This window comes from Schistocerca cancellata, chromosome 1 (assembly GCF_023864275.1).
Source record: "Schistocerca cancellata isolate TAMUIC-IGC-003103 chromosome 1, iqSchCanc2.1, whole genome shotgun sequence".
NCBI classification, from domain to species: domain Eukaryota; kingdom Metazoa; phylum Arthropoda; class Insecta; order Orthoptera; family Acrididae; genus Schistocerca; species Schistocerca cancellata.
In genome coordinates, this window is record NC_064626.1 from 596,452,568 (window position 1) to 596,524,656 (window position 72,089).

Sequence of the window (72,089 nt, forward strand, 5' to 3'; positions counted from 1 at the left end):
CAGTAGAATCTCCAGACAATTCTTATTCACCTGATATACCTTCCCAACATAATGTTTCTTGAATTTCTCTCATAGTAATAATAATAATAATAATGATGAAGTCCCATACTTCTTGACGGAGCATAGGGGAATGATGTGGGAGACTGAACTGCTGTACTATTCAAGGTCCTAATGGAGGTTGCCTTCCCCAACTGTAATGGGGATGAATGAGGATGATGAAGATGGCACGAAAACATCCAGTCATCTTGGGTCAGGTGAAAATCCCTGACCCCACTGGGAACCGAACCTGGGACTGTGTGCTTGGGAAGTGATGTGGCTACCACGAGACAATGAGCTGCCAACTTTTTTAAAATTTTCAGATAATATTCGATCACATGAAATTTCATTCCAGTTTAATTTATCCTGAAATTTTCTAATAAAATCTTCAGGTAATTTTTGACACCTTGATGTGTGATTCCAGTTCAGTTTATCTTGAAATTCTTTACTTAATTTTTCTGGTATATTGTAATATCTCACATTTAATCCATTCCATTCAAATTTATGAGTTGGATTTCCTTTTTAATACAAGCAAAAATTATGTACCTGTGTGTTTCACTTAGAAGTAAAATTTGTATAATTGTTGAAAATTTATATTTTTGCAAATAAGATGAATCGTCTGAATAAGTTGTTCTCTAGTTTTTAGTTCATTCAGCTCATTGCACCAGTAAGAACTCATGCTTGGCTTGTCAATATTATTATTAAGAACATGTATAACTTGTGGTTTTCTCAGTTTTGAATAACCTTTAAGGTCTCATTGTTTTTCTTGATCTTTCAATTCATTTATTTTCAGACTATTTAGGCTTGCCATTTCTTACAAATAATTGTTTTTAAATTTTATAAAAAAATAAAATTTTTCAGTCATCTACACTGAAACAGATTTATAATATTTTGGGTGTGAACTAATCCCATGTTTGTAGCTTTAATATAAAGATTAACAAAGGTTATTTTTTTATTTCAGAGGTTATGTTATTGACCTATGGAATGTTATACAAAATATGTTGGTTACTAATTTCCAAATTAGTTCAGCATTAGATGAAGCAATACAACGGACTGCATCCAATGCTTTTATAATTTCCTTAAAGAGCAAATTTCTTCCACAACTTTTTTTAAAGTGTTCTGTTAAAGAGTTCAACAACAGATGCTTTTAATTATTTAAAAGTTGAATAATGATTAATATTAAATTTTTTATCTGTTATTGAAATCTTTATTATAAAACTCTTTACCATTACCTGCTTGTAGATATCTTGGTTTTCTAGTAACAGCACATATTTTTTTCAAAGGCATCAACTATGTTCTTATCTGTTGTATCTTTACCTGGTACTCCAGGAAATTAAAAAAACATGTATAAAAATTAATAAATATTTATATAACTTATTTATTTTTGAAATTCCTTGAATTTTACAGAATCCATATCGACTAACAGTTTGTCATAAATAATCTAAATAACCTAGTGAAATTATGGTTCTCCTTTTAAATTTTATCTAATTATTTTATGCAATTCATTAATAATTTTTTGTGTGTATTTACTCCTTAACCTACAAAATTTATTAAAGAATTTATTCTTTTTAGTTTTACATACTGTACATCGACCTTTGATTCTTTGTCCTCCAATTTCAGCTGTTACTCTGTGAGGATTATGTCCTTCAGTAAATTTTTAACTCTTCAAACAGTAGATACAGTTTACCATTTAAATAGGACAAAAATTTAAGAAGATTTCAATTATTGTTCCATTCTTTTGCCATTATTTGATTCTAAAGTGAGTTCATTGAACATGATTAATTCACCTGAAACTGGTACAGTTTTAACTGATTGATTAGAGCTATTAATATTTTATGTTTCTTTTTCATTTGAAGTAATGGATTATTGAACTGAGTTGAAATTCGTAATTCTTCGTTATTATATATTCTTATCTCGCTTTTAAAATCAGTAACTGACGAATCACCATCTATATTGGCACCAAATAAAATAGTTCTCTTGATTTTTATATGTATATTTCAATATTTCATCACCTCTAACATAATGAAATTTCAGTTGTTGTTTGTCACACATCCTTTACTGAAGATTACTTAACTGACTTAGGTATGGTGCTAAATCTGTCTGAGAAATAATCTGTAAAAGGTTTCTGTATTTCCTTTTTTGTAAAGTGATTAGTTAGATCATTTTTATTAAGTTGATTAATTTTTTCAGGAAGGTTCTTAATAGTGACAATAACTGAGTTGGTTAGAATACTTGTGTATTCAGGTTTTGTAACAAGATTGCTTATCTCATTTTCTAAGCACTGTTTTGTAGCTTGGGTGCTGATGACCATGCAGTTGAGTGGCTCAAAAACCAAACATCACTGTGTTTTGTCAAAACATTATAACCATTACTGGATCATGTATATTCACAATTCTTCTACCTTTAAAATCAATATATCGTTCAGTGGTTTTTAAAAGACAAATAATTCTTTATGAAGTTGTTCAGTTAAACTTTCTATTTTTCTATTAATTTTTGCTTCTAATTCTTTTTTTATGTTATATAAGTTTATCTGACCACTAATTATGTGAGCTTTTGGCTGTACATTTATTAAAGTCAAAATGTCATTAAACTTATAATTCATGCATTATATTTTTAAAAGAAGTACACACAAGTATACATATTTTACTTCAACAAAATTTTGAATCCGTTGTCCATTATAGTACAACTAACTTGAACCAAAATATTTAGCCAATTCTTTCACAATGTTTCCCAAATGAATCAAATACAAATTATTTATTCTTATAATAACAAATCCAATGAGTACCATGATGATCAGATGTGTCTAAATTAACTATTCCACATTCTAAAGTTGTTGCTTCATCATCAGTAACAAAAATACGATGAATATATCTAATTTTTAATTGTTTAACAAATTCTTCTTTTTTGTTAGGTTTTCAATAACCTCTTTTACAATATGAATACCGACTGTAATAAGTAAACTTCCACCACTTTTTTCTCTAATTTTCTTTTTTGTACATCAGTTAAAAATATTTCAATACTATGTAATTGTTCAGTATTTAATTTGATTTATTTAAATATTTTTCCTTATTATGTTTTATTTGCATTCTCGGTCTATTTGTTTCTTTTCCATTTTAATCTCCTTCTGTATCTCACATATATCTATCATAATAATCTCTAAAAACTCTCCATTTCTTAATCTTGATCTTCTGTTTTTTCATGGTTGTAAGAAAAAGCTAAAAGTATATTGAATAAAATTGACTTATCTTATTTTTATATTTCATTCTGTTCTTCAATTCTAAGTTCTTTACTTGATGAAACTACAACGGATCTTATAGGTTCCATTCTGAAATTCTCAATACCTATAGTTCTCATATCATCTGAAAGTGGATTTTGATTTGCTTTGCTATCATCATCTCGATCACCTGTCATAATTAAACATAATTTTGTTGCTGTACTTGCAACATATATTTTATTGTCAATGCTTTTCTTAATCTTGTTTATTGTGCCATGTATTGCAATCATTTAAATGTATTAATTTTTATTAGAATAAAATATTAATTTTGTTAACCTCAAACCGTTTTCGTCAACATCTAAACCTGTTACTAATTTTCGTTTTTGATACATTATTCCTCTAACTGCAGTAGCTGCAATTTTCTCTTTGAAACTAGCATCTAAACTATGCATTCTTTCTTTTGCAGCTGATGTAGGGATTCTAAAGTTTTATTATCACTATAGGCAATGTCATGTTGTTTTCAGGATTTGTCTAGTGGACTGATTCCTTTAGCTCTACATGCTAATCTCTCTTCAAGTTTACTAAACAGACTGCTGTAATTAAGTCCTGGAAGATGCATCTCTGGCATGGGTGAATTATTTAAAGCCCAATTTCTTACACTTTACCATGTTTTTCACTTTTCCAGAATGTGTGAGAATCAGTTTGGTATTCCTTTTGGATCATTGACTATGAAATCACGAAATATATTTATTAACATAAGTGCTATACCAACTTTTCATTATGATATTTTTTATTTCCAGCTAATTCTTCACCATGAATTATTGCTAATCTATCAATTAAATCCCTAACATCATCACCCAAACAATTTCAGTTGATTTTTCTGTATATTTTTTAATTAAACCCTCACCTCCGATTGCATCTCAATAAGCTGAAGAACCTGAATCTGATGATACTTGATATACTTTTGGAAATAGATGTTAACAATTTCTTTTATCTGTTTGTTGTATTTTTTACCTCCACTTGATCTTGTTTTATTTAAGTTACTCTCAGAATATAAGGCTCCAGAATGTTACAATATATTTGCATAATTTGATAAATCAAGTGAACCAAATTTGTCACCCATATTATCCATAATAATTTGTTTTTGGTTAAAAGATTCATTAGACCATCTGTGCCTTTGTATCCATCTGTGCCTTCATATCCTTTTTCACGAATTTTTAATTTATCACCATTGAAATCAACTGCAAAACACCTAGCAAATTTAAATCTATCTACAGGTTTTAATCAAAAACTTTTAACTATGATTAATACACTTTAACATTCTTTCATTGACATTTATTTTTGAGTCAACATCCTATTTTATTTTTTAATTGGACTGCAACTCCTTTATTTTTTTTTAACAGTGCCTTTTCCCTTTTCATCATATTCGTCCAGTGTAGCTTCAATTTCTGATTTACTTAATGTAAAGTCATACTTACCAGGAATATCATCAGACAAATGATGTAGTTTTCAAATTGGTGAAAAATCTCCAGATTCTTTTAGATGAGGATGTTGGTGATAAGGCAGCTTTTGTTTTTCAACTACTCTGTTTTCTCCAATAGCTTGCAAAACATTGTCACGTACTCATTCACTTCCTTATACTTATGTTCAATAGCATGAATAACTGGTTGAATTGTTCTTTCAGTTCTTCAGCTTTCTTTCTATTTCGTTTAGCTTTCTTACAACTTGTGGGTAGTATTTTTCAAACATTTATAAGAGATGAAGAAACATTAATTTTAGAACAAAACATGTAAATGATTGATTTTATTACAATTCAATGACGCTGGAGCTAGAATATAATTGTATAATAATATAAATTTTCCACAACCACTTGCTCCTATAATTGAACATACAATAGAATCTGGTAACTTTATTTTTTGATTGCTTTTCTGAAATTCTTATTTTTGTTCCCAATCTGACATTTATTTAAATGAATTTTCATTAATTTAAATGGAACACCTGTCTCAATTGAGTAGCAATTCACCTGTTTCAATAAGAGAGACTAATAAAAATATTTCGCTAGTTGCCTTTACTCAACTTTTTTAACTCTAAATATTACATCGAAAAAGAATAAATTATTTTGTGATGGAGAAACGATAGAAATTCCTGAAGGTTTAGTTTAAAAAATTTCGAAAAATTTATTGATTCGAAAAATCCAAATATTCATATTAAACGATATGATATTTTAAAAAGAGTTACTATGGAAGCTGATGTTAAGTTGTATATAGACATAAAAGAAGGTAATAACGCAACTGTGCTAAGACTTAATAATCAGATTATTGAAGCTAGTACAAAGACTGTTGCTAAAAATGTTCCTAAAATTATTCTTTTCGAATTAATTATTATAAATTGTTAAACATACTTATCATTGTCATAGACAAACTAATATTATAGCTTCATTTAAACCCAGTGCTGAATTTGGAAGACCAATAATTTACGAATCACATTATCCTGAAGATATTACTATTTTTGATCCTTTTCAAGATTTGGAAATTACTATAACTAATGAAAATGACAATCTGATTGACTTCAATGGTGTTTGTTTTTCAGATGTCTTAATAAATTTTATCCTTAATAAATCATGAACAAAATCGAGGGTTATCAGTTTTACTCATTTCCTGGGACTGAGAAGGCAAAAAATAATATAAGTGCACCCAACAATGATACAGAGATCGAAATAAATATTCATGTTGATGTCTTCATCCTACTCATGCACAATTATACATGAACTTTAGAATTGTTATAGTTAATCCACTTGGATCAGAATCAGATTAGTCAACATATGACAGAAAATCCATAAAAATTAATCGATAATTATGTGGAAAAACTCTTTGATTTTGTGAAAGGAAATAATATATTATCTAGAATCGAAAATTCTTCTATTACGTCAATAGCCATGTTATATTTGACTTCATGTATTACTGATAAAATAAAATTGGTAGGACATAATAATGGAAAAATGAAAAGTAAGAAAGATGAAGTACTTTTTCCATTATCAATGCTTGTTTGATTTTTTAAGGATTATAAAGAATCAATATGTGAAAGAGATTAAACAGTAGTTTTTAGTATGTGTTCCAGTTCTGGAGATGCGATTCTTAGATGGCCTGATTATAATGATGTTGGAGTTGAAATTAAAGATACACCTCCACAGAAAGGAAAAACTGTTATAGAATCGTTGGAAATTCATGTACCAGTTGTTAAATATGAACAACATATGAGTTAGAACAGTGAGAAAGGTATTCAAAAAATCCAAAAGTTCCAATATCCTTTTATGAGCTACAAAATGTCGAAGTTGTGGGATTAAGTGGTAAGAAAAACTTAGAACTAGATACTAAAAATTACTGTAACTCTACAGAATTTGATATTTCATATTTTGTATTTGTTATATTTCAGACAAATCTTAAAAATAATCAGTTACTTGACTCTTCATTATTCTACCTAGTTAATCTATAGAATATATATTAGAAAAACGGTAGAAACGAATTTTCTCACAGGAAGTATGGAATAGTATCCTCCAAATAATTTTCTCAAAGCACACAATGTATTTCTCTTTGTTAAATGATTTACACTACACAAATCCGACACTGGCATAACTCCAAATAATTTCATAACAAACTATCCCAGCTATGTGATTAACATGACTTGTAGAAAGAATATTGTAAGTTCTCAGCAAATGATTCTGAAACTTTTTGCAACTTTTAAAGAAAAAATTCCTACATATACTTTACTGTATGTAACAATGTATTGTAAGAAAAATTAAACTTAATCCTTTAAACTTTAGATTACTATTGGATCGATTAGTTCACCTGTAAGTGACACAGGCTGGCGTTATGGATGAAACAACTATTTTTCCACACAATTAAAGCATCAAATGCTCTTTGGAATATGACCACAAACGTCAACAGATATCCCCAACTGTCGAAACTGGGCATGAGGAGCCCATCTGAGTGACATCACAGGGAAGTATCACTATGGTGAACTGTGGCAGTGTAGATGTGGTGAACCTATTGTTTTTGGGTTACATTACATTGTGGATGTTGGTTTGTGATCTAATGACAAGCATCTTCTTCTTTCAACCTCCATGGGTAGCAAGCTGCAGAATGCATATCTCGGCAATTGCACTGCTAATTGTCAAGCAATAGTTCATTGCTGCTGGGTATCAATACAAACAAACTCCTATAGACAAATATTATTAAACTGTGTAACATAGGTTCAAGTCAGTTTTCGATTTACTTTTCAACAACTGACCTCCAATAATGCATGAAATTAAAACATTTATTCTGTTAAGGGCTATTTCAGATCAGAACTTTATGAAGCTCTCACATAATAAAGTGTGTTGACAGAATGGTTATGCTGAGGACCCTAGTTCTATATTATTTTGTTAATTTGTGGTAATATAAACCCATAATTTACCTAACGATATTTTGTAAACACTGAGGATGAAGATTGTACAATTTTCTTGTACTGATGCTGTGAGCTCACTAAAGATAGCGCTCGTGAAGCAATAGAAGAATTTATAATTCTGCTAACTACGATTTGAAGTCTAGTTATTTACATATGCGTCATTTCAACCAGGTCGTAACTCATTCCTTAGAGCCGAAATTAATTTTATTTCAGTCAGGGTCGTGTAATTGTTTGTTGATTGCACTGCTTAATAATTAAAGCTTCGCACTATGGAAATTCTGAAGACCCCACCTACTAGAAACATCAGAGACATATTAGTCCATGATAAAACTAGTCTGCTTAGGGTTAGATAAAGTGGACAAGTACATGGCGCTTTAAAGGTAACGCTTTGTGAAGTGTTTTGGTGAAACCTTTGCTACAGAACCTGAACAGGTTATGTGCAGTAAGGAGCTTTCAGATATTACAAGCTAACTGACAAAGTGGGGGGAACGTATCAGCTGCGTACTTGTAGTACATGTGGAAATACGTGACCGAAAATGGGTCTCTTCAACTTTTCATAAAACAATCTTAATCGAACAGCAGTGGTAAATCGGAATCAGTCAAAGGAAATAAGAAGAATTTAGGCCTGTATTACATCATCTTTTCCAAAAAAATATGGCTCTGAGCAGTATGGGACTTAACTGCTTAGGTCATCAGCCTCCTAGAACTTAGAACTACTTAAACCTAACTAACCTAAGGACATCACACACATCCCTGCCCGAGGAAGGATTCGAACCTGCGACCGTAGCGGTCGCGTGGTTCCAGACTGTAGCGCCTAGAACCGCTCTGCCACTGCGTCCGGCCCATCTTTTCCAATTTTGCATTATTACTTACGTAACATTTCGAATATTGTACGACGACCAAGAAGTGATTCAAATTACTTTCACGAACGACCACAGCAAGAAACAGCCGTCGTGCGAATTCGCTAAACACTGAGAGGAGTCCCAGAGAGTCGATAAATTATACTGGAGAGCGAGACCTAGTCTGGCTGTCACGATCAACGATTAATCACGTTTCACGGTTCTCATTACTCTCAAGCGGCCAAGGTCGGCAGAAAGAAGTGAGGCCGGCATCACAGACGTCTTCCGATTCTTTTGCAGACCTTCGCGAGTAACAGAGGAAGTTTGATGTCATCTAGAAAGCCCAAATAAAACCTAACTTTAATCAGTACCTGTGACACCAGTTTTTAGGCTAGTAGTCTAAAATTTTGAAACTCGGCGCTTCAACGGCAATGTTAATTGGTGACAACTAATAGTTTTTGTCAACAATACAGCACCGTGTTGTACTTCGAAGTGATAATGGACGACTTTTGGGATACTCATCAAAAATGGAAAGTGGGCAGCAACAACAACTTTTATAGTAGGTATTAATCTCCTTTGCAGTGAAGATAAGCCAATATGTAAGAAACAAAGATGTAGGAAACCTCAATAATAAACTGTTTCAGAATGGTTTCTCATCACCTTCTGATTGTTTAGCACAACTGATCTAGTCGCGCGGTAGTTCATATTTGAAAGAATGTTAAGCCGTCACTTCACGCTTCATTTGTTACAATCGTAGGAGGTATTTGTATGAGCATCAGCCGCTAAGGTGTTAGCAAGCATACAACATCGTCTTTAGTTTTCAGAGATGTACTCCAACCTAACTCTTCCCATGTGCCCATCGCACTGAAATAAAGACTTTATATTACCCGATCCTCCAGTTGGTGAATTAGCCTGTAACCTTTACATAAAGTGATTGCATATAAGCATTTCCAAAGCCGAATTTCTTCCTCGTCTAGTCTCTCTCACTATGAGACATTCCCCTGTTACATTTTAGTAATATACCTCTTATAATACACAGGGAACGATCAAAAAGTTTCAGTTTGAGGACTTTGCTGCAGCGCATACGCAACATAGTGCGACTTCATGTAGGTATGTAAGGACTGACATACAGGCAAAGGACTAGTGTGGCATTCGTATCTTCCCGAGCTTGGATGTGGTCAATGCGGAAAAGTGAAGCTTGGCAACGCTAAACCAAATGCGTCCAAACAGGACTATTGAGCTGTTATTATTTTCCTGGCTGCTGAAGGACAAACACCGGTAGACATCCATTGGAGGATGGAAATTCTATGTCGATGACCTCGATGTGTGATCCGCTCCCCCAAATCAACCAACCAAAATTGTGTATGGGGCAGCATGTCTGTCGGAAATCACCGTTCTTGAACGATGCGTCAAGTTCCATGATGGTCACAATTCGACACATTGTACAGCACTTCTCAATTCAATAAACTTTACCAACAGCCTTATGCTTTAGGTTATTTTGTTTTGTTTAGAACGCAACCAGTTTCGGCATTTCATTTTGCTATCTTCATGCCATATACGCTTGGGGCCTGAAGATGCCAAAACGAACTGCCGAAACTGGTTGCTTTCGAAATAAAATAACCTAAAGTATACGGCTGTTGGTAAAGTTTATTGAATTGAGAAGTACGTACCAGTCGATGTCACCTGGCCATAAAGGACCGACAGAGACGTGATAAAGCACGTCCCCATATCACAAACGTCGTAAGGCAGAAATTGCGCCAACTCAAGTTGTAGACACTCGAGTACCGCACTGTAGTCCTTATCCCTAATGATGCGATTGTCACGCCTTTGGTCCCTTAGAGAAGGCCCTGCATGGTCGACGATTCCTGCTGGATGAGGGTGTTCAGCGGGTATTTAAGGAGGTCTTCACGGAGCACATCACGATCTTTTATCAAACAGTCTTCAACCTGGAGCGATGCTGGCATGATTGTCTCAATGCTCACGGCGATTCTGGATCTCATGGCCTTAGAACGGAAACTTTTTGATCGCCCCTTATATAATCTAAAAACTAACAAATAAATTTATTATTTATATAAAAATTTATTGACAAATAAAATACTTACATAGAAGGATAAGAATTAAATACATTTGCATGAATTGCGATGCGTCTGCAGCGTTATGAATGTCCTTGAACCATGTCGATTTAAATCTTAGGACCTAATACGCCACAAATAACACCGAACGTCGACATTTATGGAATGTCTTGTTAAAGTTATGAGTGACGCACCAAACACAGACTCTGGAATTTGAATGAATGCTTTTTGACATCAGTTTTGTTTTCTTTTTCCATTGTTTCAATGGACGCAAACATTTGTAAAACCATACTCAAAGATTTTCATAGGAATCTGAACTATTTTTAACATGAAGCTGAAAATACACAAAGAATTCTACTGATATCCTACAAATGTTCTGCAGTGTAACCACATTAGGATGCTAGAGGAGACTGCAAAACAAAATTCCTTGGAAACCATTATATTTCCATGGGGCAGTGACAGAGGACAATAAAACCTGTGATTCCAAGAATAGGATTCTCGTAATAAGCATGAAAGTGCTAAACCCGTAACAACAGTACCTGAATATCTGAAAGGGTGGTTAATTCTCTTGATTATTGTATCAGTTTTGCAAATCACCCTTATACACTCCATTGCTTCCTTTTCGACTAGAAACATTGCGATCAGACTTATGTGACGTTGGTTTGTCGTTTGTAGCTACTAGGCGTGAACCTGTAGATGAAGCCCTTAGAGGCTAGGGGACTAGAACGATTAAGAACCGAAATGTTTCTACCGGTACACTGAAGAGACATTTGTATTCTTCTCACATGACGTGGAAAAACTTACTTCAATTAGATCCATCACCGTATAAAATCCGCGATGTAAATGAAGCGAGTAATCGGATACGTTTTCCTGACACATAGGTTAAGAGAATAGCAGTTGCATTCCTTGGCTGTATTGTCATGCCGACATTATGTTCGATGTATGATTTTTACGATAAATAACGTCGATGTGGAACGAGTCATTTCATACTCTCATCACACATCATTTTGTAAATATGTTAACATGCTGTCCAATTAGGACATAAAATGTGAGTTAGTAATTCCTACCTACCACCATTTACATATTACAGTAATATTCTTCTACTGAATAGAAAATGTTGTCAACGGGAAACTTTTTTCAGTATGTTTTCAAATTTTATTTTGGAGTCAGACGTTTTATATTACTGGGTAAGTGTTCACAAATTTTGCTTACAAAACTGTGCAGCCTTTTCCACGCTAAAGGTAACCTTAATGTTCCATAACAAATGTCATTTTCTCCTCTGATATTGTAATTTTGCATTGTTCCTTTTGGGCTGCAGTGGATTATTTACAACAAACTCATGAGGTAGTGAACATACAGTGAAGAAGTAGTCAAAATACGTAATTCCTAAAACAGATGTCTACAAGATGATCATTGGTGAGCACCACATATTATTCTTACTGGAAGTTTTGAGCAATGAAGAGTTTCTTTCTTCAAGATGATTTATTCTAGATGACATTATTGAATAAAAGTATGCAGACTATATCAACCTACTGATTTGTGTGTCCACATGATTTCCAGTGATTCGAAATGCAAGTGCGGCTGAACTGACTAGGAGTTCCCAAATGTGCTTTTCCCAGTTTAACTTGTCATCAGTATGGGCATCTAAGTACTTTGAAGTTTCTGCACTACTTATTATTTCATCACTGTGTGTTGCTGTTATCGCTGATGTAGTACCTCTACATACGCAGAACTAAATATGTTGTGTCTTTCTGAAATTGAGAATGAGACTATTGGCAGAAAACCAGTGAACATTGTTTACCATTTCTTTTGTTGCTGTCTGTATGCTTATTATATATTAGACAGAAAATCATTTGCATACATATGGAACAAATGCTGACCTAAGACTGAGTCTTGGGGCACCTCACTTAAAATAACGTCTCCTAACTACACTATCTGGACTACTAAAAACAACTGTCTGCATACATTAGGTTAGATATATTATCCATTGGTTGGCTACACTATCAGTCCCATAGACTTGAGTATATCTCGGAGAACATGTAATTCACACAGTCAAATGACCCACATAGGTCGCAGAAAATACCAACCGGCGCTATTTCATTATTAAATGCCTGCAAAATTGGGCAAGTGAACATATGGGTGGCTTTATCAGGAAAGCAATACTTCTGAAATACAGTCTGGGCTTTTTTGAAGACATTGTTGATGCTCAGATGAGATACTATTCTAGAGCACATCACATTTTAAAAAATTATTGAAAATGATGTTAGCAGAGAAACAGGTTGGTAGTTATCTCCCCCATCCCTTTCTTATAGAAATATCTGGTAAAATGCTTTAAGTTAGTGAGCCGTTACCCACCCAGCTACCGAGCGAGGTGGCGTAGTGGTTAGCACACTGGACTCGCATTCGGGAGGACGACGGTTCAATCCCGCGTCCGGCCATTCTGATTTAGGTTTTCCGTGATTTCCCTAAATCGCTTCAGGCAAATGCTGGGATGGTTCCTTGGAAAGGGCACGGCCGATTTCCTTCCCCATCCTTCCCTAATCCGAGCTTGTGCTCCGTCTCTAATGACCTCGTTGTCGACGGGACGTTAAACAGTAATCTCCTCCTCCCCACCCAGCTAGCCTTGTGGTCTAACGCACTGCTTCCCAAGCGTGAAGGCATACCGGTCCCCGGCACGAATCCGCCTGGTGGATTAGTGTCCAGGATCGGTGTGCCGGCCAGCCTGTGGATGGTTTTTAAGGCGACTTTCCCTCTGCCTCGGCGAATTCGGGCTGGTTCCCCATATTCCGCCTCAGTTACACTATGTCGGCGGTTGCTGCGCAAACACTGTCTCCACATACGCGTACACCACAATTACTCTACCACGCAGACATTTGGGGTCATACTCGTCTGGTATGAGACGTTCGTGAGGGGAAAGGGGGGGGGGGCTACAGGGTGCCGAACTGCACAATAACCCTAGGTTCGGTCTGGGGCGACGGTGGAGTGAGTGGATTGCTGTAGCCTATTGTAGGGTTGTGTACGACTGAGGGCTACGGCGGGGACGGAGCCTCTCCGTCGTTTCCATGTCCCCAGTTCAGTACAAACATACATACATACATAGTGATGCGTTACGCACTTCAGATAAGATGGTGCTTATTATATGGAATCAAATCTTCAGTACTCTATTGGAAACATCATTAAATCCAGATGAACTTTTGTTTTTGAGAGAATATATAATTTTCTTAATTTCAGAAGGAGAAGTTAGTGATACGATCATATGGTTGAATTATAAGAGTTCTTTTTTTCAAAATACTGCTGTGACTTCCCTTTGAGCTATTTGTCCCTATATTGTTTACCATGTGTCAGAAATGATTATTAAACATATTAGCTACCTGTGACTCATCATTTATAGCCCTTTCATTAGGTTCCACACTCACGATATACTGTTCTGTAGCTAGTTTTCATGGCTCTCACTTCACTGCATTCCATATAGCGTTAAATCTGTTATCTTAATTACTGATTTCTGACATGATTCGCAATTTCCTCGACTTCCGGTTCCCCTATGAATAGAACTTCACCATGTTATCCGTTGTTTCTTCGTTCCCGTAATGTCATAAGGGAGAAGTACAGCTCCATGGCACCGGAAACGTCGCTGTGCGTTGCTCGCGGCACGGTAGCGCCTCCCAGAGGGCACGGGTGCTGACGTCACGGTGAGGGCTCGTAAACTCAAAGGTCAGCCCCGTTTTGTTTGCTCATTAGTGGCGCGCGCTGCCTCTTTACTGCAGAGGGGCGGGCACGACGCGGCTGCGATTAATGACGACTAAAAGCTGTGGTTTTATGAAAGGAAGATTAGACGCCTAGGCATATCTTTAACAGTCTCTACGCAGGATGCCGCATTTAAGAAATTTTAATGAAAAGGAGTTGTAAAAAGTTTGATGAACTGCCTTACCGCATACAAAAGAAATAACGTTTATAGTTAAACATTCCGTGGAGGAGAGGTCATTAAAGACGGGACACAAACTCGAGTGAGGGGAGACGTTGGAAGGAGATCTAACGTGCGCTTTTAAAAGAACCATCCCAACATTTGCCTTCAGTAGTACTCGAATACCGCGGAAAGCCTGAGTTTCGATGCCCGGAATGGGTTTTGAACCTGCGTCCTCTAGCGTTCAACGAAAAGAGATTATATTACCCTTTGTCCCCACACACAAAGATCAATGTAAAACTGTTACGTGGATATATTAATACCTTCAGCATATTTCATTATGCCTACGAAAAATAAAAAATTTTTACTTCCCTCAGTCATACACTGACGAAAAAAAAGAAAATGCCACACCAAGGAGAAGTTGTGTGACATAAATGAAAGCTGGTAGACGTGTTTCTACATCTGAGAAGATATGTCTATTCAGATTTCGCTCCAGTTGTATAATAGTGGCGGTAGTAGCTCCACTATGAGGATGCAAATAACGTTTGTTTTAAATGCAAGCTGTAACGGTTACGAGAGTTAGGTACCTTGAGATTGGACGTACTGAGGTGATTTCAGTCAAGTATGCGTTTAAGACGACAAAGGCACCTTTATCAACATCTAACTGAGTTTGAACGAAGTCCTGTAACAGGGCTACGAGAAGCTGGATGTTTCTTCTGCTATATTGCAGAAAGACACCACAGGTATACACCCACTGTACGTGATTGCTGGCAGCGGTCGTCAAGAGAATGTACTGTCGCTAGAAGACCGCGCTACGGACGGCCATGTGGCGCTACAGAGAGAGAGAGACCATTGTGTTCGACGTATGGCTCGTACTACTTCTGCAGCCACAGTTTGAGCAGTAGTTAATACGACAGTGACACAACTAACTGTCATAAATCGGTTTTTTTGCTGACTCGAAACCACCGCCGTGTGAAACTTCAGTGTTGTCAAGCGAGAGCTCATTGGAGGGTAGGGTGGAGGTCTATTGTGTTTTCTGATGGAAGCAGGTTCTGTCTCAGTGCCAGTGGACGCTGTGTGTTGGTTAGAAGGAGGACATCTGAAGGCCTGCAACCAATCTGTCAGCGCGCTAGTCACACTGAGCCTAAATTTGGAGTTATGGTCTCACTTGCGATTTCGTATGGCAGCAGAAACACTCCCGAGATCATTCCACGCACTCTGACTGCAAATTTGCCTGTCAGTCTGGTGATTCGACCTATTTTGCTGCCATTCTTGAGCAGCATTTCAGGGGTGTTTCCGAACAGGATAACACTCATCCACACAGCGCTGTTGCATCCCAGCATGCTCTACAGAGTGTCGACATATTGTCTTGGCTTTCTCGATCACCAGATCTGTCTACAATCGAGTACATACGGGACATGATCGGACGACATCCCCAGCTTCGTACACAAACAGCATTAACCGTCCTGGTAGTGACCGACCAAGTCCAACAGGCATGAAACTCCATCTTACAAACTGACATCCGGCTACTGTACAACACAACGCATGCTCATCTGTATGCTTGTATTCATCAACGTGCCAGCATTTCACATATGCAATGTCATATTTCGTGCTTGCATTAACTTGTGATCTTGCAATGTTCATCACTTAAATACGCTACCTCGAGAAATGTATTCGCGAAATTTCATTACCCTACATTAACTGTTTTTTTTTTTGTGTTGCGACTTTCTCCCATCATTTTATATATACCATTGACAAACATCTTCTACTCGGTATTTCAAATGGCTCTGAGCACTATGGGACTTAACTTCTAAGGTCAGCAGTCCCCTAGAACTTAGAACTACTTAAACCTAACTTACCTAAGGACATCACACATATCCATGCCCGAGGCAGGATTCGAACCTCCGACCGTAGCGGTCGCGCGGTTCCAGACTGTAGCACCTAGAACCGCTCGGCCACTCCGGCCGGCCTCAGTATTTTCAAATTAATAAGTTAATTAACTAACATTTCATTCTTCGCTAAGTTAAAAAGTTTCTTTACCCGCTTGTCACGTTTCTATCTTTGGATATTGTAAGTAGGACACCAGGCACATGTTTCGGTTTTTTCAGCTATTTTCTCATAATAATCTAAATCAGACCTACTCTTGGATAAACAGTAAATATTATTTTGTGCTGTAACGCTGTTCTCCTTCTGTAGCTTATACACAAACTGTCTTCGAGTACCACAGAATCCCCCACCTTAAACTGTTATAGGCCTTTTGTAAAAGTAAAAAATAAATCTAGTTGCCATCACTACTTCTGTCCTATTTCTAAACGCTGAAACAAAAAAAACACTGATTCACTTCAGGCGATGGCGTCTCAGTAATCCGAAACAACAGGTTATAAACACTGATATACCTGTATACTCGAAGCAGGCGATTCTTTTAGTAGTAAACACCGGTGTTACTTGCTTCCTATTGTTCCAAAATAGCTACTTTCAAAACGAACGTCAGTAAGCAGACATTTTCTGTGTGAGGTTCAGCGTCATACACATCTTTCAACATACCGAATTATACGGGGAAACAACAGAAGCATCCATTTCACAAATGAAATACTACTGAGCCTATTTGCGCGCTCAGTATAAGCTACTGCCACAATACTAAATGAGAAAGGCAGCCACTGTTCTCACTAGACACGGTGCTGCCTATCGGTTAGCTACAAATTTCGAATAACGGTCGACACAACTACCTATCAGGAAAGTATACTGTAAACATATTTCCAAACCTGTTCGAGATGTAATTTGCTTTGCGACCAACTAATGATAACTATTGTTCCTCAACATACTTTCTTTCTCTCATTAAATTTTTATACTGTAAATCATAGTTTAGTTTCATATCTCCCAAACTTGGAGAAACTAGGAACTCAACTACAGAAAGCAGGAGAAGATAGCAGATTTATCCCAAAGAGAGTTATTCCTGTTACCAATTAGAATACTACGAGTAAATCATCGATTTTCATTCTTTAAGGGACGTAACCCACATACATAAAACGGCTTGAAACTTCTGATTACAATATGTCAACATGAAGCATGTAAGCGAGAAAAACTTTAGAAAAAGTTTGAAATTATGCTTTACGTTTGCTGGAATTTGCTAAGTGCTCTCATTATGAAACACCGGATTTATTCTAGGTAATTTGGGTTCCATCTAAGAAGAAGCAAATATTTCACGCGTCTCATTGTTTATGACGTCATATCACCTCACCTGTCTGCCGTATGGTGATACAATTTTGTTGGTACAAGTAGATGCTGCGTGCACGGCGTATTGCGAATAGTCTTAGTAATAAAGAAGTAATAAATTAAAACGTCATATCTGATGCCGAAGTTTTACGTCCTGAAAAGGGGAAAGGTAGTAAGCTATAACTTTTTTCCTTTCATCATTTTGCAGGGGATGGCTGCGAGAAAATGTCTCGTGAAGGTTTGAAATTATGTGTAAGGTTTGTTGGAAGTTGCTAATTGCTCACATTCTCAAATACTGGACGAATAAATTCCGGGAATTCGCGCGCCTTCAGTTACACTGCCTCAAGATAAAGCCGCAGGTACTAATTGTAATACTTGTCGTATTATAGTATTTTAAAGATTTAAATTCGGCCAATAATTACGTGAAATATTGAAAGCAAAAATTTGTTACACGTGGAAACCGTTAGACAGGTAATCTGAAACTCGTACCGAGTAATAGGGTAGTTGCTTATGACATAGGTGCTCCACCGACCAATACAGTACTATCAACTCCGAAACTTAATTGCCCTAACCAAAAACAACAATACCAATAAAAATTCTGATCCTCAGTACGAACTAAAGAAAAACTAAAAAAAACGCTTTTGCACTTTTGAATAATGCTGTGATTAATCTATAGTATCTATGGGAAGTATCACAGCATTTCTCAGTTCACACAAGTCGGGAGCTCCTACCTCCTCCATAAACTTCTATACCGAGTAGTTGACGTCGCTCCTTATTCCCAGCTTGCAGTAGTCCATCTCCTCCCTCTCCCTCTCTCTCTGAACATCTCATTCTCCCTCTCACTCTGTCAAACTCCTCCACCCCCCCCCCCCCCCCAACTCGGTGTCCATCGCCTGCTGCCCTTTTTCTATTCATCTGCTCCTCCTCCTTTTCTCATTCCATTTTCTCCTCTCCCTCCCTCGTTTGATCTGTTCCTCCCTCCATCTCTATCTGTTCCTTCCCCATCTGTGTGTCTCATCCTCCCCCTCCCCTATACCTCCTCCACCCCCCTACTCCCCCTCCTCTCTGTCCATCTCTTCCACCCTCCTCTCCCTGTCGATCTCCTCCTCTCCCTCCCTTCATCCATGTTCTCCCCTCTTGGCCTGTCCACCTCCTACAACCCACACTCTCCGCCTACCTCCTCCTACCACTGTCCCTGTTCATATCATCTTCCCTTTGTACATCTGCTCCTCCCTCTCTCCGTCGCCTACAGACTCCTTCTCTGTCCCTTTGCTTTCCCTCTCTGTTTATCTGCTCATTCTCCTACTCATCCCCTCTACATCCTCCGTCCTTCTCATCTCCTCCTCACCCTTCAAAGTCCCTTTTCTTCTTGTCGCTTCACTCTATCTCCTACACCCCTTTCATGTTTCCTTTCTCTGTCTGTCTTTTCGACCCCCTCTCTCTGTCTATTTCCTCTGCTAACTTTTCTCTGTCCGTTTCTGCCTCCCCCTCTCTGTGTACTTCGCCTCTTTCCCCATCCATTACCATCTCTTCCTTCTCCCTCTCTGTCCATTTCCTCCTTCTGCTTCTCTCTCCACATTATCACACCCATCCAAGTTGGAGGTTTCTCGTTTTAACGCCCACAGTATTTCCATATAGTAATATTTGTACCAAGTTGGGTGAAATCGATCCGGGGGGTTTAAGGAGGTGTTTTTTTGCCGTCGACTTTGGCCACGTAAGCACTTTTTACATATTTTGCACATTCACTGAACATATTTCTATCACATTTGTATACATTCATGTATGCTGATGTTTCGATGGCTTCCGTAGTGGCGCCGTGGCCAGTACAGTGTAGCTGCTTACTGTTTGGTATTCTTCTGTGTAACTGAAGTGCTTAAATAAATCCTGAATTCGATTTCCGTAATTTTAGTTGCAGCATTCGCGTAGTAAATTCGGTCATGCACAACGAAATCGGCACACTGTTACATCCTATGCACCATGCGCCTGGAAGTGGAAGTGTTTATGAATTGTTTGACTGTGGTTACTCATCCGTCGAATGTTGGAAGGATCGTATTGAATCCGTACCTTTTGCTATCTATAGCAAGATTTGTTTCTTGCAGGGAACAGCAAGCTGACATCACAATGGTTAGCGGTGAATGTAGCATGTGTTTGTTTTCCTAATCTGTCACGAATTACGTGTTCTGAAATGCACTGGCTCCACTGGGAGTTTTCTAGCAAACGCGTTTAGTGGTTAGCAGTACATGTTGCTCTTGTTTGTCGTGCGACCCACGTCGTGGGTTTTGTGTCGGTCTTTTTTTTCGCACCGGTGAGCGTGCATGTGTGTTTTGCCGGCAAGTTTTGACACCACGTCTTGTGAAATTGTTTTGATCGCTTGGCCAGTTATCAAGCTTGACAGCTCTTCGTAATGTGATATTTACGTATACCATGTGTGTGAAATCCTTGGAGGTTTTGTCCTTGGAAGTTAATTCCCTATGCTTGGTACTGTCAGCTGTAAATAGACATCTAGGATGCGCATTCCGTTTGAAATCCTCATTTCGATTTCCATAATAGTTGTTTCTGCGTTCGGGCAGTGAGTTCGGTTATGTGCAACAAAATTGGCACAGTGTTAAATTTTATGCAGTATGCGCCTGGAGGTGAAAGTGTTTTTGAATTGTTTTTCTCTTGGTAGCGTATTTTGAAATGTTGAAGTACTGGCCAGCCTCCGCCATGCATCTTGAGCACTAGGTTAGGATCAGATTCCTGCGGGAGATACCGACAAGCTGTAGTTAGAGGGGTTCGCAGTGGGTCCGGTTGGCGTATGTGTACGTGATCTATCACGGTTCACATATTGGTGAATCGGTTGTAGCACCATTGTAACTGGTTCCACTGTGTCGTGTGGTGGGTGACTAGGCAAATATGTGCTGTGTGCGTTTTGGTAATCCAGCTACGCGAAAGGTTAATGACTTAATGTTTGTTTGCCTGGTGTTTTATATTAGCTTATGTGTCTTGAGATCCTTGTGGAATCCGTTTGAGATGTAATTCCGTATCTCAGGGGTGTGATACGAGAAAAAGATTTATTGACGAGGAAATACGTTGCATGTCATTCGAGAGGAACGACCAGAAAGTCTCACAAGTGTACCATGTGGCAACTTGAACAACAACATTAAGACTGGGGCAGTACTGTGCGTTAGATGATCACTCTTTGGTGTTGTCTGATGACACGCGGTTCGCGACAGACGTATTCCACAGAGTGTTAAATGTAAGTATTTGAATTATGTAATTTGTCATGGTCTTCTTGAGTGTTTGGTTGTTGGACGAACATGGGCTTGCTTGGTTGCACCCTCGTATTTTGTTGCTCTGTGTTACCTTTGCGTATTCTCGTTGTGATTTTTTATATTACTTGTGTGATGAACACAAGTCCGTGCATTTACGATATCTTTCTTATGCGACATACTATTCTCAGTTTGGCCCATCACATAGTCATGATCATATCGAAAAAATAAAGCTACATAATTTTTGTTTGTTTGTAGGTATATGACTGCAGTCCTGGTAAACACTCGACATTCTTGCGCCATACTAGCGTAGCACATCACTAGAGGCGTCAAAGGAAAATGGTGTAGTTTGTTGAGAAATTAGGCATGGGATGCGGTATACCGTAGGAGAGTAGTACGGAATTGTGGCATGGAGAGATCCCTATGCAAATAAATTAAAAGTTAAAAAAGACGGAACGTTGCAGAATTCCTGAAATCAACTCGCCCAAAACCCTTAAAAGAAATTAGTCTATCATGCAAAACATATGGCAGACTTTAAAAAATTCTGACTGGAAACTGCATTGTTACATCCACTACATAAAAAGAGGGAAAGAAAGGATGTACATAGTTATAGAGAGATTTATTTTCCTCTTATCCCATTCAAAACTGAATGCAGAACTGGCGAGTGTCAACATGTTTCTCACCACATAAATCTCGCCCAGAATAAATGTTATCTCGAAACTAATCCATAAACATCAAAAAATTTGCAGTACGAGAGTAGGTGGTGTCTTCGTAGATCTTAAAAAGGCCTTTGGGTCAGAGGGCCGTAGGTCTCTCTTCTAAATTCTGTAATAAAACGGCAGGTACTCCAAAAGCACTGCAATTATTAATGAAAACTAAATGGTGCAGAATCCATATATATTATAAAAATGGATCTTCGTATATATATTATGTGTATGTATGTGCGTATGTACGTTCCTCATCTGCTCCTAAACCACTGGACCGATTTCTACCAAACTTGGTACACATATCGCTTGCTGCCTGGAAAGAATCGTTGTGGCGGTAAGAGGAGTGGGTTCAAATGGCTCTAAGCACTATGGGACTTAACATCTGAGGTCATCAACCCCCTAGACTTAGAACTATTTAAACCTAACTAACCTAAGAACATCACACACATCCATGCCCGAGGCAGGATTCGAACCTGCGACCGTAACAGCAGCGCGGTTCCGGACTTAAGCGCCTAGAACCGCTCGGTCCCTTCTTACTTTCCTGGATCAGATGATAATCGCACAAAATAGTTCCATGCCGATGGAATCCCTGTTCTATCGCTCAGTCGAGCCGAACATCGCCACTGACTCATCACCATCGTTATTCCCTACCAGCTACCTGCACAATTCTTAAAGTAATTTGCATTGTGTACTGTCAACTCGGACACGGAATTACCCAAATCTCACCCTTATCTTATTTTAACCTGGTGGTCTATAGCAGTTTTGTCGACATCACTCAAGAATCGACTCATCTCAGTGAGTGAAGTAAATTTGTGAGAAATAAGAAAATGGGGGCCCAGGAATTAGATGTGCGAGCAACACAGGGGTGACATATTGTAAATCCCAACCACAGTCCACAGAAGTTACAAGGTCGTGGTCATCATCAGCAGCCACGGACGGAGATCTGTCAATGTAACAACCCTTTGTTGGTGAGCTACTTTCTCAGTAGCTTCCATCGGAATGACAACACCCACACAAAAACACTTGCCCGCACAAGACATTTGACGTGACACAGATACCCAGCTTCTTCCGCACTGGTCTGCGCCAGACAATGGTTTAAGCCCCGCCTGTTATCATTTGATATGGGTGGGTCACGTAATAATGCTCACCTAGCGCCAGTCGACATTGTACTTGTAACACCGCAGCTGGCAAAGGTGGCTGCCTTTGCCAACTGCGGGATGCGAACCACCGACCGCTGATGCCTGGGCTCCTCACTGCCAGCCCTCCACTGCTGATCTATAATCTGAAGTAGTGAGATGCAGCCAGCCAAGCGCTGCTGCCCCCTGCCTGTGAAGTCCATATTCGGCACACCTGCAGTGTGACCCTGCCTGTTGCTGGCCATCAGTCGCCACTGCGCAGCCACGCTGTTCTGTCGTAGCCATTTATCATCCACCAGATGGGAGAGGTAACAGAAGCAGTGTCAGGGCATCCATGGCTGCGCCTGCTGCGTGGCTGCTGCAGACGCACTGCTCAACATTTTTTAAAAGGTTAATAAAGAGTTTTAGAAACTAGTTGGCAACCTGCACCTCCAACCACCTTAGTCAAGGAGCCACTAGCCCACATCTTCCTATCTACGACCCATTACACAGAGTAAGCACACACACATACAATGAAGCGCCAAAGAAACTGGTATAGACAAGCGTATTCAAATAAAGAGATATTTAAACAGGCGGCGTATGGCACTGCGGTCGGCAACGCCTATACAGGGTGTTACAAATAGGTACGGCCAAACTTTCAGGAAACATTCCTCACACACAAAGAAAGAAAATATGTTATGTGAACATGTGTCCGGAAGCGCTTACTTTCCATGTTAGAGCTCATTTTACTACTTCTCTTCAAATCACATTAATCATGGAATGGAAACACACAGCAACAGAACGTACCAGCGTGACTTCAAACACTTTGTTACAGGAAATGTTCAAAATGTCCTCCGTTAGCGAGGATACATGCATCAACCCTCCGTCGCATGGAACCCCTGATGCGCTGATGCAACCCTGGAGAATGGCGTATTGTATCACAACCGTCCACAATACGAGCGCGAAGAGTCTCTACATTTGGTACCTGGGTTGCGTAGACAAGAGTTTTCAAATGCCCCCAGAAATGAAAGTCAGGAGGGTTGAGGTCAGGAGAGCGTGGAGGCCATGGAATTGGTCCGCCTCTACCAATCCATCGGTCACCGAATCTGTTGTTGAGAAGCGTACGAACACTTCGACTGAAATGTGCAGGAGCTCCATCGTGCATGAACCACGTGTTATGTCGTACTTGTAATGGCACATGTTCTAGCAGCACAGGTAGAGTATCCCGTATGAAATCATGATAACGTGCTCCATTGAGCGTAGGTGGAAGAACATGGGGCCCAATCAAGACATCACCAACAATGCCTGCCCAAACGTTCACAGAAAATCTGTGTTGATGACGTGATTGCACAATTGCATGCGGATTCTCGTCAGCCCACACATGTTGATTGTGAAAATTTACAATTTGGTCACGTTGAAATGAAGCCTCACCCGTAAAGAGAACATTTGCACTTAAATGAGAATTGACACATTGTTGGATGAACCATTCGCAGAAGTGTACCCGTGGAGGCCTATCAGCTGCTGATAGTGCCTGCACACGCTGTACATGGTACGGAAACAACTGGTTCTCCCGTAGCACTCTCCATACAGTGACGTGGTCAACGTTACCTTGTACAGCAGCAACTTCTCTGACGCTGACATTAGGGTTATCGTCAACTGCACGAAGAATTGCCTCGTCCATTGCAGGTGTCCTCGTCGTTCTAGGTCTTCCCCAGTCGCGAGTCATAGGCTTGAATGTTTCGTGCTCCCTAAGACGTCGATCAATTGCTTCGAACGTCTTCCTATCGGGACACCTTCGTTCTGGAAATCTGTCTCGATACAAACGTACCGCGCCACGGCTATTGCCCCGAGATAATCCATACATCAAATGGGCATCTGCCAACTCTGCATTTGTAAACATTGCACTGACTGCAAAACCACGTTCGTGATGAACACTAACCTGTTGATGCTACGTACGGATGTGCTTGATGCTAGTACTGTAGAGCAATGAGTCGCATGCCAACACAAGCACCGAAGTCAACATTACCTTCCTTCAATTGGGCCAACTGGCGGTGAAACGAGGAAGTACAGTACATACTGACGAAACTAAAATGAGCTCTAACATGGAAAATAAGCGTTTCCGGACACATGTCCACATAACATATTTTCTTTATTTGTGTGTGAGGAATATTTCCTGAAAGAAACGTAATCGATATGGGCTTTCGGAGCCGAAGACCCACTCGTGTACCCTTGATGACTGCACCACTCAAAGCTTTCCACCTCGCCTGGTCCCGTCGACAAAGACATTGATGAGTCGAAACATGTTGCCTGGTCGGACGAGTCTCGCTTCAAATTGTATCGAGTGGATAGACGTGTATGGTTATGAAGACAAGCTCATGAATCCATGGACCCTTCATGTCAGCAGGGGACTGCTCTGTTTGGTGTGGGGCGTGTGCAGTCGGAGTGATATGGGACTCCCGTCTAGATACGACCCTGACAGGTGACATGTACGTTAGCATCCTACTATTCATGTTCATTGTGTATTCCGATGGATTTGGGCAATTTCAGCAGGACAGTGCGACACCTCACACGTCCAGAATTGCTACAAGCTTGCTCCAGGAACACTCTTCTGAGTTTAAACACTTCAGTTGGGCACCAAACCCCCTAGACATGAACGTTATTGAGGGTATCCAGGATACCTTGAAACGTGCTGTTTAAAAGAGATCTCCACCCCCTCCTACTCTTACATATTTATGGACAGTCCTGCAGGATTCTTGGTATCAATTCCTTCCAGTAATATTTCAGACATTAATCGACTCCATGCCACGTCGTGTTGTGGCACTTCTGAGCGTTCGCGGGGCCCTACACGACATGAGACAGGTGTACCAGTTTCTTTGGCTCTTCAGTGCAAATAGGCAGTCTGAATTCCTGTCAGCTAGCGAAATGTAATTAATTCCTTTTTAGGCCTACACAGGGTATAATGCGCAATGGAAACACCAACTAAATATGTTACATGATGCTATTAAGCGTTACAATAGTATCTCCAAATTTCAAATACAGTACGTAAAGGGTGTTGGTGTTTCAATCTGAGGCTATCTTACTGGCGTTTCGTAGAAAGGAAGGTCATCAACTGGCGTTTTTAAGTGTTTCTCAGTAATATTTCACCTTAGAAAGCACCATTTTAGGGATGAAGATAATATTGTAACAAGTTCTACACAACAAAAATGAAATTGATTTTATTAAGAGGCTAATATTGCTTTTCATTTTAATTTGAACTAAGCTCACTAGACATTATATAAAAAACAGAACTTTCAACTAATGCTGCAGTATTTACCGACCGGAACTGTGGTACCAAGGCTCTCTGAAACGTTTACAAACTGTATTTCTATTAACCATCTCCTAAATACTCAATATATACATTCTAGAACCTAGGTTTACCAGACAATTTTTTCTTGTTTTGGTCTGTGCTTCCTCCTTCCAAAATATGAAAATCAGAATACTTACAGTAGAAGAGATGTGATTCACAATATAGAAGATGAGGAAGTGCTCATAGTCATGAGGTATGCATTTCAAAGTGTGTGATTACTAGAAATTTTGCTTCGAATAATTGCTCCTGTCATATCTCTGAATACTGTCATTCCTCGCGAGACACCCTGAATGTACAACGGTACGAATTTATCGCCAGTTACGTCACGAACAGTGTATGTTTATTTGATTTGTGACCCACTGAGCCACCATGGACAACGAGCTGTGGGATTACGACAGCGAACGTTGTTGACACTTCCGCCTGGCGGTCCGTTCCGGCGGTGACAAAACCTAAGGACAAACACAGCTGCGCCTGGGAGAGGGCCCTGTAGGGTCCTCTAGCCTCATCCTTGTCTTCCTCCCACGGCGGCTGGATTGGTCGTCAGTCAGCAAAGTGAGTGAGATTGCCACAGAACAACGCTTCACTTTCTCCCGCACTTTTATTTGTCACTAGCTACACATTTTGAAACCGTTTTCCGTCCACCGCTGTAAGAACACTTGAGAATTAATACAGTCACCAAGCTACAACGGAAGTAGATGACAAAAAGCGCTGATGACCCTAAAGCTTTTTCACATTTGTTGTCACAGAGAAAGAGGATACTTCAAAAACGACTGGCAGAAAAGTGTCGTCGATATTCTTATTTCGACGTCTTCTTCAGTTCTGCAGCTCAAGAAACCGCGCCTATAGAAAATCGTCGAACATATGGAGAGATGAAGTGCTTTTAGAGTTAGACCCACTGTGTCAGCTATTTATTTTGAATACATTTCTTCTTGACGTTTCGAGTGGAATAGGTTTTTGGTAGAACTTAGAGGACACAATTGATGGAAAAATTCATTTGGACTATTGTCTACTGAAAACTGATGAAAATAAAGTCCAATATACAATTTCAAGCAGAAAAATGATACAAAATTAGTATATATTTCAATACAGCTCTGAATGGCAGATATATCTTACGTATGAAGTTTTTCTTTTTGTTCCAACTTTAATTTAAAAAAACACTCCGTCTACAGGCCACAAGTGGCCCATCGGGACCATCCGACCGCCGTGACATCCTCCGAGGAGGACGCGGATATGTCCCGGTCGTCATGATGGTATTCTTGACCGAAGCCGCTACTATTCGGTCGAACAGCTCCTTAATTGGCATCACGATGCTGAGTGCACCCCGAAAAATGGCAACAGCGCATGGCGGCCTGGATTGTAAGCGCCGACCACGCCCGACAGCGCTTAACTTCGGTGATCACACGGGAACCGGTGTACCCACTGCGGCAAGGCCGTTTCCTTGAACTTTAATAACTCTAAGAAAAATTACAAAAATTAAGAATTTTGAAGAAAATTACTGATGTTCTAAATGTCGTCCATCGGCAGCAATATAGCACCTGCAACGCTGCGGAACATATCGACACACAGGTCTTATGGTCGCAATTCGAATGGATTCACAGGCAATCACAGTCGCCCCTCTCGTATCATTTAGCGTTCATGTCTCTGTGGCGTAGACGGTTTCCTTCAAAGTTCCCAAGAAAAAGAAGTTCAAGGGCGGTAGATCTGGAGATTAAACATTTAATCGTTGGCGTGTTCACCTCTCAACAAATTTTTCACCCAGGAATTGCCACACGTGACGATGCTTTGTTGGGAAAAAAGTAACGACATCAATTAACTGTTCATCATCGCAAATCTATTCACAAAATTCGAGGCGCCTATCCGGCATTCTGCATTCATCAGGTGAAGCAAGCTGGGAGTGTAGAGTTTCCACTTCGCTTATTAACATGCGGTGAACAGTTCATTTGCTTACATCTAATTCGCGCGCTGCTTGCGTGTGGTCTTCTGTGGGGGTTTTGTGAAAACCTGTACCACTGTTCCCACCCTTCTACTGTCCCCGGCTGATTTCATCCCGTCACACCGTCTCTTCTTCGTATCATTCATTGCATTGTGTATTGAACTGGAGATCTAGAAACGACGGAGAGGCTTCGTCCTCGCCGTAGCCCTCAATGGTTCACAACCCCAGAACAGGCTACAGGAGTCCACTCACCCCACCGCCATCCCGCACCCAACCCAGAGTTATTCTGCGGTTCGGGCCCCAGTGGGCCCCACCCCCTCTCCCCCCTCCTGGGAATGTCTCATACCAGACGAGTGTAACCCCGAATGTTTGCGTTGTAGAGTAATTATGGTGTACCGTATATGGAGACAGTGCTTTCGCAGCAATCGCCGTCATAGTGTAACTGAGGAGAAATTAGGGGAACCAGCCATCATTCGGCGAGGCAGATGGAAAACCGCCTTAAAAACCATCCACAGGCTGGCTGACACATCGGACCTCGACACTAATCCGGCACTCCTTCTCGCTCGGGAAATAGCGTTAGACCGCACGGCTAGCCAGGTGGGCTATGTCACCCATACTTCATTCCCTCTCGAATTTGTCACGTATTTTTGTTACTGTCACGTGCGACGGTGGACCAGTAACAAACTCTTCCGGCCATCGTCTCTGCACAGCTTTCATGGTTTCATATTTCACGTAACGCTTTAAAATCAACTTTCTTTGTTCCAAGGATAAGTTTACGTGTGATTACTGGCAACTGAAAATAAACAAAATGAAAACAAATGACTGGCTACGCACACTAGTCGTGAGAACACCATGTAATCACGAAGCTATGGCGGATTTTTCTTAATGTATCGATATCACTGTTCTTATGATCTTTGACTGACATGGTACCGTTGGAGCGCAGTGCCCTATGGTGTGGCGTCTCGGGGAATGGTGGTCGGTTTGGCGTGCAGTATGAACTCAGGGACGAAGCTGTAATAAGCTTTCCTTGAGGTCTCTTCCCTGTGATGTTAGCTGCTGGCAGGCGACCAATATTGGGGTCACGTCCCCCGTGCGAGTTACTGAGTACCAGCGTGACTTGTGATTTATTAAAAGGGCCCTGAGCTGTCAGAGCAATATTCACTGTCATTTTGATCCGTCTTTCTTCTGTTTGTCGGGTTCGGACACCCGTGTCTCCATAGTATTCGAAGGGCAGTGTGATTGCAACTTCTGGTAGACATTTTAGACTGATTCATTGGCGATATCTCATGATGATTTGTTTTATGTGTTAACCTTATGTGTCCATGGTGCTTGTGAATCTTTAGCCAGTGTAAAGCGCTGTGTTTCAGAAAAGATTAGTACATGCGTTGCCTGTTCTTGTCCGCCTCCTCTTAATTCTTCTGATTTTTTAAGTAAATGACTGGTCATGTAATTTTCAATTGGAGGCACAGTGAAATGTTTAGTATTAGCAGTTACCACTGCTGATTAATATTTAATGTCAGAATGTGTGTCTGTTTTGAAAATTTATTGGCCTATTTATAATTTGCTTTTATTATTCTGGTTTCTTTGAAGCTTATGCTAAAGATCTATGCTGTCTAAGTGTTTATATATTGCATCTGCTCTATCTGATTTCCTAACTGCACGTCATCACCTGCAGGGCCCCTCCTGGGTTCATGACCATATCGCTTGGACCCTACACGACTGGAAAACCGTAGCCTGGTCATATGAGTCTCGATTTCAGTTGGTAGGAGCTGTTGGTGGGGTTAGAGTGTGGTGGCGACCCCACGAAGCCATGGATCCAAGTTATCAACAAGGAAGGCACTGTGAAAGCTAGTGTTGGCTCCAAAATGGCGTGGGTTGTGTTTACGTTGGACTGGGCCCTCTGATCCAACGGAACCGATCATTGATTGGAAATGTTTATGTTCTGTTACTTGGAGACCATATAAAGCCATTTATGGACTTAATGTTCCCAAAAGATGGTGAAATTTTTGTAGATGATAATGCGTCATGTCACTTGGCCACAAATATTCGCGATTGGTTTGAAGAACATTCTGGACATTCTGATCGCTTGTGCATTTAGGTATCTCTAGTCTTTTCAAAATCTGTTTTTGTTGCCATCTGTCGAATTTTTGGGACCAAAATTACGGGTGGCCACGGGCGACTATCATTATACTCAATAATATTGTCAGCTTGCTTCTGGTTGATAAATTCTTTATCGGTTGCATACTCTTAGGAATACGATGTGGGTTCTTGTACACTGCAACATTATACCCTGCTATTATTCTCTGTTTCGTGATTGGTGCTGCTGGTAACAGACCACGAATTGCAATAACAAAGCTTAAATTGGTACTCTATCATTTCCCTGTGAATGTTTCACTTTCACACATAATGCAGATGGATTGATGGTCTGCTTGCAGCAGAGATCATCACTAGACTTACCCATGTCATCGTGCTCCAAAACATTCAAATTAGCAACCCTTGGCAAGCTCACATCATCCTGCGAAAATTATCAAGCCTGACGAAAACCATAAAATCTCTGTCCATGTCACTCATACATGCTACACTTCTGCACAAAGAAGTGTGACTTCTCCTATCCTCCGTTGCTTACCAATGGCTCTACAACACATAATATATCCTTGGGTTGGTCCATACCTTTCCTGCGCTACATCAACTTCCCAGTACCTTGAACTATCGTATCACATGAACTAATCTTTAGTGCCTCTGTTTGCAGTTCGCTGGATATGACCTTTATGATACTTGAAGCTGTTGCCACTTGCGGAAACAATGTCCCACCATGTTCAAATTTATACTGCAAAGGGCCAAGTCTTGCGTGGTGTTTAGCAAGAAAGTCGAGTGCTAGTGGAGCACAATGCCGCTCACCAACACGTGGCATTACTTCTACATATTCTCGAAAACACTTATTTCCCACATCAAAACTGAACGGCGTTGTTCTTAATGACTTCACGTGATAATTACGTACTCCGCGTAAGATATATCGTGATGACTGAAGTCTTTTACGGCCCAAAAGATCCAACCTGACTGCTGACATGCGAGCCCCTATGTCCACCACAAATTTACGTTCCATACCATTTACTTTGCCTAACAAAGAACACTCCTTCTCGGCATACGTTTCTGCAGTCTCATGTTCTGCTGGGGTTGCCTTTTGAAGGATGAGGCACCGCCGTTTCTTTTGAAACACCGATTATTAGTACATTGCTTCTCTCATGCTTTCTTCCGGCAGTCACGCGCTTTATGGCCCACCTCCCCACATTCATAATAATTAGGCTGACGATTTCGGTAACTGGTGTGGTCCGTGCACCCATATCTAAAACACGTCACTTCAGAAGAAGAAACACTGCGATCGTTGTGCGTGCTGCGATGTCGGTCTCCTCCAACTGCGTAACAATCCTAATGGCAGTAGATAAGTCAATTGGGTTGTTCATTCTGACTCTCCTTGACGTATCACAGAAATATCCCTTAGAAGCACATCTAGACTCCGATTCTCTCCCTCACGCATAATCGTTCCATCAGCTTCCACATTCTGCATTAGTTCATACATTTAGGTGTTCAGTTTCCTAATCCTGTGACAGAAAGATTCTTCTGTCTTACCTTGTTTCTGTGATAGTCCATTGAGTTTTTCCTAAAGAATCTCGCGCTGCTCTGTTTCCGAAAGCGCTGTATTAGACCGTTAGCAAGTTCATCAAATGTTTGGACCTTTGTGACACGTAACTTACGTTTTCCGATCATCCGCTAACCTTAATCGCTCCATGTTAAGGACCCTCCTTCCGACCATTTTCCCAATTTGGCGGTAGGCTTTATATCACTAATAAAAACAGATACATCCTCGGTCGATTTCGCCGGAAATGGCACTACGAGGTCAGCTGCAGTGTGATCGATGCAATGGATGAGTACACCCAACACAGCTCTATTTTCTCCTGAATCAAGGAGTTCTTGGCCTCCAACGGCATCCCAGTTCTCTATTTTCTTAAGCAATGCTTCATTGTCTTAACCCTGATGTGTTATAGTTTGTAACAACGCTACTATTTGCCCCTTCAAAACTTCCACCATTTCATTTAGAGTCGCTGTTCATGACTTCGGCATTTGCATAAACCGCATCTGCCATTATACTAGAAAAGGAGAAAACTGCACTCACGATAGGCAAGAAAAAAGGACTTCAGTCTTTACGCCATACTCCGTGCACTGGTGTGATACGTGACCAACCCTACATGTACTGTAGGTAGCTGACACGTCTTGAATAGATGTCCAGCAATGTCCAGAAAAATTACTCTACAGACGCCTCACTGGCTGTAAGTGGACTTCTCTAATAATCCTACTACCTGAAACAAGTATGTAGGTTCCTGCACTTTTAACCTACTGGGAAGGTACCTACAGTTCAACATGGGCATAAGAAAGTACAGAAGAACAAATAAAATATATATCAGACACTCACCACACCATATTCTTACGAACTTCGACTCAGGGCTGTTGACCTCATGCTAGATCGGTGTAGACGGTCGGCTGCTGTTGTCCTAAATGTGTGGATGTGTTACCATACGTAGACGTCCCTACCTCTAGCAACCACTTGCTGACACCAGATACAGGAGGGTGGTCCCAGACTCCTACAATCATCAGGTGAGAACCGGACAAGATGAGTTGATGAGGACCTAGTCTCGACTGAGAAAGCCAAGAAAAATTAATTGAAAATAATAAATTTATTAGGCAGCAATGCAGGATTGCTTCAAAAGAGCCACGTCACAGTTGGGTTGGCGGAGCTGAGTCTCGTCAGCAGCACAGGACCAGCGTATGCTCATCTTGCAATACCACCAGGCCAGCAAAGATCTGGGTGGCAGCTGCTACGTCATGGGGTGGCCATCAGCCAATGGACTCTGGCAGCCTGCAGTTCTATGTATCGATCTGCAAAGTGCACTCACTGACGCCTAAGATTCGCACCCAGGAGTGGGGCTCCAGGTCCACCTGAAGCTCTCGATGGCACACATGGGTTGGCACTGAGACCCAGTTTAGCAGACAGTTGCCAGCAGCGTCATTGTCTGCAGTAGGAACGGGATGAGCAGCAGCAGTGACCCCCGTGTCCAGTCCTGAAGATGGATGACAAACGCACGTCAAACCTTCCGCATATCTGCAGGTGATTGGGGGGGGGGGGGGGCTGATTGCTGGTGGACTCGTGGTTCCATAGAACGATCGAAGACAGCTAGGCAAGCCGAGGGTCGATCTCCATAGCCATGTGCAGCTATCCCTTTCAGTGGATAGCTGCACATGGGCTGACACTATGCAGTGGGTAGTAGACAATCAGCACTCAGCAATGAGACATTTGTTAAGAATGGAGGGATATTCATGTTGGAGTTTTCAGTGCGCTCTGCGGCGATGAGATGGCAATGACATCGTGTGTCCTGGTTTTCCCTCGCTGTCAGCTCTCCTAGTGATTTCAGACTTTCGCAACTTCACTTTTCAGAAGCTCCCAGCTCTTCTTTGTCACTAGTATGGCGGTATCTCTCAGCTTTCATAATGTCATTAACGCTTCGCTTGCAGACTTTGTCGCTCTGTCATTCCCCGGTGCTGCGAAGCTTCCGTGATCGTTGCAATCGCTCAGAATTTCCCCCTACCTGGCAGGCTACTGGTCATTGACGAAGAGTTGCCAAGATAGAACTTGGACGAATTTTTAGTGTCCCCCGGTGTGGTGTAACAATATTTAGGAATTTCTATGAATATTTGACAGTTATGCATATTACAGTCGACATCATTCCTGAATCGGTGTTAGACGTGGTAAAACAGCTAGTTATATGGTCAGCTGCACCAAGTGGCTGTAAAATCAAACTATTAACCACAAATTATCGTCGCCGAAAGACTGCGTAGAGTTTCAAGGGAAAGTAGAACTTATAACCAGCGATCATATTTCTAACCACTCGCTAGCTTTGGATGGTTGGTGGCCAAAGCCTGGCGTGCACTCACTACAGCAGCGCCAAGCGGAGCACTTGTGTTATGAATCTGACACCATTACAATTTAATCCCTACGATCACTTCTATCTACGGCCATTATTTTCAAAAATCAATAGTTCTCAATACTGTGCTATTTCCTCTTTTAACGAAAGCTACTCTTGTCTGCCTGAATCTTCAGTGATGAAATAACGTCCGCATAAATTACGTGATCGCTGTCGAGAGAGTCTAATGATATAAAGCTCTAAAATGTGAAAATCACATAATTACTCGATGTATTACTTAAGTCTGGGAGGAGTGACTTAATAAATCATCTCCCGGATCATGCCCCATTCCAGCAGAACTGTAAAGTCACGACTTAGCATAGATAGCACCCTTGTTTTCTCCTGTAAAATTCCCTATCTTTTTAAAACTGTCAAATCTTTTGAAACCAGTTATCCAAGATCACAGCTAATGTCCTAAAACACTGAATATGGAATGACAACTGTCCGTAAACCAGGACGAAAGTTCTCAAGTTTCTCAGGATCTTGGTGATATGGAGAGTCGAAATGTAATCCTTTCAATCAACAGCGACATTCCCTTATAAATTTATATGAATTCTTAACTTAAATAATCAGAACTTTATTACATGTGATCTATTTCACATTTGTTACATACCATGTGTCGTAATACTAGTATTTTATTTGAGTCATCAGTATCCTGAGTCCTCTCATGCGGCCGGTCATGAATTCCTCTCCAATGCCAACTTTTTCAACTGAGAGTAGCACTTGAAACCTACGTCTTCAATTATTTGCTGTAGGTATTACAATATCTGTCTTCCTCTACAGTTTTTTTATCGTCCCTCTAGTACGATGGAAGTGATTCCCTCGTGTCTTAACAGATTTCCTACCATCCTGTTACTTTTCCTTGTGTTTTACATACATTCCTTTCCTAGACGAATCTATGGAGAACCTCCTCATTCATTACCTTATCAGTCCAACCAATTTGATTCTCTTCTGTTCTGATTTTCCTATTCTCCGTGTTTTGCTACCACACAATGCTGTGCTCCAATCGTATATTCTCAGAACTTTATCCCTCAAATTAAGGCATCACTAAAAGGAATTCTGGCCAGACGAGTGTAGGGTAATATCAACAGCAGTAGAAACTCGTGTAGCTTGCATAGGATTCATTGTGAACGAGAAGGTAGGGCAGAGAGTCAATTACTGCAAACAGTTAAGGGATAGGCTTGTTCTTATCAAAATCGACAGCAAACCAACACCGACAACAATAGTTCAGTTATACATGCCGATGTCGCAAGCAGAATATCAATAGAGAGAGAGAAAGTTTATGAGGATACTGAAAGGGTAGTACAGTACGTAAAGGAAGATGAACATCTAGTAGTCACGGAGGTAGGAACGCGGCTCTGTGGGAAGGAATAGAAGAAACAATTGTAGGAGACTAAGGGCTTGGTAATAGGAATGAGGGAGCAGAAAGATTAATAGAGTTGTGCAATAAATACCAGCTAGTAATAACGAGTACTCTGTCCAAGAATCACAAGAGGAGGAGGTATTCTTGGAAGAGGATAGGAGGAACGGACAGATTCCGGTTAGATTGCGTCAGGGTCAGGTAGAGATTCCGAACTCGGTATTGGATTGTAAGGCGTATCCATGAGCAGACACAGTCTCAGACCAACATTTAGTAATGGTGAAAAGTCGGTTAACGTTTAAGAGATTGTTCAGGAAGAATCAGTGCGCAAAGAAATGATCCGGAAGTTCTACGGAATGGAGCGATACGCTTGAAGTTCTCTGAGGCTACAGATACTGCGATAATGAGTGGCTCAGTAGGCATTTCAGTTCAAGGGGAAAGGACATCCCTAAAAAGGGCCATCACAGAAGTTGAAAAGAAAAATGTAGGTACAAGGAAGGTAACTGTTAGGAAACCATAGGTAAGAGAAGAGATACTTGAGCTGATCGACGAAAGAAGGAACTACAACAGCTCAGAGATGCAGAAATACGAGTCACTTTCGAACGAAATAAACGAGAAGTCTAATGCCTATAGGAAAATCTGAAGAAATCGAAAAAGAAATAATTGTTGGAACTACAGACTCAGCATATAGAAAGGCAAAACAACCTTCACTAAAGTTAACAGAAAGGGAAGGTAACGTTCGGAGCGCAACGGGAATTCCACTGTAAAATGCGGAGGAGAGAGCAGACAGGTGTAAAGAAGTCGTTAAAGATCTCTGCGAAAGGTAGGTCTTCTCTCACGACGTGATAGGAAAAGTAACAGGAGTCGACAGGCAAGAGAGAGTTGGATCCAGATCTTTGGGCGAGTTAAGATCAAACATGGCAAAACGGATTGATAACAGTCCATCAGAATTGCTAAAATCATTGGTGGAAATGACAGAAAACGACTGTTCACGTTGGTGTGTAGAATGTATGAGACTGGCGATATGCCTTCAGACTTTCGCAAAAAAATCACCCATACCAGCCGACAAGTGCGAGAATTATTACTGGATCAGCTTAACAGCTCATGCAGCCAAGTTTCTGACACGAATTGTGTACTGAAGAACGGAAAAGGAAACTGAGTATCTGTTGGACGACGATCAGTTTGGTTTTAGGAAAGGTAACGTCGCCAGAAACGCAGTTTTGACGTTGGGGTAGATAATGGAAACGAGACTGAAGAAACTCAATAAAAGTTCATTGTATTGGTTGAACTGGAAAAAGCATTCGAAATTGTGAGATATATAATTGTAATCTTTAGGGAAAGACGGATAATATACCATACTCACAAGAACTAAGAAGGAACAATAACACTCCAAGACGAAAAACGTAGTGCTCGGATTAAAAATGGTGTAGGCAGGGATGTAATAGTTCAGTTTCTTGAAATTCTGCGTGTAAATTTAATATCTAATAGCCACAGTTGTCGCGTTTTTCGTTTGCGTCGGAAAGTAAACCGATTTTGTGACATATTACAAGTTCCAAATCAGGGTCAAATTATTTAGTTTCACCCGAGTGCTTCGGTAGTTAGGTTTTTGAATATCTGCGCATTACTAGACATAGTTTGTGCATTTTCGTCAGGTTCTATAGTAGAGTTGCGCAGCACGTGCCGATAGCCAATTTATCTGCATAGTTTAGTTTTACACGGTGTTTAGTATGGACAGCGACTGCGATTGTTCTGTGCAGATACGAGCCGAGTTGGTGATACTTCGCTCTCAGCTTCAGACTGTGATGGCTTCGGTTACACAGCTTGAGGCTGCAGTGGATGGGCACCACTGTTGCGTACCGGCCGTGGGGATCCAACGGACGTCCAGCATGTCAGAGTCCTCCGATCGGTACTCATCGGTGGCCAACCCAGTTACTGCTAGCACTGAGGCTGACCCCTCACCTGTGGTCGAGTGGGAGGTCGCCCCAGGACGAATCAGGCGGCGAAAGACTTCCCAGGCGGCCGCATGTAAGGCCTCCCCGGTTTGTCTGACAAACGGGTTCCAGGTACTGTCTGTGGCTGACACTGTCGCTGAGCCAGATCCTGTCGCCTGTCCTGTTTCAGAGGAAACCACTCAGCCTGCAAGATACGGGCAATCGCAGAGAGTGGGATTATTGGTAGTTGGGAGCTCCAACGCTAGGCGCGTTATGGGGCCCCTTAGGGACTTGGCTGACAAGAAGGGTAAGAAACCCAATGTGCACGCCGTGTGCATACCGGGTGGAGTCATTCCAGATGTGGAAAGGGTCCTCCCGGCTGTCCAGCCAACTGCAGGTGGTGACACGTCGGTACCAATGATGTGTGTCACTTTGGATCAGAAGAGATTCTCTCTGGTTTCGAGCGGCTAACAGAAGTAGTAGAAGCTTCCAGTCTTGCTTGCAAGAGGAAAGCAGAGCTGACCATTTGCAGCATAGTCGACAAGACCGATTGCGGATCTCTGGTACAAAGCCGAGTGGAGGGTCTGTATCAGAGGCTCAGACGGTTCTGCGACCGTGTAGGTTGCAGATTCCTCGACTTGCGCCAAAGGGTGGCTGGGTTTCAGGCTCCGCTGAATAGGTCAGGTGTCCACTATACGCAGGAGGCGGCTACACGGGTAGCAGTGTCTGTGTGGCGTGGACTGGGCGGATTTTTAGATTAGAGGTTCTCGGGAAATCAGAAGAAGGGCTCCAGTCGCAAAGGGTGCAGGCTGAACACAGGAAAAGCGTAGATACAGGAACCATTGGTATAACAGTTGTAAATTGTTGTAGCCGTGTTGGGAAAGTACCAGAGCTCCAAGCGCTAATAAAAAGCACTAATGCTCAAATCGTTATAGGCACTGAAAGGTGCCTAAAGCTGGATATAAGCTCAGCCGAAAAATTTGCGAATAACGTAATGGTCTTCCGAAAGGATAGGCTAGACACGATTGACGGTGGCGTGCTTGTTGCTGTCAGAAGTAGTTTAACTTGTCGCGAAATTAAAGTAGATACTTCCCTTGAGTTATTATGGGCAGAGGTCATTGTTGACAACAGGAATGAAATAATAATTGGATCCTTTTACCGACCTCCCAATTCAGATGATACAGTTGCTGAATGGTTCAAAGAAAACTTGAGTTTGATTTCAAACACGTACCCGACTCATACGATAATTGTTAGTTGTGATTTTAATTTACACTCGATGTGTTGGCGAAAATACATGTTTAATTCCGAAGGTACGCATAAAATATCATCCGAAACTGTGCTAAACGCATTCTCTGAAAATTATTTCTAGCAGTTAGTTCATGAGCCCACGCGAGTAGTAAACGTTTGTGAAAACACACTTGACCTCTTAGCAACAAATAATCCTGATTTAATAACGAGCATCAAAACCGATTCAGGGATTAGTGAACACAGGGCTGTCGTAGCAAGATTGAATATTGTAATCCCCAAATCCTGGAAAAATAAGCGACAGACAATCTCCACTCCTTCCAGATCAATAATATAAGTGTAGATCAGATGTGGCTTACATTCAAAGAAATAGTATCGGCAGCAATTGACAGATTTATACCAAATACATTAACAAGCGACGGAGCTGATCCTCCTTGGTACACAAAACGGGTTAGAAAACCGTTGCAGAAACAACGAAACAAACATGCCAAATTTAGACAGACGTAAAATCCCCAAGATTGGCGTTCTTTTACAGAAGCTCGAAATTTAGCCCGGACTTCAATGCAAGATGCCTATAACAGTTCCCACAACGAAACTTTGTCTCGAAACCTGGCAGAAAACCCAAAGAGATTCTGGTAGTATGTGAAGTATGTCAGCGGCAAGAAACAATCAATGCTTTCTCTGTACGATAACAATGGAGATACTATCGAAGACAGTGCTGCCAAAGCAAAGTTACTAAACACAGCCTTCCGAAATGCCTTCACAAAAGAAGACGAAGTAAATATTCCAGAATTTGAATCGAGAACAGCAGCGAATATGGGTAACGTAGAAGTTAATATCCTCGGAGTATTGTAGCAACTTAAAGCACTTAATAAAAGCAAGTCTTCTGGTCCAGACTTTATACCAATTAGGCTCCTTTCGGAGTATGCTGATGCATTAACTCTATACTTAACAATAATATACAACCGTTCGCTCGACGAAAGATCCGTACCCAAAGACTGGAAAGTGGCACAGGTCACTTCAATATTCAAGAAAGGTAGTAGGAGTAATCCACTAAATTACAGGCCCATGTGCCGGCCGCGGTGGTCTAGCGGTTCAGGCGCTCAGTCCGGAACCGCGCGACTGCTACGGTTGCAGGTTCGAATCCTGCCTCGGGCATGGATGTGTGTGATGTCCTTAGGTTAGTTAGGTTTAAGTAGTTCTAAGTCTAGGGGACTGATGACCTCAGATGTTAAGTCCCATAGTGCTCAGAACCATTTGAACCATTTTTTGAACAGGCCCATGTCTTTAACGTCGATATGCAACAGGATTTTAGAACATGTATTGTGTTCGAACATTATGAATTACCTCGAATAAAACGGTCTATTGACACACAGTCAACATGGGTTTAGAAAAGATCGTTCCTGTGAAACACGATTTGAGAGACAATCTGAGCAGCCGTCTTCGGTTGTTTGCAGATTACGCTGTCTTTTATCGACTAATAAAATCATCAGAAGATCAAAACAAACTGCAAAACGATTTAGAAGAAATAGCGGAATGGTGTGAAAAGTGGCAGTTGACCTTAAATAACGAAAAGTGTGAGGTCATCCACATGAGTGCTAAAAGACACTCGTTAAACTTCGGTTAGACGATAAATCAGTCTAATCTAAAATCCGTAAATTCAACTAAATACCTAGGTATTACAATTACTATCAACTTAAATTCGAAGGAACACATAGAAAATGTTGTGGGGAAGGCTAACCAAAGACTGCGTTTTATTGGCAGGACACTTAGAAAATGTAACAGACCTACTAAGGAGACTGCCTACACTACGCTTGTCCGTCTTCTTTTAGAATACTGCTGCGCGGTATGGGATCCTTACCAGATAGGACTGACGGAGTACATCGAAAAAGTTCAAAGAAAGGCAGAACGTTTTGTATTATCGCGATATATTGGAGAGAGTGTCACAGAAATGATACAGGATTTGGGATGGACATCATTAAAAGAAAGGCGTTTTTCGTTGCGACGAAATCTTCTCACGAAATTCCAATCGCCAACTTTCCCCTCCGAATGCCAAAATAATTTGTTGACACCGACTTACGTAGGGAGGAACGATCACCAAGATAAAATAAGGGAAATCAGAGGTCGTACGGAAACATATAAGTGTTCATTCTTTCCGGCCGCTATACGAGATTAGAATAATACAGAATTGTGAAGTTGGTTCGATGAACCCTCTGCCAGGCACTTAAATGTGATTTGCAGAGTATCCATGTGGATGTAGATATAGATGTAGTACTTCGCCCCTACAGCTCAATCCATTCACCGAAGAAGCAATGATGGAAATAAAAAAAAGTTTCAAGATTGGGATTAACATTAAAGGGAAAGGATATCAGATATGCTGATGACATTGCTATCCTCAATGAAAGTGAAGAAGAATTGTAGGTTTTGTGGGATGAAAAGAAAAAAGTAATGTGTAAATAATACAGACTGAGAATAACTCAAAGAAAGACGAACGCAATGAGAAGTAGTAGAAATGTGACCAGCGAGAAACTTAACATCTATAGCATCCTACCTCATCGATACTGCCGGAATCGGTGCCTCAAAGATACCAGCAGGGGCCGCGAGTGGCTCTTTTTGAGCATCGCCAGGATGATGTGACAAGCTGCGGGCACCTGGGCACCAAGCTTCTAGTAAAAGATGATTTCCTTGTCGCTAGTTGGTGCCGATAGGTAAGTGGAATTGAGGGTAGTGTACTGTCTCCCTAAATAAAGAGACTTACTTCCGACCTGACAATTTGTCCTGTCACGGTTGCCACTTTATAATATAATAAAAACAATAACAAATGTTTAGATATATGGAAATAATGTGATTTATTTTTCAGCATGTCGGACAAGCATAATAAGCTGAGCTATGCCTTTAAATTTGTAAAGAATCTTTTCCTATTAGTTCCACATAAACTAAATAGTCATTCTCTTGTAGTAGATTTGTGCTTACCAATTAATAATACTCCATCCAATCGCCGTATCCATCTACAAAATGTTGACCATTTCAATCATTCCATTTGTAATCGGATCTTCATAATAACTCCGAAGTACACGCGTGAGCTTCTTTAATTTTTATATATTACAGCACAACCTGGAATAATAACTCAATTTTTCACTGGTGAAATACTACTATGTTATTTCTTCTACACACATAAAAAATACAGACTTTTTAATTATTCCCACAGCCAAAATGGCTACCTCCGGTTTAGATCTAAAATAGCGTGGATCAACCTGCGTTCATTAAGAGAGAGCGAGTCCTTCTTTTTACTGAAGAACAGGAAAAACATCTTATGTTTTTTAACAGTTGAAAATCAAAAATACGTGACGGTAGGCGCAGGCTCTACGCTGGGCTACAGCTTCACCTTTTCTCTTTGCCTTTGAAGAAAACGAAAACATAAAAGCAAGAAATGCAAAAGGTGCATCATAGTAATCAACATAACGGTCAAAAACTCAGTGCAATTAGATGTACGCTTTTGACTGGGCTCTGCTTATAGTTATCCACAGCTGCCACAATTTGTCAACAGTGTAGCATTTACGGTAATGATGTTGGATGAAACAATGAATTAAAATTTCTACCAGTGCGAGGTTTGGAACGGAGGTCTGCTGCTAACTAGACAGACGCGCTATCCACTGCGAGGACCAGAGCTGCACGGACGACTCCGATAAGGCTGAGGCGCGAACTGAAATTTGTATCGAGGAGACAGACAGACGAGGGTAGTCCGTGCAGGTGAGCTGGTTGGAGTGCCAGCGTGGCACAACGCAGCAACTTATTGCGGTTTCTCTTCCGCGTAGTCAGATGACGCAGGCAGCTTCAGACGTTGCGTTGCCTGCTTCTTCTTTATCTGATGATGATGAACATCACTCCCGATTGTGTTTCTCGCATTCCACTGAGTGGAAGGGGGACGCCTCCCACCCTGCGGCGGACCTTGATGAGCCCCACACCATCCCGCGTCAGGAAGTTATTTTGATCTGAGCGTGCAGCGTCATGCGTAAAAAAAAAAAGAAGCATCGTAATTCGAAATAACTTAGGCAATGAAATATCGTGTTTATTTATGATTCCCAAGTTGATGTCGTCTGTTTGCGACAAGTGTAATTTGATATGTTTTGTGTGCCTGCATATTCTTTGCTTTTTAATATTGCACAAGAAATTTTTACTGTGATGGCAGTGATTTACTAGGACGACATCCACTGACAGACACTGAACGGTGCAAAATGGTCGTTTTTACGATCTCGCCTTAATTTTTCTAAATGCTCCATCTGTATTGCGTCTTATACATGGCCACTCACGTTTTTATAATGAAGATGCCTTTTACATACTTCGTCAAAATCCGCGAAAAATTTTGATTTTGGGGGGTGGGAGGTGGGAGGAGTCGGAGGAGATTTCAACTGTGTCTTATGTCCTGTGGACCAGGTTCCCAATTATTGCTGTTGCCGCGGACCTGATGATGACAACGGCGCCGTTCCGTCTACAGAATGCTTAGATCTGCAGATATCCAACATTAGCACGACTTACGTATTTTACAGCTACTTGTGGTAACTGACTGGACAGCTTTTACTGGTCTACTTTCCTAGGTAGCCAGATTTCGTCAGTTGATATTATGCGTGCCATCTGCACTGCGCTGTTTAAATGACTCTTAATCACGTCTCGCAGCGGATACACCATCTCGCCCTGCTTGGAAGCTAAATATTTTACGTCTGATGGACCCTTCTCTGGTTGATTCATCGCTGAGATATGGGAGCTGGTAAGTTGTTCCCAAGGCCGTTATCCCGCAATTGTGGAATGGTGGCTTTCCATTGCCAAACCTCGGATACGCAGTGCACTGCACTCATCTAATTCGAACGAAATCTCAAAGGACGTTCGTCACTACCGTAGACGGACATGAATGGTCACCCCAATGTAATGTGATACAACAAGTGAAATTTCCTGGTATTTTTCCGATGTTGACACTGGAGTGGAATTAGGCGATGTACCGTCTGCTGAATCTACTTCCCTCCTTGATAGTGTTATTACACTAACTCTCCATGAGGAGCTTTTGGCAGCTATTTACCGTGATGAGGTATCTAACATTGTGGTTCCCTCTCCTCCCCGAAAATCACCCGTTTTGGATGGTCTTCCCAAAGAATTTTGTGTTCGGTTTTGTACTCTGAGAGGAGATATGATGACATCTATTGTGAATGAAATGATGCAAGGGTACACATCCCGCTTTACTTTAAGGTCGGAAAAATTGTTTTAATTCACCAAAAGATGGGACTTCTGCCCGTGGATAAAGTCAGACCGATGACGCTACTCAATTTTGATTAGAAAATCGTAGTGCGGGTGATAAATAGCCGTTTGTCGATTTTGATTGCTGACTGTCGCGCATTATCCAAGTTGTCTCCCGGGTCCTATTCTCCTAGCTCCCATTGCTGAATGACGTGATCCCACCTCGATTCTTCCACAGTTCCTGTGTAGAGAGCTTTACTTTCTACTGATTTTCGTCATTCGTTTGACAGAGTTAGTAATGATTTTCTGTTGCGAGTGTTGGCGGCTGTTTGTATTAATCATGTTCCACGACAGATGTTTACCTCACTAATTACTGGTACTGAGATATCCACTGACTTGAATAGTCGTCTTAACACACCCCAGTAGAAGCGTGACCAGTGTCCTGCAGGGGAGCGCTCTACATATGTCGTTGTTTGTGCCACTTCTGGCACCCTTCTTCGTTCTCATGAGGACATATCGGCGATAAAAGACGTTTTTGATGGATTTTCTCTTCTTAGCTCTGATTAATTACCGGAAATGTCGGTTACTCAGTTTTCCGAGGCGTGATGCTGTTGAGATTCCTTGAGCTGTGGTGGTCGCCCGCCATCGATCGTTGGGTGTTATTATTGATCACTGTGCGATGAACATGGTTGCGTTAAATTGTAACTCTGTCACGGAGAGGGTTCAAAGAACAATCCGCGAACACGAGAGTCGTTCCTTCTCGTTACTTCAGGTTCGGACCTTGAAAACTTAAGTGTTGAGTAAAGCCTATTTTCTTGCACAACCTTTTGCTATTCCTGTGATGCTGTCCCGAAAGTTACAAGTATTATCTAGTAGCTTATCTGGCGACATTCTATTTTCCAGATGAGCTGTGAGGTAATGGCGAGACCATTGATCTTCGAGCGAAGGCTTCCGCTTTATTTCTTCGACACATTATTTTAACGTGTGACTTACAGCTCGAGTTTTTTGCCTGTCTCCGACCTGCGAGGCTACCCTCTGCAGTGGATGCTGGTAGGATGAATAATAAATTAAGGCATATTCTCGAATTTTTTATTTATGTCTGAGCCGTGGCTCCATTAAGTTAGTAGACTGTTCTCTCTGGCGCCACTAGCTCAAGGGTAGTATCGACTATCCCTCTTGCCAATATCTATGAGGAAGAGTTGGTATCTGTGGGTTGAATCCTCAGAAGCTCTTTGCTTGCCGATATACAGGGTGTCCCAGCTATCTTGTCCACCAAAAATATCTCTGGAACAATGACAGCTATTGGAAAACGACTTTCACCGGTATCAATGTAGGGCTGGGGCCCGTGAATGTACATATTTGGAAATATTCTAAAACGAAAGCATATGTGTTTTTTAACACAAACTTATGTTTTTTTTTTAAATGGACCTCCTATATTTTTTCTTCAGCAATCCATAGCATGACAAAGCACATACACAATGGCGTTGATTGCATCGCAATATTCCCATTACATCCCGAGATATTGAGACGCGAAGTTGACGCTTGAAACACCCGACATGCGCTGCTAGCGCACGTCCTGAGGCTCAGGCGTGAACCCCATGCTGCCCGTAATCGCGATGTGATTGACATGTGTAATCACACCTCCATACTTATCAAGAGGTCCGAAACGAATAATACGGTCTGCTGCCATCCTGCATTAACGTCGTACATTCCAGCAGGTATTTATCCCATATGCTAGGGGTGATGCGGTTCTGTAACATATCTGTGTACCCCAACGTTAGTCACAAAGTTAACTTCGCTTATCGTTAATCCGTTACTAAAAAGGTAATGCCGTTCAATGTTAAAACTTTACTTTACTGTAGATCTAGCGCAAGTGACAGTTAATCATTCACTCGTAATAGTAAAATTCATGTTGATGGTTTTACTGAAACGAGCAAGTGGACTAAAAGTAAATATAGACCGTAGTATTTTACTAGACACTAGTTGTCGTTTGAAAATTTGTTCTGATATTATATTGCCTTTCCTTTCTAGTCCATTCCCGATCATGAATGTTGCAATGAATCAGCTCCTGGTCGGAAATACAATTGGAACAGTTGTACCAAGGTACAGGTTGCCGTTAAACAAAGAGGGGTCTTGTGGTTGTATTTAAATGTTTACCGGTTCAAATTCTTGATTTTAATTCCATTTGAGATAATCTGAACTGCCTGCTGTACTAATCTGTGTGTTCCTGTCTTTGAAGTACCGGGTTATTATTGGTGTAATTTTAACTCGATCTTGTGGTTCCGCCCAGTGAGTTCTGTTGTAATAAGTGCTCATACGTAATATTTTAAAACTTTCCTTCAGAGTGGGCTTCATAACTGTGAAGAAATTTATCTTTTGACATATTAACAACCAACTATCACCAGGGGTTTAGTTAGAATAAGATTGACAAAAGGTACGGGTTGAGATCCATTCGCACCTTCGTTGCTGTTGAAATGGGAAGGTTTGCTAGCTTTGAAGCAAGCCTTATCATTGTCATAATTGTTTCCTAATTTGTTTAACCTTTATGCATGTTGTTGTAGTTGTGGTCTTCAGTCGTGAGACTGGTTTGATGCAGCTCTCCATGCTACCCTATCCTGTGCAAGTTTCTTCATCTCCTAGTACCTACTGCAACCTACATCCTTCTGAATCTGCTTAGTGTATTCATCTCTTGGTCTCCCTCTACGATTTTTACCCTCCACCCTACCCTCCAATGCTAAATTTGTGATCCCTTGATGCCTCAGAACATGTCCTACCAACCGGTCGCTTCTTCTCTTCAAGTTGTGCCACAAACTTCTCTTCTCCCCAGTTCCACTCAATACCTCCTCATTAGTTATATGATCTACCCATCTAATCTTCAGCATTCTTCTGTAGCACCACATTTCGAAAGCTTCTATTCTCTTCCTGTCCAAACTATTTATCGTCCATGTTTCACTTCCATACATGGCTACACTCCATACAAATACTTTCAGAAACGACTTCCTGACACTTAAATCTATACTTGATGTTAACAAATTTCTCTTCTTCAAAAACGCTTTCCTTGCCATTGCCAGACTACCATCTATATCTTCTCTCTTTCGACCATCATCAGTTATTTTGCTCCCCAAATAGCAAAACTCCTTTACTACTTTAAGTGTCTCATTTCCTAATCTAGTTCCCTCAGCATCACCCGACTTAATTCGACTACATTCCATTATCCTCGTTTTGCTTTTGTTGATGTTCATCTTATATCCTCCTTTCAAGACACTGTCCATTCCGTTCAACTGCTCTTTCAAGTCCTTTGCTGTCTCTGACAGAATTAGTCAATGTCATCGGCGAACCTCAAAGTTTTTATTTCTTCTCCATGGATTTTAATACCTATTCAGAATTTTTCGTTTGTTTCCTTTACTGCTTGCTCAAAATACAGATTGAATAACATTGGGGAGAGGCTACAACCCTGTCTCACTCCCTTCCCAACCACTGCTTCTCTTTCATGCCCCTCGACTCTTATAACTGCCATCTGGCTTCTGTACAAATTGTAAATAGCCTTTCGCTCCCTGTATTTTACCCCTGCCACATTTAGAATTTGAAAGATAGTGTTCCAGTCAACATTGTCAAAAGCTTTCTCTAAGTCTACAAATTCTAGAAACGTAGGTTTGCCTTTTCTTAATATAGCTTCTAAAATAAGTCGTAGGGTCAGTATTGCCTCACGTGTCCCCATATTTCTACGGAATCCAAACTGATCTTCCCCAAGGTCGGCTTCTACCAGTTTTTCCATTCGTCTGTAAAGAATTCGCGTTAGTATTTTGCAGCTGTGACTTATAAAACTGATAGGTCGGTAATTTTCACATCTGTCAACGCCTGCTTTCTTTGGGATTGGAATTATTATATTCTTCTTGAAGTCTGACGGTATTTCGCTTGTCTCATACATCTTGCTCACCAGATGGTAGAGTTATGTCAGGACTGGCTCTCCCAAGGCTGTCAGTAGTTCTAATGGAATGTTGTCTACTCCCGGGGCCTTGTTTCGACGCAGGTCTTTCAGTGCTCTGTCAAACTCTTCACGCAGTATCGTATCTCCCATTTCATCTTCATCTACATTCTCCTCCATTTCTATAATATTGTCCTCCAGTACATCGCCCTCGTATAGACTATATACTCCTTCCACTTTTCTGCTTTCCCTTCTTTGGTTAGGACTGGGTTTCCATCTGAGCTCTTGATCTTCATACAAGTGGTTCTCTTTTCTCCAAAGGTCTCTTTCATTTTCCTGTAGGCAGTATCTATCTTACCCCTAGTGAGATAAGCTTCTACATCCTTACATTTGTCCTCTAGCCATGCCTGCTTAGCCATTTAGCACTTCCTGTCAATCTCGTTTTTGAAACGTTTGTATTCCATTTTGCCTGCTTCATTTACTGAGTTTTTATGTTTCCTCCTTTCATCAATTAAATTCAATATTTCTTCTGTTACCCAAGGATTTCTACTAGCCCTCATCTTTTTACCTACTTGATCCTCTGCTGCCTTCACTACTTCATCCCTCAGAGCTACCCATTCTTCTTCTACTGTATTTCTTTTCCCCACTGCTGTCAATTGTTCCCTTATGCTCTCCCTGAAACTCTGTACAACCTCTGGTTTAGTCAGTTTATCCAGGTCCCATCTCCTTAAATTCCCACCTTTTTGCAGTTTCTTCAATTTTAATCTGCAGTTCATAACCAATAGATTGTGGTCAGAGTCCACATCTGCCCCTGGAAACGCCTTACAGTTTAAAACCTGGTTCCTAAATCTCTGTCTTATCCTTATATAATCTATCTGATACCTTTTAGTATCTCCGGGATTCTTCCATGTATACAACCTTCTTTTATGATTCTTGAACCAAGTGTTAGCTATGATTAAGTTATGCTCTGTGCAAAATTCTAACAGACGGCTTCCTCTTTCATTTCTTACCCCCAGTCCATATTCACCTACTATGTTTCCTACTCTCCCTTTTCCTACACTCGAATTCGAGTCACTCATAACTATTAAATTTTCATCTCCCTTCACTATCTGAATAATTTCTTTTATCTCATCATATATTTCATCAATTTCTTCATCATCTGCAGAGCTAGTTGGCATATAAACTTGTACTACTGTAGTAGGCGTGGGCTTCGTGTCTATCTTGGCCACAATAATGCGTTCACTATGCTGTTTGTAGTAGCTTACCCGCACTCCTATTTTTTTATTCATTATTAAACCTACTCCTGCATTACCCCTATTTGATTTTGTATTTATAACCCTGTATTCACCTGACCAAAAGTCTTGTTCCTCCTGCCACCGAACTTCACTAATTCCCACAATATCTAACTTTAACCTATCCATTTCCCTTTATAAATTTTCTAACCTACCTGCTCGATTAAGGGATCTGACATTCCACGCTCCGATCCGTAGAACGCCAGTTTTCTTTCTCCTGATACAAACGTCCTCTTGAGTAGTCCCCGCCCGGAGATCCGAATGGGGGGCTATTTTACCTCCGGAATATTTTACGCAATAGGACGCCGTCATCATGTAACCATAGAGTAAAGCTGCATGCCTTCGGGAAAAATTACGGCTGTAGTTTCCCCTTGCTTTCAGCCGTTCGCAGTGCCAGCACACCAAGGCCGTTTTGGTTATTGTTACAAGACCAGATCAGTCAATCATCCAGACTGTTGCCCCTGCAACTACTGAAAAGGCTGCTGCCCCTCTTCAGGAACCACACGTTTGTCTGGCCTCTCAACAGATACCCCCCCCCCCCCCCCCCCCCGTTGTGGTTGCACCTACGGTACGGCCATCTGTATCGCTGAGGCACGGAAGCCTCCCCACCAGCGGCAACGTCCATGGTTCATGGGGGGAGGCCTTTATGCTTAGGTGCAGATTTTAACCCCGAACCTTTCGACATACAGTGCCCCAAGAAAAATAAAAAGGAGATTTTACGTCATCTGGTGGAGTAATTGAAGAACTCTTGTCATCAATATTGCTTATGTTTTCATGTGTTGTAGAAGGTTCAAAGTGGTTCAAACGGCTCTGAGCACTATGGGACTTAACTTCTGAGGTCATCAGTCCCCTATAACTTAGAACTACTTAAACCTAACTAACCTAAGGACATCACACACACCCATGCCCGCGGCAGGATTCGAACCTGCGACGGTAGCGGTCGCGCGGTTCCAGACTGAAGCGCCTACAACAGCCCGGCCCTGGCGTTGCAGAAGGGCATTGAATAAGAGAATCTTTGTCCAGTGCGGTAGTAAACACCGCTGTTTCACCCGATATCCGGCGGGCTGCAGGTCCGGACCCTCGTAATTATTGTCATGTTGTTCTTGTTTTGATTGCTCTTGCAAAGGTTTATTCATTTCACAAATTTGTTAATTTGTAAAGAAAACAAATTTATGATTATATTTTGTTAAAAAAACAAGTTGTGTGAAAAGACAGTTACTTTAATGGGTCCTCCCCTCCACGTTCTCCTTAATTCCAGTAAATCCCACGTCTCAATATCAGTTATTTGGAGGTTGATATTCTTCCGCGTCGCACCTTTCTGTAAAACTGCTGTTACGTCGCTGATCGTTACTTGGTCGCGTCTACTCTGTGGAATTCCTGTCGCCAGAGACAGACTGAAATGTTTTTTGCTCCAGTGCCAGCCTACCTGTTTTTCCGATGGAAATGGCGTCTTCATGTTACCAAGTAATTCATAATCCTGTCTCCACCAACGTTCGACATTTTTGTATTGGCATTAATGCCACACACCGATGAAGTTGTTGCCATGAAAAAGATACGTTGTCATGGGTTGGTCCCCTGATGACACAGACCTTTGAACTGGATCGGCCGACAAGTGGTCTTTCTTGCCTGTACGACAGATGGCGGATGCAACTATGAATTTCTTTCTTTCTTTTTTGAGTAGCAAGTTATAAAGTTTCAAAAAATTTTAAAAAAATGGCCAGTACTATATGAGGGACCAAGGGACCAGAGCAATAACAGAGGTGCGATTGTGAGGGGGGGGGGGGGAGGTGGAGGCATCGTGGCCACGTCTCGGGATTCGAGAAAATATAAAAAAGGCAGATAACAAATCTGCCTAGTAAACAGGATACCCTGGTTGGAATCGCAGTGCTGGTACAAATTTTAATTCATTCCGTTAGCCTACGTCGTTATCGTAGATAAAGGCGAGACTCATTATACCGCAGGAACATCAGCTCTACATGGTAGTGTAGCATTTCTTCACACACAAGGTGAGTTCAACATCCTTAAAGTAGACTTGTGCCAACTAAACTTATGGCAACAGATCCCTTTGCTCACCTTTCACCCACTAATCATTACCAACGAGTACGTAATGTTTTTCACGTCAGAAAATAGCGGCTGCCAACTCGCATCATAACATCTGGCGACGAACCTTGTCGAATCTACAAATCCACATTGATTTACTTCCTTTGTCGACTATTTTTATCGCTTTCTGAACATTTTTGTTTCTCTTTCACCATTTGCGTTTCGTTTCAGATCCGAGCTTGCTATTTTTGTTCAGTTTACTTGTTTGTGCTGCCATGTACTGATTTAGCTTTAGTATTTTTTGCTTTGTCGTAGCTATCCCATCGCGCCAAGCCTCACTCTTGCCCACCTCGCGCTTAGCGGTGCCACAACTGCAAGCGCCTTTCGCACCAACTCTCGGTCCAACACAGCTTCGTCAGTTACAGACGCAATAAATGGCGCAGCTCACTGAGTTGATGAGAGCTGTATTCAGATGCAAATGGCAGCCAATCAGGATCACAATCAGGTCTCACCAGCTACGGAAGCCCCATAGATTACGCACCCATTATTAGTGTCTCCATTTCGCCCATTTCAAGAGGGCAAAGAGGACTAGTTTGAAGCTTATCTATCAGCACACATAGTACCAGTTACTATTAAGAAAAGTTCTTTTTTTTTTCAAATTAGCGGCCGGTGTGCCAGTGATAGAACATGCTGCAAATTATTCCCCACTTCTTGGACAGAACTTGTGACATATGAAGAATTAAGCTCTGAATAGATATTATGACAAGACAGTCTTTGTGGTGGGTACCAGGATTAAATTTTTCAGATTAAAGAAGCTGTCAGGATAAACTTAGACACTTCTACATCTACATCCATACTCCGCAAGCCACCTGACGGTGTGTGGCGGAGGGTACCTTGAGTATTTGGTGTCAGACTTACTGAGGCTTACTAAGCAGTATAAGTTTAAATACACTGAAGAGCCAAATAAACTGGTACACCTGCCTAATATCGTGTAGGGACTCCGCGAGCTCGCAGAAGTGCCGCAACACGGCGTACTATGGGCTCGACTAACGTCTGAAGTAGTGCTGGAGGAAATTTTCACTATGAATCTTGCAGGCCTATCCATGAGTCCGTAAGAGTACGTGGGGGTGGTGATCTCTTCTCAACAGCACGTTGCAAGGCACCCTAAATACGCTTAATAATGTTCATGTCTGGGGAGTTTGGTGGCCAACGGAAGTATTTAAACTCAGAAGAGTGGTCCTCAGCCACTCTGTAGAAATTCTGAACGCGTAGGGTGTCGCGTTGTCCTGCTGGAAATGCCCAAGTTCGTCGGAATGCACAATGGACATCAATGGATGCAGGTCATCAGACAGGTGTCATCTGTCAGAGTCGTAGCAGGTGTCGCATATCACTCCAACTGCACACGATCCACACTATTACAGAGCCAACACCAGCCTGAAATTCCCCTGCAGACATGCAGGGTCCATGGATTCATGAGGTTGTCTCCATACGCGTACACGTCCATCCGCTCGATGCAGTATGAAACGAGACTCGTCTTCCGACTACGCTACATGCTTCCGGTCATCAACGGTCCAATGTCGTTGTTGATGGGCCCAGGCGAGACGTAAAGCTTTGTATCGTGCAGTCATCAAGGGTACAGGAGTCGGCCATCGGCTCCGAAAGCCCATATCGAAGATTTGTTGAACGGTACGCACGCTGACACTTGTTCACGGCCCAGTACTGAAATCTGCAGCAGTTTGAAGAAGGGTTGCACTTGTCACGTTGAACGATTCTCTTCAGTCGTCGTCGGTACTGTTCTTTCAGGATATTTCCCCGGCCGCAGCGATTTCGGAAATTTGATGTTTTACCGGATTCCTGATATTCACTGTACTTTCGTGTCATTGTCGTACTGGAAAATTCCCACTTCATCGCTACCTGGAAGATGCTGTGTCCCATAGGTCATGCGCAGACTATAACACCACGTTAACTCAGTTAAATCTTGATAACCTGCCTTGTAGCAGCGGTAACAGATCTAAGGACTGTGCCAGACACCTGTTTTATTATGTAGGCGTTGCCGATTGCAGCGCCGTAGTCTGCCTGTTTACATATCTCTGTATTTGAATACTCGTGTATGCCAGTTTCTTTGGCGCTTCAATTTATATGGCAAGTATTTTAATTAACTAATGATACGTGGCGCCATTATTCAGAACTTGACTAATAAGAGTTTGGGGACAAATTCTCAAGTAGCATTTGCACTTGCGCCCAATTCGTGATCACATATCTCCAACGAATGTTACTGAATTACAGTCAGTGCTAGGGACGCTGAAGTATTGTATCTGCTTCATCCCGAACACAGCTCAGATTGCGGCACCGTTGCACCGCATTCACAGCAAGAATGTGCCTTTCGTGTGGTCCCAGGATTGTGAAATTGCTTTTCGACGACTCAAAGACGTTTTGCTCGGTGTTCGTTGCTTAGTTCATTTTGATCCATGCAAACGTGTAGTCTTACCCTGGATGCCTTTTCATACGGCACTGGTGTTGCACTCTCACACAGGATTGGTTCTGCTGACAGCCCAATAGCCTTCGTCTCGACGCTGCTTAACAAAGCTCAGAGCAACTATTCGCTGTGGTTAACGCAACTGGCCAGTAAGCTTGACATCCCGGGTTCCAATCCCTGTCCAGTACATAATTTCGCTGGCCGCCGCTGTTTCCATGTAATTTCACGCTCCAACTGACAACAGCGATCCCCTTCCATTTACATATAATGTTTTGCTGATACTGCGTGGTGTCTGCTCTTTCGAACATGTTTGAAAGAACAGACACGTGCATTCGTATAGATGACATTACATTTGGTTCCCCTGGACATAGTGGCTACCGGCCCGCGTCATAACAAAAGCAGAACTAGGCATCACGAACTAGACGAGGTCGAAGTAAATGAAGTTAAGGAATTCTGCTACTCAGGTAACAAAATAAACGAGGGTGGACGGAACAAGGGGAACATAGAAAGCAGACTAGCATTGGCAAAGAGGGCATTCCTGTTCAAAGGAACTCTGCTAGTATCAAACATAGGCCTTAATATGAGAAAGAAATGTGTACATTTTGCCATAGCTTAGTATGGTGGAGGTACATGGACTGTGTGACAACCGGAGCAAGAGAGAATCGACGCATTTAAGATGTGGTGATGGAGAAGAATTTTAAAAGTTAGATGGATTGATGAGATAAGAAATGAGAATATTCTCTTCAGAATCAGCGATGAAAGAAATATAAGGAAAACACTGACAACATAAGGGACAGGATGATAGGACATCTATCAAGACATCAGGAAATCATTTCCATGGTACTATAGGAAGTTGTAGAAGGTAAAAACTATAGTGGAAGACAGAAACTAGAAAAAATCAGCAGATTAAATACATCTAGCAAATACTTGAGGACGTAGGTTGCAAGTGCTACGCTGATATGGGAAGGCGGTGCAGGAGAGGAATTCGTGGCAGGTAGCGCTACACCAGTCAGAAGATTGACTCATAAAGAAGACCTTCTTCTGGTCAGGAATGTCCTTTTTGCCAGGCTGGTCTGACTTTATGTCCTCGCCCCGTCCGTAGTGGGTTATTTTGCTGCCGAGGTAGCAGAATTCCTTAACTTCACCTACTTCATGATCACCAATTCTAATGTTAAGTTTCCCACTGTTCTCTTTTCTGTTGCTTCTCATTAGTTTCATCTTTTTTCGATTTACTCTCAATTCATTTTCTGTACTCATTAGACTGAACATTCCATTCAACAGATCCTGAATTTGTCGAATTTGTCTATCCTTTCACTTAGAATAGCAGTATCGCCATCAAATCTTATCATTGGTATCCTTTCACCTTGAATTTTAATCCTACTCTTGAACGATTCGTTTATTTCCGTCATTACTTTTCCTATGTACTGTAGGGGCGAAAGATTACTTCCCTGTCTTATACTCTTTTTAATCCGAGCATGTTCTTGGTCTTCCGGTCTTATTGTTCTCTCTTGGTTCCTACACATATTGCATTTTACACGTCTTTCCCTATAGCTTACACTAGTAATTCCCAGAATTTCGAACTTATTGCACCATTTTACATTGTCGAACGCTATTTCCAGATCGACATATCGTATGAACAAGTCCTGATTTATCTTCAGTCTTGCTTCCATTGTCAGCTGCAACGTCAGAACTGCCTCTCGGATGCCTTTACCTTTCCTAAATCCATACTGTTCATCACCTGACACATCCTCAATTCTCTTTTACATTCTTTGGTATATCATTCTTGTTAGCAACTTCGATGCTTGATCTGTTAAGCTGATTCTGCGATAATTTTCGCGCTTGGTTGCTCTTGCTTTCCTCGGAATTTTGTAGATGAATTTTTTCGAAAAGTTTGACGCTATATCGCCAGTTACATACTTTCTACACGCCAACGTGACTGGTCGTTTTGTTGCCACCACCGCCAATGAGTTTAGAAATTCCAATGGTATGATGGAGTGTTATCCATCCCATCTGCCTTATTTGATCTTGTATCTACCAAAGCTGTTTTAATTTTGATTCAAATACTGGGTACCGTTTCTCTTACCTATGGGCTCCTGCTCTTTTATCTACCACGTCATCTCCTCTCCCTCTTCTTTCCACTTTCCACCTATCCGCTCTCTCCTCTGCATTTAATAGTGGAATTATCATTGCATTCTTAATGTTAATGCCATTGGTTTTAATTTCCCTTTTCTTAATGATGAGTTAGTACTTCCGACAATCATTTCTTTTTCAATTTCTTCACATTTTTTATGCAGTCATTTCGTGTAAGCTTCCCTGCACTTCGTATTTACACGGAAGCGCCAAAGAAACTGGTATACGTATGCGTATTCAAACACAGAGATGTGTAAACAGACAGAAAAAAATGGTTCAAATGGCTCTGAGCACTATGGGACTTAACGCCTGAGGTCATCAGTCCCCTAGAACTTAGAAGTACTTAAACCTAACCAACCTAAGGACATCACACACATCAATGCTCGAGGAGGATTCAAATCTGAGGCCGTAGCAGTCGCGCGGTTCGGGACTGAAGCGCCCAGAACCGCTCGTCCATAGCGGCCGGCAAACAGACAGAATACGGCGCTACAGTCGGGAACTCCTATATAAGACAACACGTGTCTGATGCAGTTGTTAGGTCGGTTACTGCTGCTACAATGGCAGGTTATCAAGATTTAAGTGAGTTTGAACGTGGTGTTATAGTCGGCGCAGGACCTATGGGACACAGCATCTCAAAGATACCCATGAAGCGGGGATTTTCCCATACGACCATTTCACGAATGTAGAGTGAATATCAGGAATCCGGTAAAACATCAAATTTCCGACACTGCTGCGGCCGGAAAAAGATCCTGCAAGACCGGGGCCAACGACGACTGAAGAAAATCGTTCAACGTGACAAAAGTGCAACCCTTCCGCAAATTGCTGCATATTTCAGTGTTGGACCATCAACAAATGTCAGCGTGCGAATCATTCAGTGAAACATCATCGATACGGGCTTTCGGAGCCGAAGGCCCACTCGTATTCCCTTGATGACTGCACGACAGAAAGCTTTACATCTCGCCTGGGCCCGTCAACGCCGACATTGGACTATTGATGACTGGAAACATGTTGCCTGGTCGGACTAGTCTCGTTCCATGTTGTATTGACCGGATGAACGTGTACGGGTATGAAGACAGCTTCATGAATCCATGGACCCTGCATGTCAGAACGGGACTGTTCAAAGTGGTGGATGCTCTGTAATGGCGTGGGGCATGTGCAGTTGGAGTGATATAGGACACCTGCTATGTCTTACTACGACTCAGACAGGTGACACATATGTAATCATTCTGTCTGATGACCTGCATCCATTCTTGTCCATTGTGCATTCCGACGAACTTGGGCATTGCCAGCAGGACAGTGTGACACCCCACGCGTTCAGAATTTCTACAGAGTGGCTCTAGGACCACTCTTCTGAGTTTAAACACTTCCGCTGGCCACCAAACTCCCCAGACATGAACCTTATTGAGCGTATCTGGGATGCCTTGCAACGTGCTGTTCAGAGGAGATCTACGCTGCCTCGTACTCTTACGAATTTAGGTACAGCCCTGCAGGATTCATGATGTCAGTTCCCTTCAGCACTACTTCCGACAATAGTTGCGTCCATGTCACGTCGTCTTGCGTCACTTCTGCGTGCTCGAGGGGGCCCTACACGATATTAGGCAGTCGTACCAGTTTCTTTGGCTCTTCAGTGTATTTCATTCCTAAGTGTCTAGTATTTCTGTTTTCCTTACCTCCCCTGAACATTTTTATACTTCCTTCTTTCGTCGATCAAGTGAAGCATTTACTTTGTCACCCATGGTTTGTTAGTAATGTTCCTCCTTCCAACTTCGGTGATTACCCTTTTTAGAGTTATTCATTCCTCCTCAACTGAACTGTTTACTGAGCTGTTTGCTATCGCAATGTAGTTTCAGAGAACTTCAAGCTATCTGTTGATTCCTTAATACTTCCGTATCTCATTTCTTTGCGCACTGATTCTACCTGACTGTTCTCTTGAACTTCAGGCCACTCTTCATCGTTATTAATTGATCTCTGAGTCTATATCTGTTCCTGGATACGCCTTAAAAAGCAGTATCTGATTTTGGAACCTCTGCCTGACCAAGTCACAATGTAACTGGGATCCTCCCGAATCTCCCACCCTTTTCCTACTACACCTCTTCCTCCTCTGATTTCTGAACAGAGTATGAGCTATTGCTAACTGGATCTAATGGCAGAACTCAATTAGTATTTCTCCTCTCTCTTTCCTACTACCACACCCATATTGTCCCATAACCGTTTCTTCTATTCCTTCACATATAACCGTATCTCCAGTCTCCAGCCTCCTTTACCACTGACATGCATACACGTTTACACGTACTGTGCTGTTTATTGACATGTACATTCTTCATTTCGTGCAAGAAAACAAGGACGACGAGCCTGATTACCAGGAAGTCGTGATGCAGATTTTGTTTACTTTACTTGTCTATAAGGTGGCTCTGTTGTATCGTATTTACATTGTCCCATGACATAACTTGCTGTGAATCGAGGACATATCCATTCATTACTCTGCGCTATTCAGAGACGTACAGTACAGTACGATGAAGTAGCACCAATACAGTATTTCCTGGTCGCTGGATTGGAAGCGGAGGTCCTATTCCGTGGCCTGTGAGGTCACCTGACCTGAATCCCCTTGAGAATTCCCTATTGGGATATCTAAACTCGCTTGTTTTCGAGACCCCAGTGGATACGGTGATGGAGTTAGTTGCCAGAATCCTAGCTGCCTGCGATGATTCGAAACACGCCAGGGATACTTGTCTCGATGCATCAGAATCTTGTTCGCCGATATCATGTTTACATTGAGGTTGATGGCCGTCAGATTCAGCACATTTCGTAAAATACAGTAAAAATGGTATGTTCATTGTGTCAATGATGGTATTTGCAGTTAACTAATGTAAATAAAAAAGCACACAGTAATGTGATTTTATTCTTATCTCTCTAAGTGGTGTCTCCGACCTCAAGTTCCCAACGTCATATTGTTCAGTGACGCATTCTCTACGTCCTGTTAAATTTTTGTACGTTCTTACGGAAACACCCTGTATGTAGGAAAGCTTTCTTGTGGCACAGTTCAGGCGAAGTTACACAGCACGCGACGTAAGCTGGTTACATTCAGCTGCGGCGCTGCTTCGCCTTGCCGCCTGTACGCTGAAGTTGCACGTCGTCCGGAATTTCATCTCGCTGCAACACAATGGCCTCGCTCTGGGCTTCCGCAGGAACCTCGCCCCGGCCTTAGCGAAATACAGGGAGCCGCGAGCGACTTCCCACGCCGGTCGCCGTTCGCCACTCACCCGGCGCCGGGCTGAGGAACCTCTTTGTAAGGAAACGGGAGCTACCCGCGGCACGCCCTGCCCTGCTTGCGGCAACTGTTCGTATCTCGCTTCCGATCAAACTTTCTCGCGAGGAGGAAGCTAACCACCTGTGTCATTTCATTACCTGATTCTCAACATTTAGTACTGGAGCTGGATTGGGGGGGGGGGGGCGACACTACAATTTAGTCGGCTATTCTGTTAGTATTGACGTCGTGATTTTCATAAAAAAATGGACGAGAAGTTGCTTTTCCACAGTTGGCGACTCTGTCGGTTCCTCTTTCTGCCTTTGAAGAACTCCAAAGCTGACTCAGTGTTGGAGAGAGATGGACTAAAAGGTTATTTCGGAGTAACAGTTATGGTAGTTACGGTTATTTTTTGTGCTAGTTACTTCTTACAGTCATTTATAGTTGTCAGTTATTTTTACTGCTCAGTTCCCAAGACACCGGTGCCGAGAACTCTGAGCGTCCGGTATTTTAAGGGTAGTCATCCGGTTATGCATCGTCGATGCCAGTTGTGTGACGTCAGTCAGTTTTAAATTTTTTCGAAACTAATATATGTCATTCTTTTTTATTGTATTGTGCTCAGTGCCACTGTGAATGCAGCCTTACGCTTACTTATTCTTGTTTGCGGCCACAGTTAACGACGCGTCAAATGGAGAAGACTGTAGAGAGATGTATGCACGTCTGCCGTCGTCTTCGTTTCATTGAGTTGATTTTATTCTTCGTACTTACACGACACGACACGACTTCCATTCTCCAATAACGTACGGGCAGAAAGTCTGTCGTTAAAGCTCCATATAAGCTCTTACTTCTCTATCGTCCTTGTCTTGGTCATTATGCGAGACGTTTGTGGGTGAAAGTAATGCTACTCGGCTCTTCCCGGGACGTATTCTCAGAATATATATAGTAAACCTCATACTGATGCACAACGCTTCTCTTGTAACGTCTGCTGCTGGAGTTTGTTGAACATCTCCGTAACGCTCTCACGCAGATTAAACGATCCCGTAACGAAAGACGTCTTTGTCAGATGTTGTCCATCTCTTCTGTAATCCTGCTCGGTAAAGGTCTCAGATCGAGAAGGACTAAAGAAGCGATCGAACAAGCGGCTTGTAAGGGATTTCTTTCGTGGATGACATGTCCGCAAGATTCTTCCTTCTGCTTTTCCTACTAATTGTTTTATGTGGTCATTCCACACATGGTCGCTCTGTATAGTTACCCCTAGATATTTTACGTTAGATACTGTTTACAAACTCAATAGTTGTACTTGTACAGTAACGAACTTCTTTTCTTATGTCTGCACAGTATCTTAACTTATTTAGATTAAGGGTCAACTTTCAGTCCCTGCACCATTCATCGATCTTCTGTATGTCATTTTGCAAATCGATACCGTCTTCTGATGTTAGTATTTTATAGAAAACTTCGTCATCTACGAACAGTCTTAAAGAGCTTCCCACGCTTTCTGCTAGATCATTTATACTTGTTGTAAAGAGTAACGGTCGTGTTACACTTCCTACGGGTACTCCGGAAATTACCTTTACATCTGTGGATTTAGTTCCGTCAAGAGCGGCGTGTTGAGTTCTATCTGGAAGTCCTGAATCCAGTCGCAAATCTGGTCCAATACTTGGTAAGGTCGTATTTCTTTCACTAAACGGTAGCGCGGGAAATGCCTTCCCGAAGTCAAGGAACGCGGCTTCAACCTGAGCGCCGTTGTCTACAGCGCTCTTTATCTCACGGAGGAACAAAGCAAGCTGAGTTTCTCAAGATCTTTGTTTGCGAATAGAGATTGTCATTCTCAAAAAACGTCATAATTATTGAGCTTAAAACATGTTCCATAATTCTAAAACAGATTGTCGTCAACGATATGGGTCTATTATTGTGTACTTCTGTCCTATGACCTTCTTGAAACCGTGGCTGAACTACGCTTTCTGCAGTCGCTAGGTACCCGTCGTTTCTCCAGTGATCTACGATAAACTATCGCTAGAAGGGGAGAAAGTCCTTTCACGTAACCTTTGTAGACCTGCTATTTCATCTGGTCCAGCTGCGTCTCCACTGTGGAGTAGTCTTAGCTCATTTTCTGTTCCGCGATCGCTTATCTCAATTTTTACGATTTCGGTATTCATGTGAGTATTGAAAAAAGGAACCGTGTTGTGATCTTCCATGATGAAAAAATTTTGGGAGGTTGAATTCAGTATTTTGCCCTTCTGTCTGATATCTTCTGTTTCGTTGCAATTATGGTCACTGAACGAATGAACAGACGATTTTTGTTCCCCCTACTGACTTTACGTAAGACCAAAATTTCCCTGTATTTTCTGTGACATATTTCGGCAAAAGTTTATTTTCAAATTCGTTAACCAGTTCTCGTATTTCTCCTCTCACGGTCATTTTTTCTTCGTTCGGCTTGTGTTTGTCTACTAGGTTTTCTCTCCGCTCAAATCTATCTCTACTTTCGGTGCAGCTTTCTGACAGCACCACTGAACCAGGGTGGGTCCTTTCCATCTCTCAGAACCTTGTTCGGCACATACTTGTCTAAGGTATATTGGTCAATACTTTTGAATATTACCCATTTATGCTCTAAATTTTCACACAGAGGTGAGTATTAGTTATTGACTATTTTGTAATTTGTTTCCTGTCACGCTTGGTAAGCAAAAATAGTTTCCTATCTTTTCTAGCAATCCTTGGAGTACTGGTAGTCATTGATACTATCACAGCCTAATGTTCATAGATACCCTTTTCAACGTTAACTGATTGGAAAAGTTCGTGTCTGTCTGTACAAGGGTGGTTTTTCATCCATCTGCTAGAATTAATTTTCAGAGAAGACGTATTGAACCATTTCACACAAATCTCTTTCTCCAGAACTAGTTTTAATTTCACAACTATCCCATTCCATCCGAGGGTGCCGTCTTGATTACTTCTTATTTATTGGCCGGCCGCGGTGGTCTAGCGGTTCTGGCGCTGCAGTCCGGGCCCGCGGGACTGCTGCGGTCGCAGGTTCGAATCCTGCCTCGGGCATGGGTGTGTGTGGTGTCCTTAGGTTAGTTAGGTTTAAGTAGTTATAAGTTCTAGGGGACTTATGACCTAAGATGTTGAGTCCCGTAGTGCTCAGAGCCATTTGAACCAATCTTATTTCTTGGGTGCGCATCACGTGATGTTAGAAATATATAGACCTCTTTTCGCTTGCATGAATTGGTGTTTAGTGTAGGCAGCCATACTTGTAAAACTGAATGCCGATGAGTCCCTCAAAGCACAATTTAGCGAACAATTTATAAGTGTGACTGTATTCGCGCTACAGTCACCATCTCATATGCCTTTCTTTCTTAAGTTCAGTCCCAATAACCACAATGTCAGGCACAAAATAAGAGGCACAATTCAGCTTCAATAGCTTACTCTTCTTTTTCTTACCATTCAGAAGGGAGATGAGTTATTGTAAGGAGAGCAGTGATCCACTTTTCAATTTAACGGCTTTCGGGAAGTTCCCATACAGCCATCTCGACACTGGAAATGGTACATTACAATCTATTGTGAAAATTCAGAGAAGACGTAAGTCTAAGTCGTACCCTGGTACGAAGTTACATCGGCTTAACAAAGGAATGAGTCTGACGTAAAACAAGTCTTGTAACGACAGTATACCGAAATGAGAAAACAGACGAAAATGTAACACAGGTTGCACAGAGGCAGTATGCTACTAATAACAAAATAAGAAATGATAAATCTCCGTTGGCAGACATTAGGGATATTCCTAAAACAATCCACGTTAATGACTATGTATCTAAATTAATAATAAAATGTTCTTTTTTATGTCCGTTAAGAACTGTTTCAAAAGCTGCAGATGGAGAATTGAATGTCTGTACTGGTCTATAAGTACCCTGTTACCGTGTAGAGAGAATATAAAACGGTATACAAGAACCAGATTTGGTTAACTGAGATGTGGTCTTCCTCTGGCATTCCAGTCACCAACAAGATTAGATTAGCAGCGCATGGATATATGTCTTGATGCTGGCACCGTTGACGATCTCGTACAGAAGTTTACATGTTGCTATATCGTTGGGTACCAACAAGGTTTGGAAGCTGCTTGAGAATTAATGATCAAGTGAACGCATGTTACTTGCAAGGACGTTTACGTGATAAATGTAGGAATGTATGGCTTGGACATTCTTCCTCTCCGCAAGAAAGTGGAGGGGTGGTGCTGAGGTTGAGCCACTAGTGGTGTTTATTGAACTTCCAACGATGAGATTTCATCCGTGGGACAACTCTCGTGAAGCTCCTCGATATTATGTCCTATCATACCATGATGTTCTTGGAATCGTGGGATGAATTAGTGTGTAGTGATTGCCTTTAATTTTAGATGTCGTCGACTATTCCTCTTGCCAGTTCGACGACAACCGCTCCTTGATAATATCATATATGTGAGAGGGAATTTATCATATTTAAAAACTCCATAGTATTCCTTTTCGCGATCTCTTTGCTGGTTTTAAGGACCTTTCGATTCTTACTTCTGAATGTAGAAAGGTAAACTTGCTCTAAAGTATTATCTTGTCTTTCAATTGCACCAATGTACTACCCCAACCTTTAGGCAGCTAATATATGTAACAGATATAATCTTAAGACCCCTTGCCATGTAAAGTTTGCTCTCATACCCCTTGTCAGCTTGAAACTATATGTACATCAACTAATGGCACAAATTTTACATCCATCTGCATATTTTAAAGCATTAACGAATGTACTACCCCAATATATTACCCCAACCTTTAGGCACTTTATATGTGTAACAGATATAATCTTAAGACCCCTTGCCATTTAAAGTTTGCTCTCATACATCACTCTTTCTATCCTCTCTCTCCCTCTCACTTTCTCTTTCTCTTCTTCTCCTTCTGCCTCCAACCTTTCATACGTATCTATCTATTAATCCCCATCAAAATTGTTACTTATGGATGATTTTACCGCTGTACCCAATATGATTATTGTACTTAATGTCTGTAACATTTCACTTGATTGTTATAAACAAGTATGAAGTTTAAGCCATTATAACATTTCACCTGACTGTATAAACGATTATGAAGTTTAAGCTGTTTTACGAGTAACTTGTCAATATCGGATTTATATGCCACCTGTAGTATTTATTCCAACACATGTATTCGACACCTCAAAACAAACACCCCAATCCTTTACAAAGCTGTTCTGTAATAATGTTACGATGTATATTCTTTGTACTTTACGATGTCTTCCCTTGCACCCAGCAGTTTCCAGACGCCATATTTGTTTACAAATATGACAGTATACATGTGTTGTGTTAAGACAGCGAAAGGAACCTGTGACCACTGGAGGTACTCTATTTTACTTATTTTATGTTTACCGTTAGAATAAGTTAAATTTTTGTCAGAAGAAACCCAAAACCATGTTCTGAGACTGTCTTGCTTCTCCACTAGACAGTGCCAAAAGTTCCTCGAAAATATCGTTACACAACACACATGCAGATGTCACACTCATAATGTAAATCCAAATAATTATGAAAAATCCCCCTCGATTGCGCAAACTACCTGCTGTTTACCCAGGTTTCAGCGTGGGTAACCACGCCTTCTTCAGAACAAATATAAAACAGCTTGCCTAAATAGGCATAGTCAAAGGCTAAAATCAACACCTACAGCGGAGAGACCCCATAATTTTTTTTTCTTTTTTCTTTTTTCTTTTTTCTTTCTTCTTTCTTCTTTTTTCTTTCTTTTTCTTTCTTTTTTCTTTTTGTTTTACAAATACACCGTATATATGTACCAAGTCAATAATATTACTTATCTCAACCCTGTGTGTGCTGCCTCGCCCCCAGCCAACGTACAATGGTCCCAGGCTCTCCACCGAACTGAGGCACCTCAGGCCGCCCGCATGCGCTGCTATCGAAATCACTGCCCATGCGGGCGGCCAGGAAAGGATCTTCTTATGCATGGGGGCGGGATTACAAAGTTAACACGGATCGGGACCTAACTGATTGCCAAAAGTTGTCATACAAATAGCAATTTGAGCAAATGATAAAAGCGATGATGCGGGAATTAAGGCATTTTTAATAGCAACGCACGACAAACATTGTGCACGGATGGTAAACCAGCCACAGGCTAATATGGAGGCCCTAGAATTAGGTAGAAATTACAACTAAACTAAAAAGATAGCTATGCTAAGGACGTAATTGTTAACTGATAAAAGCGCACTAATAATATCTGCAGCAGAAACAACTATAGTCGCTACACGCCATAATACTAAGCGGCCGACCAGGCCGTAATCAGAAGACGTTAGATTTGTAACATACCTTGGCTACATGATCTTATAATTACATAGAAGCCAACGAAGATACATAAAATACCTCCTAAATGCGCGCAGCAATAAGAAAATACAAATGGTGTTCTTCTAGGCTAACCAACAAACCCCCAACACAGTAGGAGGGAAAACGTACCAAAATGGGGGAGGGGGGGGGCGTGCGTCGTTATCAACCGTGAACAATCAACATCGTGCATCAACCAACTTCCACGTCATGCAACTTAAGGTGAAGAATTAAGTAAGGGACCGAAGCCTTCAAAGAAATTTCTGTTTTTTAATTGGAGCTGATCGTTAAGGACATCGTCGTTGGCATATTGCAGTGCTGAAAGATCTTAATGTAAATCCACCTGATGATGGAGGCTTAAACCTTTGAAACTCGTCGTGGAGATAAATAAAACGGTGACTGGTAATAGTAAACTTGTTGTTTTATTTAAAGGAATGGTTACATTCAATTGTGTATGCCCTTATGACGTCTTCATCATACAGCTCAGGCCTCAAGTCCAGTCACTTCTGTATGATTGTGAAATGGAATGATGTAATTCTTCTTGCAAGCGACATGGTTCTAAAGCAGTAATTAGATGACAGTGGCACCATATTGTAAATGGTAATATATAGAAATACTTTCAACTCTCTGCATCAGACCAAAGTTTCCGAAGGTTACGTTTGGTTGTCAGGCGGATGCCATAGCTGGAAAGCCTCTCCAAAATATTTCCAATAGGAAAACACTCTGACCTACTTCCAATCTAATGGGATATTTGGCTGAGGACAATGCTATACAACAGCCTACCCATCCGTCATGAGAGGGAAATGAAAGTTGCAAAAGAAAAAAATGAAAAATGTTCCCTCCCGTTTACTACCAATTGGAAACCTCTCTATGCCACTACCAGCAAGTCTATTTAGAAGAAGAAAAAGAGAAGATAAGACTTTCAGAACTTTTTAATGCAAGAATCTGCAGCCATATAACAAGACTCAATTCTACTAATGATGATTTGTGGAAAATATAAATTAATTTGATACAGAATTACAGCCTTTCAGAAGTAATTTTTTATTCTTGTCTCTTCATTCTAGACATCACTGGTACATTCCTGCCAAATGAGCAACCACATAACCGAAACCCGACCCTCAACCTGACAGCAATATTGGAAAGTCACCCCCAGAGAAAGAATAACAACTCCTCTTCGATTGACACGTGAATCTAGTGAGTACGAAAATGTGTAAATAAAAAGAAGAGACCGCCAGTGAGGGTGAACGTCTGCAGTGTGTCGCCATGCTTCCCACAAGTATTCACTAGGAAATATGAACAAGCTATTCCACAGTAAGCAAAACTTCCCTTTCTTCTTGTCCTGCATGAACACTCCATCGAGCCATGCAGTGTGCCCGAGGGATTTCCTAGGTTCATAAAGTTCTCATTCATCGACTGTTCTTCTGGTGTAGATACCAAGTATCCATTCAGTGTCTCGTAGTGTACCACACCATTCACAATGTGAAGAAGAGCAAATAGAGCCACAAGCTCTCTACCATGGAAAGATTCATTTGTCGGTAAATTTTGCATTTGCAACGAATGTATTTCTTGAAACTGAAGTTCTTGCAACTGGCTACATCATGGATGATTCACTTCTTCCCAATAACAAGGTATGACAGGATATGAACAAGCAAGAATACAGAGAATATTTTATGGAATGCCGTTATGAAAGATATCCTTCGCATATGACTCTCCCTCCCCCTCTCCCTCAGACATATAGGGTAATTTTTCTTGAAACTATGTGATTTAGTATAAACAAAAAGGTACTTAATTAAGAATATTTTGTATGACGGAGAGCTTGTCGAAAAGCTGTTCTACTCAGATGCCATAGGCGACCCATGTAGAGTAATTGTCATTAGCTGCCGACAGCAGTTAATATCAGGTCGGAAAATCAGGTATGTGTAGCAACAGAATTGTCTCCCAGCTGAATAACAATAATCCGTGTAGGCTTAGAAAATATACATACGTATACATTTCAGTTGACCAGACGACACGTATAAGACAAGACACCCAAGAAATCACTCACTGAATAACTTTCCGAGACACAGTCCCAAATACCTCGCCTACGGTACCAAATGGCTTCGCCTGTAGCCCTGATTGCCCACAGAGCCTCCAGCACGGCCGAAATGACTTGTAATAACCACTCTCCCATTCGGTCTGCTGTTACGCTCGGTCGAGGAGCAATGGAAATAATCTGTTTCTCTGAAGTTCGTGAATATTCTCGAAGGCTTCCAGCAGAAATGAAAGTCGCGACTACACAACATCCAGAACATACTTTCACGAAAGAAACTTACCTGCTAATTACGTAAACACAACTCATCACCTAAAACACAGGTACCGACATACGCAGACAGAGCGCCGGTGCATCAGAATGACCAAAGATATTTTGCTTGCTATAATCGAACAGCAATTATCTCTTATAAAGTGGTGAACACTAGGAGGGTGTAATATAACGGGTGTTTCAAATTGATGTTACACACTTGTAGAGGTTGTAGAGGGATTTAGTTGATCAAGTTTTACATAGGAACCCATTTGCGGAAACGGGACTACAAGTCCCACCGCCACACCTCCAAAGTGAATTGCAGTGACGCAGTCACTGCACAGTGGAAATTTACTGGCCCACCAACACAGTTAGACCGCAATAGACCGGTGATGCTGTATTGTAACCTATCACCCCGGACTACAAGTCCATTAAAAAAAAAAAAAAAAAAAAAAAAAAAAAAAATACAACAGGGTAAACAACCCGTATCATAGAATGCTACAGAGCGCCAAAGTTGGAGACGTCGGTGAATATGAATGTTTTTATATACAGGGTGATACCGTGCTGATGTTTCTAGAATGACGAAGGATAAATGTATCAATTTAAGGTGAGACTCCCTGTACCGGAAACGAACGAGTTGGAAGTTACAAGCGAAAATCGTTCTGATACCTTTGATAGTGGAATACACGTACCGCTGCTGTTATTGCTAAGATTGTAAGGTAGGAAAATTTCAGAGATGATAGTATGGACAAAACAAGAGAAGATGTCTAGTAAATATGGACTCTAAGACGCATACTTCAAGAGCTATGAGCACTTCTTCATTAGAGAAGATACATTTCACACTAGGGAAGATGAACACGTGTTCCTAGCTCCTCGAGTACGCATTTTAAATCCTATGTTTACCAGACATTTTTTCTTGTCTTGATTTATAATACTACATCCATCTGAAAGTTGCATATCCTACATTCTTAGCAACAATTGAACCGGTAAATGTATTCCCCTGTCAGAATTATCAGAATGACTTTCGCTTATAACTTTCGACTCGTTCGTCCCCGAACCAAGAACTCACACCTCAGATTCAAACATTTATCTGTCTTCATCATCTTTGAAAGTCTGTAATATCATCACGGAATACATTCACAGGTGTTCGCGCCCATAACCTTAACGCTCTGGAATGTTGTTGGATGACGTTTCCGGACATGTCTTCCAATGGAAAACTTGAGCTACTAAGTCCTCTCTACAACCTTTAGAAGTGTGTAACATGAATTGTGACACGCCCTGTAGGGGAATTACTCGATGGATTCTTACTTGCCCCAGCAGAGAGAGATCTTAACGTCTGACAGCTCTCCAATGAGGAATATTGCAAATATAAATTTTTTTAACGTCCAGTCGTCTGTGATTAAAACAGAAGACTGCAGACAGGTATAAGTGTACTTTCCTAAATCAGGGTAATTGTTTGCGGCAGTCAATTGAAAATGAGACACATGGAAGAATATTAAATAAGCTCTGCTCCTTATTATTTCAAAAGTGATTGTCGTAACTGTCGATAGATTAATCCCACTGTGAGACAAGTCGGCCAGTGCCTTCACGGAAAAATGTTGTCGTTGCCTATGAAAACATGATTGTATGGAGGAAAACACGTCTTCATCTGAAGCAAGTCGACGGCTATGAATATCTTTCCTCACTGCTACAAAAATATTGTAATTGCATGGGGAGAGATCGGGCCTGCACGCTTCCCAGCGAAACTTCTGTAGCGTAGTCGAAACGACCTTGGCAAGATGTGGGTGGACTCCGTGTGCTGAATGCGATGGGAAAAGATCTGCACTGTATGAGGACGTCGGCCGGCCGGAGTGGCCGTGCGGTTCTAGGCACTACAGTCTGGAGCCGAGCGACCGCTACGGTCGCAGGTTCGAATCATGCCTCGGGCATGGATGTGTGTGATGTCCTTAGGTTAGTTAGGTTTAATTAGTTCTAAGTTCTAGGCGACTGATGACCTCAGAAGTTAAGTCGCATAGTGCTCAGAGCCACTTGAACCATTATGAGGACGTGTAAGAGCTTCCGCCAAACTTCTACAGCGCAGTCAAAACAACCTTGGCAACAAAACGTTCCTCTATGAACTAACTACGTGAGCTTGAACTGCTCGGGTGGTAAGCAACATTGCAAGATTTATCACGAATAGAATATGCCTGGGATCTGCTCGAACCTGACCTTTGTCCCAGTGCCGGTACCCAGAGTACCAAGTACCAGTTACAACAGTTTGTGAACCATCTTGCGTCACGAGAGGTTCCTACGGCTTCATGACACCTTTCCCAACCTAATCATGTATGCGTACAGACCATAGAGGTTGCAACGTCCTGCAGATACGAGGGCTCATACTGCTAAGTTCTTTGAAAATATGATTCGATTTAGTAATTTTTTTCTGTAACCAGTGGAAGGCAACTTCAGTGTACTTGAACAGCGTCACGAAACCACAAAGACCTGCTACAATGAGTATTTTTATCGACAACGTTTCAACAAAGCGATGATCTTCAGATCACGGATATCGTTACATCAGGTGAAAGGACGTTCCTTGACATCAATTACATAATTATTACCAATTGTACGTTTCTTATATATTTTAATACTTTATTATCTAACCGAGCGAGGTGGCGCAGTGGTTAGCACACTGGACTCGCATTCGGGAGGACGACGGTTCAATCCCGTCTCCGGCCATCCTGATTTAGGTTTTCCGTGATTTCCCTAAATCGTTTCAAGCAAATGCCGGGATGGTTCCTTTGAAAGGGCACGGCCGATTTCCATCCCAATCCTTCCCTAACCCGAGCTTGCGCTCCGTCTCTAATGACCTCGTTGTCGACGGGACGTTAAACACTAACCACCACCTTTATTATCTAATACAAAAATATATCAGAGAGTGAAGGCACATATCAGTGATAGATTCTGCAACTGATAATAATTACATACTTGACGCCAAGGAATCTTATTTTAATCTGCTGTAGTGGTCTTAGTGACCTGATGATGGGTCGCATGAGCGAAACTGGCTCTCGAGAAAAAAAAACTACTTATTATAGCAGATTCTGATCGTTTCATGATGCTGTTCTTTAACGAGTTAGTACCCTCTTGTTTTTGTCTGGTTCTTTATTACATAAGAACATAGAAGCACGTTGTCCGCTATGTAGAATGACTATAACTTCCCTTACAGTTCTGTTTGCATAACTTTTGCAGTTCCAATTGAAGCTTCTCTCTGACCATGAACTGAGATTCTCAGTAACTATGTATAATTTGATTTAATGCTTCATTTTTGTCTGTAAACTGCCGCTTTATGCATTTCTATCTTCTATTGCGATTAGCTTTGCGCTCTCGTTCCACTTTTGCTAATTCATTTTATTCGGATATAAAGATGAAAGAGGTTGAAATATACATAAAAGTGATGCAGACGGTGCCAGTCTTGAAATATATAAGATGAACAACTACGACAATTACTCCCCCCCTTCCTTCACGACATCTCGCGAGACATTCACGAAGGCCTCTCGGCACCTTTGGGAGCGAAAAGGTGTGCTACCCATCACTCGAAGCAACCTCTCGACGCCGACGATAGATAGACATGAGATGATCACCTGGTGATGCTGTGCAGTATTTAATCATGAAATGTGCTGTACCAGTTGGATGTCTTAGAACACGATAACCATCGCACTGGGTTGTAGCTCTCTCACGACGTCGCCCATTATGCCTTTAACTGTTTCCTCCCTTCTTCAATCGTTACCACTGTTGTGATGAAACAGGCGAACTTCAACTTCCAAGATAATTCGAACTGCCGCTGTCGACAGTCAATAACCACGCTTGATGTCTTACAAGCTGATCGCTACGCCATTTTACAGCAGTTCGGTTTGAAAACTAAAATACTGTTAACTAGATATGTTCGCTTTATGGAAGCAGTGCGACACATTGGTTTTAGCGAGGTTGGCTGGATTTTCACAATTTAACATGGTAAACGGAAATGACCCTGCACCTTTATGTGTGGCATAAAAATGAGCTATAAGACTCCCCAAAGAGGTCGTGAAATGTCGAAATATTTCTAGTACAAGTGCTTTGCAGTGACCAGCTACAGAAAAACGTCTCAGGCAAGTGACTGTGACTGAAACACAAAAAGGGCTGAATGGTATGTGTAAATAATAAGTTCTGCGTTTAATTCGAAACGACAAAGAGTAGCAGTGCAGATAATTCAGTATATGTGCAGTAGCAACGATATTGGAAGCTAAGGTGATTTTGCAAATAATAATCCGGATGATGGCCGCAGAAAGAAGAAAAATTTTGCCAAATGCCAACTTTGCCGCATACTGACTCAGATACCTAATCACCTTCCATACAGAATCTGCCGCTGATCGCAGAGGAACACCAAGCTAACAGACGCCTACCGAAAAGAATTAATACGTGCTAAGTATTCAAACGTTATCTCTTTGAATTAATGATAGCCGTCATTATACATGTTCAATCAATTCAAGTATTAATCTCTAATATTTCCGG